The sequence below is a fragment of the Uranotaenia lowii genome, chromosome 2, assembly GCF_029784155.1.
Source record: "Uranotaenia lowii strain MFRU-FL chromosome 2, ASM2978415v1, whole genome shotgun sequence".
NCBI lineage: Eukaryota > Metazoa > Arthropoda > Insecta > Diptera > Culicidae > Uranotaenia > Uranotaenia lowii.
Genome location: NC_073692.1, coordinates 112042543 through 112113538, shown reverse-complemented (window position 1 = coordinate 112113538; position 70996 = coordinate 112042543). Strand labels below are relative to the sequence as shown.

Below are 70996 nucleotides of genomic sequence, written 5' to 3'. Positions count from 1 at the left end.
AGGAAGTTAGAAGCATTCCTGTGATATGTGAATTTTTTCCCGGCGGAGCCCGGAAGATAAACTTCAACACTAATTTGTAAAAAAACAATATAAGTTTGTTAAAAAACATTGCACTATTTTGTTTAGCTTCTCTATTACATGTGTTTATCAAGAAATGAACGCAATTTCAACCATAATTCATTGGTCATGTTATAGCTGAAAATTTGTAGAACAAATTTTGTTAAAAGTCACATTATTCTGCGTGCTACGCAGCCTGCAATTGTACGTGTTTATACCAAATTTTGAAAGACAAAATTTATAATTGTGATACATCAATGTTTCGAGCTATGCCATTACGAACTCACTATACCGATGGTTGAAAATCGACAATAGTTATATACAACAACTATCTAACAACCGAAAAACCTAAAAATTATAGATTTTTTTTGAATTTTAATTTAGAGGTTTTGGCCAGGATTTGGGGTAAAATACTCCTGTGTGCGCTGGTTCACTCTTGACAGATCAAGATGCTACATACAGGAGAGCACAGTTCACGCGTTAGTAAGTAGAAGGCCCAAATATGTTTATAGTTAATTTTCGATACTCTCCTTATTTATTTGAAGCCGTAAAGATGGAATTAATATCGAAAGCGCGTAAGACCAAAACGAAATAGAACAGCAGTTTTCATGAACGGTTTGTTCAATCCAGATCTTTGATTTTAATGGTTTATAACATCCAAATTTTTGTCTAAGAATTCTGTATCCTCAATTATTTCGTTGTTTGATTGTTGATTCATAAAAAAAACAACTCTTCTGATCACAGAATCTCCAGTATCAGATAACTATTACAATGATTAACATACTGTCGAAGTTCTAAAATCGTTTTTATTTTGCTTTAGGTAGAAGAGTGAGAGACATTGATTGATAAATAAAACAAGTACTTTATTCGGCGTTGAATGAAGCTTTTTCTGAGTACTATGTCTTCAGGATTAAACTCCATTTGCACTGGATTCATGGATTATTCACAGTGTGCTATAATTTGAACCCTAAAATTTGAGCTATTGATTATGTGGACTGATTTGCGGTTCTTTTAAAATTTTAATTCGGATACAACAAAGTTGTTTTTATTTTTCAGATCAATTTAACTGTGATAATTTGTATCATTTTGAGAGCCCGTTTTTCTCAAAGCCATCACTCAAAATCCTTTCAAAACAGGTTATGCTATCTCAAAAATAGGTAAAAAAGTTTAAGCGTGTAAACGTTCTTCTCGATTGTCAATTTAATCTGTCACTTAGTTTTATCATGCCTACATCCACTGTTCCAATAAAGCAGTTTTTCAATTTGGTTTGAACGCTTGATTTAAAAGCGCATTAAGTGCTTTTTAAAACAGGTACCTAAGGAATAATAGAAACAGGAAAGTATGTGTTTTATTGAAGTTTTAGCAACACTCTTAAGATAATGTTTTATTCAAGTTTTAGAAAAAAAACCTTCAGGGATCAAATAAAACACAGACGCTACACTCCTAATGGGAACAAGGTGGATTTCGATCCGGATTGTCATGTGTGGACCATATCACAACGATATGTAAAAAAAATACTTTAACAAACCAACGAATTCCAAGACTTTCTTCTGATGGTGTTCGTTGATTTCGAAAATTTGACCGACTGAACCATGAAAACATCTGGGCTTCTCTTCGTCAAAAGGAGTCCCAGAGACAATACAGCATCATTAAATTTAAAACACTATTAATGAAAAGTAAGGGTTTTCAAAGATATGTTCAATGACTTTTTTTTCAGATTATTCGAAATGCTATAGGTGCTTTTTTACATTGTATTCATCATAAATAACAATATTTTGGACATCGTCGACCTACAAATGTAGGTCACACATTTCTTGAGAACTGAGATGGACAGAAAATCAATCACAGAAACCGTTTAAATTTTTAATCAACCGTGTCACAAATCCGTCCTTCCTAGGACAAGAATCTGTACTCAAGAAAATTTTATGGTAGGTAGACGACAACGGCTAATCTACGCCTCAGCAAATCGAATGCTATCGATCCAACCAATATCGAAACATAAATCATAAAAATGTTCAGCCAGCAGCGCTCGTAAAAAGGCTGTTTTCACAAATCTAATTTCGTCCCGTGGCCGAAAATCTAAATGTTCGAAATTTTATGACAACAACAGCCGTTTGCTTTCTTCCCCCATTCCATCCCATCCAGAAGTGTCGTTGTACATTTTTCTGCGACTCGTTCAAAAACGCCGGTTCAAGTCTTGGGGTCCGGAGTGAATTCGATTAAAAATTTCCAAACTTCTTCGTTCGGGTATCAAAACAAAACAATCAAGTTAGATGATCAGCTGGGGGAAATGAGGGCGGTTCGGATCAAATACCATGCACCATACACGCCAACCTTAGATCATTCGCATTTATGATCTCCCCCAAATCGATCGCCGAAGCCATTGTTGTGGGCAGTTATAGCGTAAAAATCGATAAAAATGTAAAATGTCGGTACCGAAAAGTTCCAATGTTCCAATCCCCCCGAATTCAGGCTGCGTGCAGCATCATCGATTGCTTCATAATGATGACATCAAGAAATCGTTTCGATTCTCCACTCCGCGATGATGGTTCCTAACGTTCGGAAGGCCGCACAATTCGTGGACGGACGTTGTGATGTGTGTCCTCTAAGAGCCTCGAAAAGCAGGCAGGTTGCGCTGCGATCTGATCCCGCGCATTTCCAGCTGGGGGGAAACCACGAAATGATGATTGGAAATCTACCTTGACGTGTCCCATAAAGTCACTCCGGCTTATAATCGATGACTGACTGTGGCACGATTCTTTTTTACCATATTCGATACCCAGGCCAGCGCCCATATGGGATGATTTGAATCGGCCACACCTATGTAGATGTTTTATGGCCGAATTTGGATTTTTGGTTCCTCAGATAGGTGTATATGTAGAAACGGATTAGGATTACGAAGATAAACAGTAACTCTTGCTTAAATATCTCGGCAAAAAATTTTCGATAAAATAACATCTCGAAGTTTGGCATTAGTGGCCCTCAGAGCCAAAGGGGTAGAAGTGAATAACAGCTTATTTCGAGAAAACACGCTTTTTAGTTGTTGTGTTTGGCCATTTTCCATACAATTTTCAAAATGTATTTTACTTTAGAACGCAAAAATATGTTGCTCTACTCGATTATCCCAACGGCAAGCCTTAAACCCTGAATTAATAGATTGAACCTGAGTCGGGATTTTATCCGTATATTCCCCCGTCTCATGTCCAATCATTATTTCTTGAATGCAGTACTCTATCGTGTAAATATTGCTGGCAGATACGTCCAGCATTGTCATAAGGCTGGCCAGGCAAAAAAATGTTCTATTAAGTGTAAAAAAAACATGTAGTATACTTAATTTTGGGATGCTGGAACCGAATTAGGCATCCATTTTTTTTTATTTAGGGATGTCCATAAAATAGAAACCCAATTTTAAAAATTTTATTTCACGATTTAACTTTTTTATATGTTACAAGCTGACCCTGTGTGCTTTGCTACACCTTCTAAAAATCAAAATGTATGACAAAATTTCGATACAATAAGAGCTGTAACTACAAATGAAAAGTGCATTATAAAAAAGATAAAATTCAGTTAAATGCTTTTATTTAACTTGATCTGAAATTGTTTTTCAATAATTGTTAAATCTGATACTATGAACTGGTTTTTATTTGCCTCTCTCCCCTGCAATGTGGGTAGAGTCCACAAACTGCCATATAAACATTTTTCGTAACCAAATAACATCAAGATAAGTTTTCGAGTTATACACACCTTCCTTCTTCCGGTTTCACCTCTGAAAGAAGGAGGGATCTCACTGGAAGAAGAAAAGGATTTTTAATAACCATGGAATCATTTCTCGTACCTAATACCCTTCCCTGTTAAACATGGTTCAAATTATTTGATGACCTCTTGAATTATGCTGAACAAACGTATAGCATCTCTCTCCTCTTTCCTATCCGGAGAGGGGTACCAAATCATCATTTCTTGTATCAAAATACTTTCCCCTATTTGTAATTATCTGCGGGATTAGCACTCGAGTTATGAAAAAAAAATTGTATGCGAGCTCCCCTTCCCCATTTCTGACTCTCCAGTCTAAGGAGAAAGAAGCCTTAAAAAATCATAGATAAAAATTTCTACTACTAAATTTGAATAAAATGTTCTCAAGTCATCCAACAAATATTGTATGAATACTTTCTCCTCCATGCTCTCTTCCCATTGGAGAGAGGTAGGGGTCTCGAATCGTATTCTAATAATCCCATCACAAATTTAGTTTCGTTTGTTCGACTTGTTCTCGGGTAATGCATAAAATTGTATAGGAGACTCCCTTCCCTTTTCTCATTCCCTCAGTGGAAAGAGGGATGGGCCTTTTTATCTTCCCAATTGAAAAAGGACAGAGCAATATTTATCATATGGTCATTTCTCGTTTCTCTTCCTTTCTATATCCACACTCAAAGGGGTGAGGATCTCAAATCATCCTTAAAATATTTTTCCTATCCATATCCCCTATTTTTTACTGTTGTCCTTCCTTCCAGAAAGGGGGAGGGTTCTCAAAATATTGAGGAACCTTCCACGGCCTTCAATGTTTTCACCTGTCAATTTTTCGTAAATCGATTAGTTTCCGAATATATAGCGAATAGATAAACAGACAGAATTATCACGAAGTTCAAGGACGACCCCTTGATTTCAACTAAGTTTGCTTTTATAAGCCTTTTTTTTAAATAAAAAATAATCTTCTTCTCTTCTTAATTTTTTTTTCATAAGAAATCTAGAGTTTGTTTTGATTAGGTCGTATGAGCCACTTAACGAGTTTCGAGGAAATCGCGAGGAAAGTTTCACAACACCTTTTTAATTCTAGTATGAAAAGTATTGTTGAGAATTGCCTGAAAACTTGTTTACCAATCGTAAATTGGATAAAGATTATGCCTATGTATTCGATATGGGCAATTTTGTTGTTACAAGTCAACATGTACCACAACCTTTTGCATTGATGCTTTGGTGCAAACGTCGTTTTGCTAAATTTTGAATTCAATCTTCAAAAATGATTTAATTTGCCCAAAACTTCTCAATTCCGTTTGCTCTTGCTCTAACAAGTTTGAACTTGCTCTAATAAGTTGTCATCCTAGAAGGTTGAAAACCATCAAGGAAGGCAATCACCATAGAGACGTTCGTTGCTGATAGCCTGCGACCTTCTTTACCACATCATGTTTTGCGGGAATGTTTCAAATACAGAAGCGTCGTTGTCATGCATAATTGTTTATATGATTTGGTTGAAGAAGGAAAAATTGACTGCTTCGATTTTTTGGCTCTGAATGCAGTAAAGCATGACTAATCAAATAATGATTGATTTTCGGAACATTTCTGCGACGGACTGTCCTTCGGCGAAATGTTTCTATGAGACAGGACACTATTAGCTACCACCTGTGTCTCTGTTGATCCAGCAAGTACAACGTAAACGTGTCCAAGGCTAATAAATTGTTCAGGAAGATACTTCCTGTTGTAGTCGAAAATTATATGAACGTATCGGCTTGTAAAAATTAACACATATCTCACTTACCTAACTTCTTCTTCTCCTTCTTCTTCTTACACCAACATGGCCAAAACTTGTATGCATCCTGGAAAATGAAAAACTTGCGTTCCTCATTTTTCTTGTCAACATAGTCTCTGATACATAGAACATGCATTGCAGAAACTACTACGGTCAGGCCAACCATGTGATGAAAACGCAAAGGATACAGGAACGAGGGAGGGATGAAGCGTGGAGATCCCTGCCAAACGCTTCTTATAATTAAATAAGTAATAAAGTGCAAATGTATTTGTAAAATTGAAATAAGAAAAATAAAATGGATTGGTCTCAACCGAAACTTCCAAAGTTAGACGCCAATTCAAACAGGAAATCACATTTTTTACGTTTTTACTAAAAATCTTTATCAGTTCTTCTCAGGTCCTAGTCAAAATTTCATTACTTTCACTGAACCTTTATTTTCCAGATTCTTCTTACATATTATCAATCATAGCAAGCCACGAAAATCTCACATGTTACAACCAGAAAAAAATTTAGCTCTGGGTGTTGGGGCAAATTTATGGACACTTAACTTATCACTGACTTGTAACAAGTCTTGTCGAAGAAACTATTTGCAACACATTTCCGTCACTTTCAGATGCCACGATTCCTCCTTTTCAAACACTTTTTGGAGGGTTGGCCGTTAACGTGACACAGGCGCGGTCCTATGGGAGGGGTGATCGGGGTGATTACCCCCCCCCCCCCCCCCAAGCGGCAAAAAAACCGTTCCAAATACCCGCAAAGCTTGAATTCCTATAAAAAGTTGGAACTTTTCTTAGTAGATGTGCTTTCCAATTTTAAAAATTTTCCACTCCGTGGGGGTGTTTATTCTACAAAAAAGTTAATTTATCACTTAAAAGGCTCAATATTGAAAAAGTCGGTCCACCAAACTCAAGCAGCTGTAATTTAGAATTCCCTGGACTGAATTATACCAAATAACTTTTGTTGATAAGTTACTCAACAAAAGTGTGTTGTTGAGTGTTGATTTGGAATTTGCTATTAATAAAATGTAGGGACAACTTTTTTTTTTAAATTGTCATTAATTTCCCTCATATGCCTCAATTAACACGAGCAAATCGCAACAAATTTTAGTATTAGCTTCAAATTCAGAGCTTCTGAATTCTTGATTTTGTTTTGAATATAAATAAAATGAAAAATTTGGAAAAGTCATATAGGGGGATGAAAGTGGTTATAACACTGAAATACTTGAAATATTTGTTCTGCTTTCATCATACATTTATTTCCATCAATTGCAAAATAAATAAAAAATCAGATTCTGAATCACAGTAAAGATTTTCTTTCTCGAGAATTTATCACCTTCAATTAATCCACCATTCAAATATGAATTATAAACTTAAAATTGATTACCTATATTATGAAATTCAGAAACAAAAATTTAAATTTTAGATCTGATTTTATTTGATTCTGTTTGAAATGTATCACATCAAACATTCATATTATGGATGACTGTGAAAATATACATCTACTGCCAAACAGAAATCGAATATAAAATATTCATAGTAAGAGTTTAAATTTGAAAAAAATCCTTTCAAGAGATTTCAGCAACAATAAATCGAAGGAAGAGATTACGTTTTATGACTTTTGCGTTTCCTATGAGTTTTAAGTGCCAAAAAGGAACAAAAAAGTATTTATACCAGCTGTTTCAGGAATTGGTGTTGGAGATAGAGATTCAAATTCATCTCTAGAACCCAAAATCTGCTTTCAAAACACAAGAAAACAAAGTTCACATTTTCCGAAGTGCAAAGAATTTGAAAACTGATTTCAACTTATTTAGGAGCTCTAAATGCAAATTTGTATTATTTTATCAGCCCCTTTTTCCGGTATAAATTTTGAAAATACAAGGCTCATTGAAGAAATTTGTGCACTTTTTAGCACAAGTGATTATCTAGATTATCTAGACGAAATCTGTACTGTTTTTTCCGGAAATTTGTTACTTTTTAGCATTCTTCCCTCTGACCTGCATTGTTGAATGAATAAAGGATAATGAAAAGATTTAACAAATTTTTTTTGTTCAGGTTAGTTACTTCATCAATTATCATTGATCGATTTCACTCTGAACTGCTAAGTTTTAAAATTACTCAATGCCAGAAAATAAGAAGGGAAAAAAACAGACAAAAAAATCAAGTTTGAGACGCAAAAAGCTTCCAAAATCGGTTGGCCACGGTTTTTATTTTTCCCTTGTGAATTAAAACTATCCCCTTATCATTCCACTATTTTTTCGGCAACAAGGCATTCTAACATGCAAAACAGTCAGAAGATCTTTTCGTGATTTTTAACCAATCCTGGGTTTCTAGATCTACAGCAAGTTATGTCACCGATACTGCTTTCAGCACATCTACACAATAATATTGAAATTTTAATTTAAAATTTAGCATAAGGTTTGATATTCTTAATCTGAAAGCTTGGCTATTTCAATTGCAAATGATTGAGACTGTTCACTAAAGAAAAGTATTAACATTCAGAATTAACCCTTCATTTCATAATTTTCTTTATAATTCAAAATTATTTAAAAAATTGGTAATTATGTGAAGGTGAACAAAGATTAATCACTTTTCTTTGTAATTTATTTGTTGTAATACAATTAAAATTGAAAATTTTGAATGAAAACTTTAAATTCAAGAGCAAATCAAATAAAATTCGGTTCCAGAATTTAGAAACTGATTTTGATAATCGGTTTTTTCTACTTAATTTATATTTGAAGTGTTGATTTTATATATTGTGTTTCCAAATTTGAAAATTATAATACTAAATTTCCAAATCACGATTCATTAATGTTTTTATGTTATTCATTAGTTATGTTTGTTAATTTGTTTATCGGGCCTAACGGTGAAAAGTAAAATACTTCCGAAAAATTATAAAATACCAGATCGCTAATATTTAGAAGCTCAGTAAAAAAATGAAGATAACTTGAATTTTTTGTACGTGTTCATCTCTCAACAACGTGTGTACTATTTTCATTGAAAAATTACATTTATAACGAGAAATTTTTAAAAGAGCCTTTAAAGTGACAATTCTAAAATACCAGCTATACCTACAAATAAAAAAAAATTCAAAATTTATTCGCACTGGTTATTATTGATTCGCTGGTTGTTTTATAAAGGGATAAGCCCCCCCCCCCCTCCGCAACCCCTCCCTTCTCCTCTCGCTCACTCGAATGATTTTTTTTCACCCGATATTAACGTTCCTTTATATTGACTGATTTTAGAAAATTGGAAAATCACTCCCCCCAAGAGCCGACTCTAGGACCGCCCCTGACGTGACAGAAGAATCTTGACCGAATTCGAGCAAAACAACATGTAAAAAAAGACTTGATTAAACAACGGCTGATAGAACTTTTTAAATTTGCTTTCTTAAGAAGCGTAAATAACCGAAACAGATAACACTTTTAGAAGAAATAGTTTGTATCTTCATCAGCATAAAAAACACCCAAGCTTTCCGAAATTTTTCAACTCCGATCACCAGCAGCCATCAGCCGGAACATCCCATTTTTCTGAGAAGTAACTCTAAATGAAATTACTTATAAATTTTATTGAAAAAATAACCCCTGGCCTTCCAGTACACGGTGTGCCAAAATACGTTATTAAAAAGAAAAAATGACCACCAAAACGGCACTCGCCATTCGAAAGATATAAAGTGGTATGAATAAGGTTTAGCAAATGCTTCGATAGCTTTTACTTAGCTCGAAATCAATCAAAGCAAAAGTCCAAAGCATTTGCTTAGTTTGGTATGAATAAACATTTGCTTAGCGGATGTGTACTAAAGTCTTAGAACATAGCTTTTGCTTCGAAAAATAGAGCTATCCAACCAGCAGAATCTGAAGTTTTCTAAAGTAAAATGAAAGAAGGCGATCAGAAAATTGAAAAGTACGGCTAAAGTAGCCTTGAAGTCGACGAAGCGGTTGATGGGTGTAAGAACGACCGGAATTTTTTTGGTAAATGCGTGCTCGTATGTCGATGTTTAAAGAAAAATGAAAACATATTCGAATATTGTCAAACAAAAAATTGCCTAACTTTAATATTTATCATAAGCTCTTCCACATGTATTCGGATCGGGATAATCCGATGTATAAAAAAATAGCAATAGGCGCGTATTTTAATTTAGATTTTTTTTTTAAATCTTAGGATTATAACAAAATTATATAAAAATGATAGATTTGTATAATATTTTAAATTATTACAATTTATTTCTTACTTTGAGCCAATTGGGACTTCTTCCACTATAGCCGGATTTTTTTTTTAATTTGAAATATTTACTAATTGATTTGTTTATTGTCATCTTAGACGAATGATTTCATACAGCGACCGGAATATGAAAAAAGTTGGGTTATCACTTCGAATTTTCTTTATCCATGTTGAAAATGCCTTTTTGAATTGTTTTGAAATGAAATATTGCTAATTTGATAAATTCATGACGTTATTAAAGAATTTTTTATTGGAAAAGTCTGCTACCGAGCATGCTTAGAAAATAAAGCAATTGCTAGGAGATTTGTCGAGCAATTGCTTCAGATTTGAGCTTTATTCATACCAAACTAGCTTGTTCTAAAAGTAAAAGCTCCTGACTGAGAAAACAGCTGTCAAAAAAACTTTATTCATAACAACCGAAGCAATTGCTTTAAGCGACTGCTCGACTGCTCGATTTAGTTTAGCAAAAGCAATTACTAGGTTTTTTTCATACCACCCATAGTATTCAGGCATCCATCCTGAAAATTTGGAAATGTTTCATCGGGCTTTTTTGAAATTAGAGCGATTTTAAATTTTTAAGTCTATTTGCATTCGATTCCCAATGGGGTTTTTTGACCTAATGTTCTATGACCATCGATTTTTCTGACTACATATTTACGACAATCACCCAGTTCAATGACTTTATAGAAAATTTCATGCCCGACAAATTTGTTGAAGACTGGAATAAGATTAGAGTTGATCCTGAAAAACCGGTAATCACTCCAATGATAAACCGCAGTGGTGGTTGCACTTCTTCGTCGTTTAACTTTGATTTTTGTCACTTAAATTTAATTAAAACAAAACTTTTGCGGACGAAGAAAAAAACACGTTCGGCTCGCACAAGGCAACGCCTACTTTCCTAGCTAACACATATCTCACTTACCTAACAAAATTTTAAGCCACTCATTCTTCTAATTTTGTTGAAGTTAATTAATGACTAAATGAATTCCTGTTTTTATTGAACAAAGAATACATTTTTTACAATCGTTTGCAGCTTAAAACTCAATTCTGTTTATGATGATTCATACGACCTAATCAAAATAAACTCTAGAAATATTACTTCATTTCTCATAGATTTGTTGCTTTGCGAATGTGTTTCTTTTGTTCAAGAGGACAGAAGGAGAGATGAGGGCATAATGAGCACTCCTTTTTTCTACATAAGTAGGGGAGAGTGGGGTATCGTGGGCCATGGGGAAACGTGGGCCACTTTTAATATCTCAGATGTGTGTTGAGATAAAAATCTCAAACCAACTGCCATCGTCGTCGCTTTGCGTGAGCATGTATTCCTATATGTTGTTGACTGAAATATGCATCATATGCTTCTTTCATTTAACAAGCTAAAAAAAGTTAGAAAAATTTACTTCCATGATTAAAAAAACACCCGCTAATTTCATCGATGGGGAACCTAAAGTGCATAACAAAAATATGCACATACGCTTATGATCTTAGTTTTGTCATGATCTTTCACGTGGAAAAGGAATTTTTGGTAAAACATCAATAAGTCACACAAACGCAACCAATTGGCAAATCATAGCTTGTGGGGAATCGTGGGCCACACATCTTGAATCACCTATATTTTTATGTTTTTATACATATCAGAACTTAAAATACGTTTTAACTATCTGCAAAGTTTTCTTATGCCAAATGAAGAGTTATGAAAAATATTTTGTCCATCCTATATAAGAAATTTTGCCAAAACGTTCACGAGCCAGGTTTTGGAATCTATGCGGTCATACACAGCTCTCTTTTTTATTTCATCATCTGAAATTGCTTTAAAATAACGAAATGAATTATTGAATCACAGTTTTGGGTCAACTCGTAAACTTTGCATGTTATTTGGTCAATTTGGATTTGGTGGCCCACTATTCCCCACCATTTTTCAAAATCCAAAAAATATTGCTTTTTTTCAAACAGTCAGAATGTGGGGAAAATAACTTTTTAAAAAGTTTAAGAAAATACCTTATGATACCTTGAAAATGTAGAAAACCATACCATTTTTTATTTTCATTTTATCTTTTATAATAAAGAAGTTATGGAACAACGAAAAAAACTGGCCCATGATTCCCCACTCTCCCATACGTATTTTCTTAAACAAATTTTCATAAGGACTTGTTTCGTACTACCCATAGTATTAATTTTTCACCAAAAAAGAAATATCCATTTCATCTTTACAGAAATATTGAATAATAACCATCTAGGTTCTCAAGTGACGAAAATATTATAATTTTTGAGCACCACCAAATAAGCTTTTATGACCTTTAAATCATCTTGATCTGAAATGTACGCACTGCAACATGATCTACACATTGTTTCTCAATTTTCAACATCATAAAATTTTTGATTTTTCACTTTAATCAATTTTAAAACGCGTTTTTACTTTAATTTGTTCACTAGAGGCGAACAGAGCACTATCAATGAAGGCATAATGAGCATTTTCTGCCGCGGAATCTAGCTGCGAATTCAACTCGATGAAGTCAATTGAATAATAGAGCTACAGCTTGGCTTGTTTCGTCTGTCGATTTGGCCTATTGGTGAGGTGTCGGAGAAGTAATCAGTAGACTCGAGTTCGATTCCTGTTCGAGGGGATTTTTTATTGCACATACCATTTATGCTTGATTTTTTTTATTGTTACATTATACAGCTAATAGCATCAAAGCATCATCCGTCAAACAAAACACCAGAAACATAATGTATGAGCATGTGTTAATTCTTTGAATTCTACAAACAGACCTAGATTATTTTGTTATTGCTTTGTTTGATGAATCTAAGCCTCACCGGTTAGTGCAATCATGATCATGAATGATAAATGAAAAAAAAAATCACCTCGACCAGGAATCGAACTCGAGCCTACTGATTACCTTTCCGACATCTAACCAATAGGCCAAATCGTCAGACGATATAAGTTAAGCTGTAGCTCTATTACTCAGTTGACTTCATCGAGTCGAATTCGCTGCTAGAATCCCCGGCGGAAAATGCTCATTATGCCTTCATTAATGGTGCTCATACTGCCTCGGGGGGTTTCTCATTCGAGCTGCTAAATACATTCGATGTTATAGCAGTTGTAGCTAAAGAGGATTTTGAAATAGTGCCTTTTTTCCAAAAAATATCAAAAATTTGGAAAATCAAATTTCATGATATTGCGCCAAAATTTGAGATTTGGAGATTTTAGAAAGAAAAAAATCTAAAAATACTATGAAATGATAAACTCAAAAACAAAATTTTGACTGATGGCCAGCAATTTTCCACTGTGCAGTGGTTCAATTTCACCCTCTCTCTTTGGGTGGGGGTTGGCAGGGATGGGGATGCGTATAGGGTTGTTGAAATGTTGCTTGTAATTTGGTATCCTGAATTTGAATCGGTTGTCGTATTTGGTTGAAACCTATCATTAATAACTGATGTTCAAATAAAAACCACTGTGAAATACAAAATCTCATTTTGAATCAATTTAAGCAAGGATTCGCAAGCCCCATGTTCAATCATCTCCATATCATCCGTCATCTCCTCAATTTCCTTTTTTATATAATTTAAAAGAAACGAAATTTCAGTTAACTAGTATCACTGAGGGGCGTTTCTGAGTTTCTTTTATATTGGGATGAATAAAATCCCGTTAAAAAAACCAAAAAAAAAAAGTTTTAAAGATTTGAAGAAGAGCTATTAAAGATTCTAATTTATTCAACAACTTCGCTGAAGACTGCGAAACCTATATTCCGTGTGGTTTCGATTTCTTATAATATTTGGTAACAATTTCAATTTCAATTGTCAAAAAAATATAAAACATGAAAACTTCAGTACTTGTTTATCTAACAACTCGAAATTAATCGCGTTCATCGAAAAAAATTACTCTAGAACCCTAAATTTCATGCTTTTTTCCTTAACAGTAATTTTAAGTTGGAAATTATTTTTCATGTGCAGAAATATACTTTTCTTGTGCAGATATTTTTTTATTTGAGACCTTGAAAGTTTACTCTTGACTTTAAAAAAAAAATTCATAATAAAAACGTGTTGGACAAAGTTTACAAAAAATCACACTAATACACACAAATACACTGACATCTTCTGTACTCGCCGAGCTGATTCGATAGGTACCATAAAGGTATATCTAAGACCCATAATTAATGATCTCCCAAATTGACTGATAACTATACCTTTCTGAAAGAAAGGCAAAAAACGTGTTACCATCCCAACCCATCTCAAAGCGACAAAAATTTCGAATTTTACTCCTAAAAATCACCTATAAGAGAAGACCAAAGAAATTTAGGAGTAAAAATAATATGCGAAATAACTAGAAAATGTGTTAATACGACGAGATCTCCGGGAAAATTTTTGAGCAAAAATCAAATACGAAAAATCAGTGGAATCTTTGGAATGTTTAATAATTAGACTGAATTGTGGTCCTAAAAATAATAAAAAATTCTTAAAAGAAGGACAATTTTTAAACAAATTTCTCCGATATTGAACAAAAATGACAAAGTGGAGAAAATGATAAAATGCCAAAAATAATAAAATGGTTGAATAGGCAAAAACGCAGCGAAAAAGATTTTAGGACAAAGGAATTTTCCTTTGTTTAGTCGCCAAACAAAGGAAAATTCCTTTGATTCTGGGACAAATAAAAAATCCTTTATTTCTAATCTGTTTTCCTTTATTTCAAAGAATTTTTCACCTTTGAAATTAAAACAAATTCTTTGATTCAAAGTATTTTTTAAGTACATTGTTTCAAATAAAAAAGGAGTTTGTTTCAATAGAATATTTTTTTGAATCAAAATCAAATTTTGTTTGGTTCAAACACCAAGATTTCTCTGAGTGTACAAACATTAAACTAACAAATATAAAAATATTTTAAACGGCTTAGTGACAAAAACGATAAGCTTTTGTCAATTTTGTCGTCTTTGTTATTTTTGTCTTTTTCATCAATTTTTTTCACTTTGGTAATTGTTTTGCCATTTTCGTCCATTTTGTCAGATTTGTTATTTTTAACCGCCCCATTCATCTAAAGGAAATCTAACTAAAATATAATTTACCTGTTTTAATTTAAAAGTAGGTTTTGAGAATTATGTTCGTCAAGTTATGTCGTGAGACAGAATGCTATGAAAATAAAATAAAACTTAAAAAAAATATTTTTTCCGATTTTAAAGTTCGCTAAAACAATTATTTTTTAATTGTGTATGAAGTCTGTGACAATTCAAATTCTCGTCAAGTCGCACACTGGGGGAGGAAGACTGAAATTTGCTGCATCGTTTTCTGCATCGTTTTTTTATTGTTCGGCAAAAAGCCAGCAATTGTTGAAAAGATTTATAATCGTTCAAATTTTAACATTAGATGATCAGTTTCGTGTAGTGAGTCATGTAACTCAGTTGTTTAGGTGCTAAATTTAGATTTAGCTATATTTTTAGAACAACCATTAATCAAGCCATTTTTATTTATCAGCTTCAAAACTTTGACGAAATTTGAGCGACATAATACGCCTGATCATGCAGGAATTTGCCAGAGCAAAACAAAACCTAATTAAATCATTGTTTTATGCAAAACAAGTGCTTTTCAGCATGAAAAAAGTTTTATTAAAAATTACTAAATAAGAAAGTAAAATTTTGAACCTTCGCACTGGTCGGTAGATGATGAGAGAAATTTGACGTTTGAAATTTTTTTTTCTTTTTTTATTCAGTCTTCCTCCCCAGGGATGCCAGGTGTTGAGGAGTAAAAATCTGGGCAATTTTGAAAAAAAGTCTGTGTTTGTCTGTGCACAGGGAAGATCACAAATTTGGTACTAAACAAGACATTTGACGGTACATGTGAGGGGGGGGGGGGGGGGGGCTGGTGTTATTGTCCTGTGGTATTCAGGTTATTTTCGAGCTGAGGACACTGTTTCCTACCACGTACCATGTTGATCGTATTTAAAAAAAAGAAGTGGTAATAAATGCTTGGTGAAATACCAATGAATACAAGCGAGATTTCAGTCTAATCTGGCACTTACGGATCAAATCCGATGCATAAATATTGGTTTCATCACTCAACTTTGAAAATCTGTAAAATCTGGGCATTCTCAGCAAAAATCTGGGCAAAATCTGTGTCTGACCAATATCTGGACCAAGGGTCAAAAGTCTTGGTTTTACAGACAAATCTGGGCACCTGGCAACCCAGTTCCTCCCCCAGGTCGCACATATTGTGTGCTCAATTGAAGATGGCGACACACGCAACGTTACATTTTCGTATAATCATCAAAGACTCAAACCTTATTCGCAAACAAAATTGTTGAAACGTTTGATAACGCCTTCAAATGTAACTGTTGTGGGTGTTTGTTTTGATTTCGTTCAAGGAATATTTCACGACTTCCCTGAATCCTCAATTTTTATTAGAAATCTCTTAATATTTGAAAAGTAATTTGCTCGATAAGTTTAACATGGACCTTAGCAGAGCTCCCAACGACCAAAAACTGTATCTTTGCAAATGGTACTTCAAAGGTAAGCCCTCTATTTGGTTGCCCTCAACGAAAAACAAAACATTCCGGATTCTAAATTTCGTCCTCTAGTCGGATTTGCACTACTCCCCTTCGTGTGGGCCATCAATACCTGCTGGTTTTTCAATGAGGCCTTTCGGAAGCCGGCCTATGACGAGCAGAAGGAGATCAAGAAATGTAAGTTGAAAAATACTCCATCACTCAATTGCGGTATGACTAATATCTTTGTTTCATTCCTGACAGATGTGATAATGTCCGGTATCGGATCGCTTATGTGGCTGGTGGTCATCCTCAGCTGGGTAACGACGTTCCAGCTGAAGCGAGCCGATTGGGGTGACTTTGCCGATAGTATTAGTTTTATCATTCCATTGGGGCGGGCTTAAGCTAACCGTGGCCGAACCATTAATTAAGATTTTCATTTATAAATAAAGTTTACAAGGACAATTGTCTTAGATCTATTGCCATCTATAATTTTTTTGTGGTTATTCAATATTTCCTTGATCTTAGAAAGGTTGACTTTCCTGAGATGCAGATTAAAATATGAAGGATCAATATCACAGCTTAAACTTAAACTTGAGTGTATCATTTTTTTTTTCTTAACATGAATTCAAAATGTTATAAAAACATTCAAAATATTGTTTATCACAACATATGTAAAGTTCACACATGCTCAATCGAATCAGAGTTCAACTAACGAACACGATCTAAAGGAATGTAACCTAACAGGCGCACGTGTTTTCTAACTCATCGGAATGTAAGTAGTTTATTCGTAACTAAGCAATCCAAACACCGCTTACTTCCGCCGGTTTGTCGCCTCGTTGGCTACAGCATTTGTTTATTTTCGTGGCCTCATTTTGTCAGTTCGCGGGTTTGATGTCCCGATCGATACTGTGCAAAATTCTTCAACACTCGTCGTGATACGTTGTGTGTTTGGTGCGGTGAAACTATACGTTGACAATTAACGGTGTTTAATGAACAAAAAGCAATAATTATGGAAAAGGAAAGCCGGAATAAGCCGATTTCGATCGTGCCGAAGAACGTTTTTGGGCTGCGAACCGATATCGATGGAAATGTCCACTTTACGGCTAATCAGGAGATTATCTATCCCGTCGCCGGAGTGCTCGCCGTACATGATTTTGCAACAAACAAGCAAAAATTTTTAAGGTTCATATTTTTTTGCGAATTTTTGAAAAAGTTCATAATAAGTTCTCGAGTGCTTTTCAGATTTCCCGAAAAAAATAACCCAGAACGAATCGTTTTGAGTCCCGACCGAAGATTCATTGCTATTGCGGAGAAAACAAGCGATAAGTATGATTTAAATTTTTTTGATGGTATTATAATTGATAAGAATAGTTAGAATTCACTTGGCGCATGCTCGATAACAACAACAAGCAAAATATTTAAAAAAAAATCTATTAAAGAACGCTACTCAATATTTCAAAATTCTTGGAATTAAAAAAAAATAGATAGGTTGATTTTATTTAAAAAAAACATATAACTTTACATATTTTCAAAGCAAGGGGAATGTGAGGCGTTACAAATAACAATCGGTCTAAGCTTGATAATTTGGCAACCCTTCTTTCATCGATTTTTCCCACACTCAAACACAAAGGGCAGGGTTAAATTCACGTGAGTTTTTGATCAATTTAAGGCTCAAAATGATGCTATTTGAACCCAATTTCAAGCATGTCTGAACAGTTTGAAAGTTGAGAGAGAACGCGTGTGGGGTTGTCAGTTTTTTTACTGGTTTGGATCTTGCTTCGGTGGTCTTAGCAATTTAGATGTTCGCTCGAATTTCTTGATTCGTCTACACATTCAATTGAAGGCAATCCCTATTCGCAGCAAATCGTTGGTCAACATCTACGAGGTGAGCACTCTGCGAAAACGAAAAACGCTCCAGTTACCGCCTGACTGTCCATGCACGCTCATAGGCAACATCTGTTTCACGTTTGATTCCCGCGGAGTGGCCGTCCTATCGGTGGAACCAGACGCATTCCTCTCGATCTTCTCCTTCGATAAGAATGAATCCCTTATCATTGGTCGTGCCTCGAATTCCAGCCAGCAGGGTCAAGCTACCTACCTGGCCTGCAATCCGTCCGATTCAACGATCGTTGCCGTTGGCGGGTACTATATGCTCAAGATAATGAACAAGACGGACAAGGGATTCGGTCAGATCGGATCGATCAAGGGGGACAATCTGCTGGTGACCTCGATTGCCTGGCTAACTTCGGATGCTCTAGCTGCAGGAACTGCAGAAACTGAGCTAATCATAGTCGAATCCGGTGAACTTAAGTTGAAGCTGCGGGCAGATGAGGTGGAAAACATCGATCTAGGCTTTGACGGAGAAATGGAAAGCGGTTCTCCGAACGCTGATAGCACCGAACTGAAACATCACGTACTGTGCTTGACGCAGTTCGAGTATGGATTCCTATACTCGATCCATAATTCTGTTCACGTGTTTGAAAAAACGTCCGGTTACACCTTCATCAAGAAATCCATTATACGGATACCGATCACATTGTTCGATGCTGAGACCTACCAGATCAAAAATGTGGCCATCAACGCCGAACAAAATACGATTGTTGTAGCGACGAAGCATTCCCAGATATACATTGCCATGCTGTACGTCCCCGAAACACTTAAGGTCAGCGAACTCGTTTTCCGACATTTGGGTGAACCAATCCATGTCAGTTCAATCGTGGGACTTGATGTCTGCTCTTGGAAACCTATGCTTATGACTGCGTGTAAGTACTGCCTTGTGAAAAATTCGAAAATAATTTCTTTGTATCTTTTCCCGTAGCCAAGGACATGACGATTCGACTGTGGAACTATCAAAGTATGAAGGTGGAACTGGTGAAAAAGTTTCAAATCGAAATCGGAGTGATCGCATTGCATCCGTCCGGGTTCTTCGCAGCGGTTGGATTCATAGATCTCCTGCGGTTGATGCAAATCCAGCTGGACGATCTGAAAGTGACCAAAGCCTTCAACTATCCCAACTGCACCCAGCTCAAGTTCTCGAACCATGGGCATCTGCTGGCGGCAGCTCACGACAAGATAATCAGTTTGATCTGCATCTTCACGTTCGAGGTGGTCCAAACGTTGAAAGGACACAACGGTACGGTGCTGAGCCTGTGCTGGTCGGCCGACGATTTGATGCTGTCCTCGGGCGGTAACGATGGCGCAATCTACAAGTGGAACGTTATCGGCGGCGAGCGGATGGAGGAGATCGTTCAGAAAGGAATCCACTATCGATCATTGGCCATGAGTAGCGATGGAGCTTCGGTTTTCGCCATTACGAACAGTGGACTCATCCGGGAGATGTGGAAGTCGGATATTGTGAGTGTTTTCAGTTAATAGTTATTTTCATAAACACAGAGCACTGCACCTTTGTCCATTCTAAGCGAACCAAATATTTACTTCTTGTCTATTAAGAGCTATTCAAAACCCTTTTCAGAGCTTTCCAATACCTTTTGCGCTTTCCGGTTTAGTCAATATCTCTAGCACATTCAGGGTTATCAAACAACTCTTGGGATTCTTGGAATATCACATTCCTTTTGCCCATTCAGCGCTATCCGTATCTGCCTGCTCTTTCGAACCAAAGAATAACCTTTCCCTACTCCGGACTATCAGATTTTACTTTGTCAATAACGGTTTTTTTTATATTATCTACCCGGTTTGTTCATTGAGATATTTTAGAATAAGCCTATGTTCTCACACTAGAAGAGAGTGTATGAGAGCCAAGAGTAAGGATGATGAGCAATCGCAAGCACTACTCAAATTTACATTTCTAGTAACCAGGTAGTCATCCGGTCAGTTCAACTGACTAAGTTGTGTTTCTCCCTTGATTATAACGTAATCAAGGAACCAGTACGTATCTACCACTATACATACCATGAGAATTTGGCCAATCATCATTCTGAAACAATTCCGGTGCTGTTATTAATCCGAATGGCAGACGATTGAAACGTAATAATCTCTTGTTCGTTATGAAACTCGCATTCCTTGATTTTTCCGCTAAATCTACTTGTAGAAAGCCTCCTTTATATTCATTATTATTTTTTATTTACATAGTGTTCCGTCTCATGACATAACTTGACGAACATAATTCCTAAAATTCACTCGGTCCATGGCAACCGTTCTCCAATTTCTCGGGCACCCCACGTTCGCCAGATTACGCTCCACTTGGTCTAACCACCTTGCTCGTTGCGCCCCCGCTCGTCTTGTTCCTACCGGATTCGTAACGAACACCTGTTTTGCAGGACAGTCGTCCGGCATTCTCGCAACATGTCCCGCCCAGCGTATCCGGCCAGCTTTCACCACCTTCTGGATACTGGGTTCGCCGTAGAGTCGCGCGAGCTCGTGGTTCATCCTTCGCCTCCACACTCCGTTCTCCTGTACGCCGCCAAAGATAGTCCTTAACACTCGTCGCTCAAATACTCCGAGTGTACGCAGGTCCTCCTCGAGCAATATCCATGTCTCGTGCCCGTAGAGAACAACCGGTCTAATGAGCGTCGTATACAGTGCGAGGGCTAAGTCTTCTCGACCGCAGTTGCTTGTGGACATAGTAGGCACGACTTCCGCTGATAATTCGCCTCCGGATCTCACGGCTGGTGTCATTGTCTGCGGTCACCAGGGAGCCGAGATAGACAATGTCTTCGACTATCTCCTTATCCATTTCCTTTATATACAATTTACTCCAATCCATTGTAGCCATCGCATGTCGTTCACGAAGAAGGGCTTCGTTCACACGACGTAGATCCAAACAAATACGTGGTTCATCATTGTAACACTGAGACACTCGCATACTCACATTTCTAAGGTCCACTGTAGACTTTTGCACAACTGCTCTCATCGATACCCAAAAACTGGATGGATCAGTTATACTACAGACTGCTATTGTTGCTATATTTCTTGATAACACCAACAAATCTTACAAAATTCTTCCTACAGCTACGTGAATTCAAAATACCGAACCTCACCCCGCTAACGGATATCGCGCTATCCCGCTCGGATGCTATCATGTTTGTGGGCACTGAAAAAGGTCACCTGTACAATGTGGACAGTAGCAACGGAAACTGCAACAACTTCCGGTTTTTCAATACTGCCATCACGAAAATCTGTATAACCTACAACGACTACACACTTGTAACGGCAGCTGATGATGGCACATTGGTTGTGTGGACTATTCTGAACACCGAAGGAAAGACAGCTCCCTGTGAACCAGAACTGGGTCTCTGTACCGATGTGCTAATCGCTAGGCAGGACCTGGTTGACAAAAACGAAACCATTTCCACGTTGGAGATGCGCATCCAGCAGCAAATTATGGAGTTCCAGTATAAAATGAAACAGGGCGATAGGTTCCACTCGGAACAGATGCGGGACATACATCGGGACTACTGCGCCGCCATCGAAGAGCTGAAGAAAACAAACGAAGAAATGGAGATGGCGCACATGGAAGAGTTTAACCTAATGACCGCCAGTATTTCTCAAGCTAAGGAAGAACATCAGAAGGAGATGATGGACTTGGAGGCCCAGTTTCATGAAAAAATTATCATGGAGTATGACAAGCTGACTGATTTGAAGTCCCGAATGGATCAAATGCGCGAGGAATATGAGGTCAAACTACGCAGGTCGGCTGGTTGTCTGCAGGATACAATCGGTAAGATAGATGGAGAAATTTTAGGGATTTTCCAATCAGCACTTTTTATCCTTTTCAGAATCACTTGATGCCGATCATAAGAAGCAGCTAGTAGAAAAGCAGGAGATCATCAATAGTCTTCTCCAACAGATGGATCGCAAAAAGTTGGAATTCGATGAGTACTGCAAACAAGTTGACGTGGACAACGACAGAAACAAAGTGGAATTGCAGCTGAATTATGAGAAAAAGCTTCAAGAAGAGGAAGAAAACTGCATGAAATGGAGAGGCGAAGCAGGTGTATTGAAGAAGAAATTCTCCACCCTCAGCAAAGAGGCTGAAAACTACCGCAAAGACATAGAAACACTTCAATATCAGCATGGTAGATTCCAACAGGCAATTGAAAAACATCAAAGTAATATTGAAGATCTGAAGCGAGAGCTCGCGGATAAAGAAGCTATTATCAAGGAAAAGGAACGCAAACTACACGAAATGGGCAAAAGAAACTTAGAATTAGAAAAGTATAAACAGGTACAGACACACAAAATAAACGAACTAAAGAGTCAAATAGAACCTAAAGATCGAGAAATTAAGGAGAAAAAAGAAGTTATCAGCGAGATGGAAAAGAAACTTGATGAATTGCAAACCAACAACAAACAGCTGGCCTTACAGTTGCAAGAACTCCAAGATAAATATTTCGGAGCCGATTTGGAGCTGAAACGGGAAAGAGATAGATATCGTCATGCCAATCAGCAGTACCAGCAAGTGTGTAGGGAAATTTTTAACGTATCCGGGCTCATACAAAAACCAGATCAGCTTAAACGTGGGATAACTGATCTCGTGAAACGATACCTAACCGATAAGGAATTACAAAAATCCCTAGCCCTCGGTGAAGATGTTCAAAATGAATTCCTCCGACAGAGGGAACACCTAGAACGACTGACGAAGAACTCCAAAATGAAAAATAACCAGAAGAAGGACAACACCGAGACGATAAAGCTGATGCGCGAAAACATGGAGCTTCTTGACGAGCTGAACAAACTGCGAGAACTACTCAACGTTAAGCAGAGAGCTTGCACCCGAATGGAAGCCCTGCTGGGACTGTCCAGTAAAACGTTGTCTCCAAAGGAAGCCAAAATTATGCTGGAGAAAGCCGTTACGGTATGGAACTTTATAAAAAAAAATGTGATCTTATTTATACGTCTTTTTTAAAACTTGTTTTGTAGGACAAAGATGAACTGGAACGCCAACACCAGGAGGAAGTCTCCAAGCTTCAAGATATTATCAAAACGCTTTCATGCGAAAATCAGAACCTACGATCGGAGATGTTGTTGCTGAATAAAAAGAAACCCGGCGAAGGGTAATTTTATCTTAGCGTGCGATAGCTTTGGAGTAATCAATTGGTAATCAACCCAATATAAGGTTGATTTCATATACAGTTTGCAGAATTAAATTTTTAATTCAGATTTCAGATTTAAATTTTCAGAATCAGTTTCAGATTTCAGAATAAGATATCAGATTCAGGATTCAGATTTAAGGTTCAGAATTCAGCTTCAGATTAAAATTTCAGTGTCAGATTTCTTATTCAAATTTCAGAGTCCAGATTTCAGATTCAGATTTTAGTTTCAGAATTCAGGTTCAGATTAAGAATTCAGAGTTCAGATTGAAATTTCAGATTCAAATATCAGATGTTTTAATCCAGTTCAGAATCCAGATTCAGATTCCAGTTTAATTTTATTTATTTGATATGATTTGGTTTTTAATTTTTTTTTAGTCTTAATTTAAAATGGCTAAAAACTACTATACTTTTAGAAATATTTAAACATAAACTATCGAGTATTGATAAAATTAAAAGACATACACCGTCTTAACCGATTTAGGCTTTACAGACTGAATAAATGACATGGACAACTAAAGATTAACATTTAACACCCAGTACCGAGATGGAAATCGAACCCATGCCATCAGTGGACCAGTGATTACCCTCTTACCACGCTAACCACTCGACCACCGAGACGTATTCACAGGAATTGTACATTTTTGCAAGTTGCATTAGCCGTTGCGTTCTCTAATTAAAAATTCTTTAAAAGTCATGTAAAGGGTATAGCCCTTTAAGTAATGTTCTCTTTTATTTCTCAAACAAATACTTTTGAGCATTAGGAAGGTTTATTTAGTACATATCAAAGTCAAAATATTTGCAGTCACGTGATTGAATGTAAAAAATATGGTTAAGGCATATAAATAATAAATTAGCACAACATATAACAAAATGCATCGAGTCGTCTTTCGGAACCGCAGAATCATCTCCAGTTTCAGAAAGTATGAGAAAGGCATGACAACAATAATAATACTGAGTAGAAAACTCGCAAGATAGGCACCGATAGCAAAAAGCAAAAATATTACTAGTGGATAGCCGTAGCGGAGGTCAATCGAGCGGCAGTCAGAAACTTTTGGTTCGTCGGAGACTCGGTACACACATTTACCTTGCACCAGCACCGTTCCTCGCTGGACTTGCGGATTGCATCCAACACCGTTTGAACGTATAGTCCATCCTCGAATGTAGCAGCCGATCGAACTGGTTCCTTGATCCAACCAGCGCTTTCTTTAGTCGGTTGGAATGCATCTCTCAGAGCACCGACCATTTTACAGAGACCCTTCACGTAAGGTCTTGGCAAGGTTGTTTCGGAGGTACAGAACTGCAAATCCTGAACGTCCACATAAAGCATTTCTTCTTTGATATTTCCCACAGGATCACCGGTTACCCGATGACCCACCAAGTCCCCTCCTCGAACTGTTAGGTGCCCTTCACTGCCATAAACAGCAACCTCTTGCTGGAATGCATTGTTCGAAATGTGACAGTTTATGTTAACCGTGGCCAGAGTTCCTCCGTCCAGTTCCATCTGGAAAGTGCAGAAATCTGGCGCCGTGATCAGCCGTATTCCGTTTATCTGACCGGTATGTTTCACATAAGTTCTTACAGTGCCATGAACTTTGATAGCTTTCCTTTCCGTTAGAAACTTGACCAAATCGACCACATGACTTCCGACCAGATTCAACACACCACCACCCATCGTTTCGTCACAAAGCCAGTCAAACTTGTTGTGCAGCAATGAGCTCATTCGAACCTGAAAAGTTGATTTTACTATCAATATTCAAATATAATTTTGTGCAAGCAATACCAACCTTAACATCTATGAGCGCTAACTTTTCCGGTGGGCCTAGATAGCCTTCCTGGATGGCTTTCTTCATGTGCCCAATTGCTGGCAAGAATCGCAGTGAATGGTTGACGATTGAGATCAACGATGGGTAATACTGGCTAGCACGCACCATCTTGAGGGCATCCGCTTGAAGTAGACTCATCGGCTTATCGCAGACCACATGTTTCCCGATACCCAGAGCCTTGACCGAGATCTGGGAGTGCAGATGTGGCGGACAGGTTATAAACACCAAATCCACGTCCTTTCGTAGAAGAACATCGTCGATCTTGCTGGTGAAAAACGGTATCTGCAGCTCCAGGGCAATTTCTTCGGCTTCCCGCAAAGTTCGACCCCAGATGGCAGCAATGTTGAAACCCTTGTCCCTGAGGATCGGTACCAGCACCTTGGTTATTTCACTGGTACCGAACATTCCTATGCCCGGCAACATTTTGCACTAGAAATAATGCACAATTGATGATTAAATGACTTTAAAATTAACCAGTTACAGAAATGTTTCGCGCAAACTAACGGGAATGTACGAAAAACATCAATCACAAATTCCATTCGTATACACGCTCTTTTTTTTAAACTCAAAATTAAGTAGTTTTGGTTCAAAACAGCACTTCGGTGGCATCCCTCAACTTTGAGTTTAACAGGGCAATAGCAAAACTAAGTTCTGATAGGCATACTCAATACTAAGTTCGGCAGCCGAACTGTAATTTATCCTTTTTTTTCGAGGGTAGCTTATTTTCAGGGAATTGAAGGATGATTAAAATTTGTTGTACCCGGATGTTGCTGTTCCGGTACAGAGCAGTGGAATGTTTTTACACTCCCGGTCAAAGAAAACTTCCGGATGTTACTTCCCACGTAAACAACATCCGGAAGTTTCCGGACATTCCAAGCCGCTCACCATATGATGACAATGACGGACAGAATTTTACGCTGACACGGTGAACATGCATTTCATTATAAAGTTCCTTCATAGTCTTCCGGTAATTGTTCCGGAGCGACAAAATTTTGCGACGTGTTTGTTGGTTGCTGTTCCGGTTCGAACTGAACTCGCTAAGTGTTTTCAGTCCAACAAAAAGAGTTCAATTTTTTGTTCATAAGGTCGAACTCAGCTTTGATCCCTCGCCGAAGGAAAAAAAGGGATCAATTTTGAGTTCGCAGTTCGAACTCCGTTTTGATCCATCGCAAGGAGGAAAAAGGGTACTTAACTTTAAGTTCATAGAATCGAACTATGTTTTGAACCTCGGTCATACTTAATTTTGAGTTAAAAAAAAAAGAGCGCACGCTCTTTTTTTTAAACTCAAAATTAAGTATTTTTGGTTCAAAACAGCAGTTCGGTGGCTTCCCTCAACTTTGAGTTTGACTGGGCAATAGCAAAACTAAGTTCTGATAGGCATACTCAATACTAAGTTCGGCAGCCGAACTTGAATTTATCCTTTTTTTTTCGAGGGTAGCTGATTTTCAGGGAATTAAAGGATGATTAAAATTTGTTGTACCCGGATGTTGCTGTTCCGGTACATTGCATTGCAATTACAGAGCGGTGGAAAGTTTTGACATTCCCGGTCAATGAAAACTTCCGGATGTTACTTCCCACGGGAAGTAAACAACATCCGGAAGTTTCCGGACATTCCAAGCCGCTCACCATATGATGACAATGACGGACAGAATTTTACGCTGACTCGGTGAACATGCATTTCATTATGAAGTTCCTTCATAATCTTCCGGTAATTGTTCCGGAACGACATAATTTTGCGACGTGTTCGTTGGTTGATGTTCCGGTTCGGACTGAACTCGCTAAGTGTTTTCAGTCCAACAAAGAGAGTTCAATTTTTAGTTCATAAGGTCGAACTCAGTTTTGATCCCTCGCCGAAGGAAAAAAAGGGATCAATTTTGAGTTCGCAGTTCGAACTCCGTTTTGATCCATCGCAAGGAGGAAAAAAGGGTACTTAACTTTAAGTTCATATAATCGAACTATGTTTTGAACCTCGGTCGTACTTAATTTTGAGTTAAAATAAAAGAGCGTGCGTGTACGAAAACGAGCAAAATAAACAAATAAACGTCATTTTATCGGATTTCGGATGGCAACAGGGATGCCAGTTTTTAATCAATAATTTTTATTCAACCGAGGGTTTTTTTTAACCATGTTTGTTTAATAGGCATTTTACTTATAAAGTTTCATTTTGCCGAGTGTATCACTTTATTAATCTATGTTAGTAGAAGGGGGAGCCGTAATAGTCGCGGCGTCAACCGAGGGTATTAAATTTTATTAGATATGCTAAAATGGAATAAATGCGTCGTTGCTGTTTTGCTTTGTTCATTTACAACAAGAAATGTAACGAACATGGGAATATTTGATTGCTTTTAATAAATATTTTGAGAAATAATGCCCAAAGAAAAATACCACAAAAACAATAATTATTAAATAATTTTTTTGTTAAATAAATTTTTGTTGTTCTCACATAAGATTTTTCAACTGAAATGTTATTAGTGGTTTTGGCAATTCTGGCAGGCGTTATGGTATTTTTGATGCGTGCGTTATAAGCAGTTACAGCATCTTAACTTCTAAACGCGAGAAAGAGATAACATGACAAAATATGCAAAAAGATCAAAATGTCAAAAAATAGAAGAAAATACCACAAAGGCGAAAACATTAAAAGCTAAAGCAATCTTAAATTTTCAAAAATCATCCATTTCTATGAACTTTGTTCTTTACATTATAGAAAAAAGGAGTTTAATATGTTTCTAAGGTAAGTTTTATATTAAACTTTACTTTTGTGATGTAACAACAAATTAAAAAAAAAAACCATCAAAAACAAATTTCGACCTCTTGGCAAATAAAACCACAAGTTACAGACGTGAAAAGCAGACAGACCACGGACGGATTTTGTAAGCCATAATCGAGCGGAGGAATATAATTCCAATATTGCCCTATTTGGATCGCGAATCCAGACGAACGGAGTCGAGGTGTTATCAGCGATAACTACGAGGAAACAGTTCAGCACCGGAAGTGGACCGAGCGATCCCTAGAGAAGGTATTATGGAGTAAAATGGTCTCGAACTCATCTGTCTCGCGTGTGTTTTGCGAGTATTTTTTTTTTCTTTTTTGCGCTTTATGACGTTTTTTTTCCTTTTATCTTTTCTGCTGTATCCTGCTTGGATGGAACTTTTTGTGACCCCACGGAACGGTTTCCACAACGATGTCCGCCACACAACAAAAACACGCACGATCACTGTTGTTCGGATTTGGATATGAATAGAAACGAGGGAAAACGCAGCTGAAAGATTTTTTGGAGAATCTCTGGTTCGCTTAAGAAACAGAAGTTCGGGATAGAGGTTGGCTAGCTCAACGAATGGAACAAAAAATGATCACCCAAATAAATCGACGGAAATAGAACCAGAGATATCATATTGGGTACCAAAATATTGGTTGTGGATTAAGGGTATAATTCGTTGAAGGAAACTTGTCGGCACCATGGCTTCTAAGAAGCGATCGGTACGTGTGTTCAGCTTGCTGGTCATTTTCCTGCAATTCGAAGTGCAGGTTCAATCACAGCAGCATGACCATAACTCACATCAAGGGCACCAGAATGAGCAGTTGAACTTTGGAGCACAAGAGATATATTCGTCTTCGTCACAGCAGGAGCAACAGCAGCTTATGGACGAAATGTTTCAAGGAGGAGAAGGTGTCCTTCCGAGGGGTGGCTTGCTGGACAAAACCAGCCCGGAACTGGTTGGGAACTTGATATTTCAGCCCAGTTTACTAGACTTCTTGGAACGGTCCATCGGAGATCCACATAATCAGGTGGTAATTCTCATAAACAAACACAAAAGCCGAAGTGTCGTGCTCGGTTCTATATCTGGCAATACGCCGGATTTCTATAGTTCTTATTTTAAAGATATGGTTATTCCTCCCGAGGGCAATACTACCTTCAATGTTGTATTTCTGCCCCGACAGCTAGGCGCCACAGCTGGATCGATTGAGATTCATACCTCCTTTGGTTTGCTCCAATATCATGTCCAAGGGGAAGGTATTGAGTGCCCGTACAGGCTTAAGCCACTAGTGGGACTAAAGGCTCCACTCAATGCCACGCTTACACCAGAGATTACACTGCATAATCCTCACGACACGCCGCTTCAGATAGTAGAAATCTACAGCAGCGGAGGGAATTTTCAGTTAGAACTACCGACAGGAGCACAAGAAGGTCCGCAAGCCATGTGGGAAATTCCTCCACACAGTACTCAAAGTGTAATTCGGGTGCGATTTCATGGAAAATCACCCGGAAACCATTCAGCATACGTTCGAATTAAAATTTCCGGTGGAAGTCAACAACCTTCTCTAGTCGAAAAAATGCTTGTTGTCCCGATTGAGATCGAAATCTCCAAAGAAACCGGTTACTATTCCAAGGTTCCTTTTCTAGACATGGCATTGGATGGCACGAAAGAAAACAGCACCGTGATCAAAGTAAACTTTACTAACTCCGGTAATACCTACTATATGATCTCAGGTTGGGGGATCTTCTCGGATAACTTTGTACTGGATCCATCCAAAACTAAATTTAACAGGCAAAACAATCAGTTGCAATTTGAAATCGATTGGAGTAAAGTTACCAAAGACATTCAATATTTTCGAGCAGAACTAGATCTGGAATACAGAAAGGTTAATCAAGGAATACAACAGGAGGACTTTGTCTGTAGAGTCCCCTTAACAATAAAACTTCTGCACGGTCAGTTGGACTACGATCCTGAAATACTAAAATTCCTAACACTGAAAAGCGAAGAACATAATGAAAACCTGCAAACGCCACGAGCCGTCGTAATTCAGAACAAATTTAACGTGCCATTATCTATTTCCAACATCTCAGTACCTGAAAACTGCTCCAGCAATTTTCTCCTCCAGGATTTCCATCCCACAATAATCGCACCCAACAAGGAAAAAACTCTATTCCGAATATCACGCATCCTAGCGGATAATCTAAATCAATCCGTCGCAACATACGTTAGAATTCTCACCAACATTTCCAACTACGATCTACCGATCTACAGTTTTACGGGTAGACTGAAGCGTATACTACCGTTTTCGACTACCATCCCTCGTACAGCTGTCGATTACCAGACGCTAGATCTCGACGAAAAGCAGCTGAACTTTGGGATTCTTCCCACCGCTACCCTAGGGGAGGCATTGATTGCGTTCTTTAACCCTAACCCCATTCCGATTCCGATCCGACACTGGAAGGGTCAGTTGAACCCAACTACGTCGAGCACACCCACTATAACGGTCATCCTAAGAGGTTGTGGTCCTGCGGTGCAAAATTTGTTTATGTTTTGCCACACAATTCCACCGCAGCAGTGGATCGTCTATCAGATATCCGTGCAGTCCAGTAGCACCGATAGCTACCAGGGACGATTTAGCATCGTCACCGATTACGAAGAAATTGTGACACCAATCAGCTTCACAACGGCCATCGGGAAACTGGAGCTCAACCGGGAACTGCTGCATTTCGGTGATTGTTTTCCGGTGAGTCTTCGTTAAATAAATTTTAAAAGCTGAAAAATATAATATAATTTTTTTCAGGGTAAAATATGTTCCCTTAACCTTACGGCCCACTCAACGTTCCTTTCGAAAATACACGTCGAGGGCATCAAAACAGATGTGGAGGGTATCGAGTTCACCGTAGAAAGTAGACATCCACCGGTCATTCATCCCAATACGGTTACAAACATCGGGAAGCTGGTGTTCGATCCGAAGGTCATCTGTCGAACGGATTGTTACAGCAGTTTCGATCTCCTTTCAAAACCTTTCGGGGTCAAGTGGATGGCTACTCTGGATAACTACGAACAATACAGGAAGTTGGACAGTGAAAAATTACTGCAACAGTTAAAGTTGTACGCGGATATGAAAAAGGCTTGGCAGAGCATCCGGTTCCAGCTGACGACGGATCCGATTCGGAAGTTTGAGTTCAACGCCTCGGTTGACTTGGTGTGGCCCAAACTGTTGACGGAAAACATTTACTTCCCAACGTTGCAGATCGAACAGGAAGCAGTGAAGCTAATCACGATCAATAATCCTTCGGATCAAATTCTTTTCGTTCATTTGGTTCTGCACGATGTAAAAGTCCATGGGAGTGACATCAGTTCGATTCCACCGGAGATTCTATCGCGGCGTGAGAACTGCAGCTTGAGCGAGGAGAATGTATTTTCTTTTTTCCTATTCGATTACGACGATATCTACGTGAACTATGTGAAGCCGAAATCGTTTCTGAAAATAGCCGTTAAATTTACGGCAAAAGAACCGGGAACGTATTCCACAATATTCTACATGCGCAACAATCTAACATTGATTGACGCTGTTTGGATACAGGCCAAGGCGGTAGTGCCGCAGTTTAAGTTCGGCAATCGAAAACCTGGCTCAGCAACTGCCCTACAGTTTGAGATTACTGATAAGCATCTGAAGATGTGTACGAAGTTTCAAGAACCCGGTGCGGAGGCCGTAAGCATTCAAACAAAGCGATCGTTTACGGCACGAAACTATGGAGAGGTTCCGATTGCAATTTCCGGAATTCGAGTGGAAGATCTTCTCTGCGAAGGTTACGGTTTCAAAGTATTAGACTGTTGGCCATTCGAGTTGCAACCAAATGCAAGTAAAAAGATTGAGATTGCATTTTCACCAGATTTCACTCTGGCACGAGTGACACGAACGTTGAATTTCGATACGAATATCAATTTTTCAGTAAATTTTACCTTGCTGGGAACTGTTCCGGCGCACGGTTTGGAATCCTGTAGTTTAAGTTTACGAAGACCGTGGTTCGAATCGATCCTAAGAGTAGCATTGATTTGCGTTCTTCCATTGGCATTGGTGGGGGCCTTAATAGCGGCTTTTCTGGAATCAAACAAAGTCATCAGAGATCACATACTAAACATGTCAAGGGATCGTGGACCTATACAGCCTCCTCTAGACTTACGGCAGATCGCATTGCAAAGTCCCGTTACAACGGATGATCAACCGGAAAAAGTCACAAATGGACCGAACAAAGGCAACCAGAATAATTCTAAGAAAAAAGCTCCCCCGAGGCAACAGCTGTCAAATAATAGATTATCTAATGGTAATGCCATTTCCGGTTTAAACAAAACTTGGAACGAATTCACTTCGAAAATTGGAAGGGGGTTAAGTTCAAAATTGTCTTCTGAACCAGAAGCCAATTCGAATAAACATTCGCCTGAATCAACCGAAAAGAAATCACAAAAGAATCGTAGATCGATAACTCCTTCCAAGGAAAATACGGCGTCAGCCAGTAATCTACCTATGAACGCCAAAGATCGAAACAAATCTCCGGTGGAAGAAGATTCCAGTTCCACCACCACAGAATGCTCGGAAAGCTCCTCAATTTCATCATCCTCTTCAGGATCCTCTGGAACATCGTCTGTCACGACACTTTCAGCGACATCCATGTACAAAGCAGAACCCATCGTGCACACTCTTCTGCAGAGCTCCAAATCGGCGAACTGCCACCATCAGCAACAACAACAACTGACAAAAGCATGTGACTTAAAGGCGGAATCAAATTCCAACTCGACTCAAAATGTGCAAATGAGCAATGGTTATCATCAGCAACAACAGTCCAAAGCAAGTCCTCAACAGACTCAGCCGGTAACAGTTGGTAAAACCAACGTTAAGAAAACTAAAAGCCTACCGGTCGCTTATGAATCATCACCGATCCTTGCGGCGGAACATCAAAACTCGAGTTCAACCGCCTCGGCCAATGTTCAATCAAAGCCAAGGCAACCGGCAGCAGCCGATACCTTAAGCGGAATAACGACGGCGCTAGCTGCAGCGGCAGCGATTGGATTGACGGCCACCGTGTCTCCTAGTTCGGAAAATGCTGGCAAAGCAACCGGCGGCAGCGCAACAACGAATGGCACCGGTAGCGGAAACTTTCGGAACAATGTCGTCAAAAATCAATCCAACGATAAGGGGAAAAGTAGCAAGTCTTCTGAAAAACCTAAGGAATACATTGGGAAAGAGAGCGGTGCGGCTTTTGGAGAAAACTTGGGAAAGGTATTCACCACGTTTTTTCTGTTTTTTTTAATAGATAAACTTATAAACTTTTTTTCAGAACGATTCATCAAGTGGCAAGAAATTCGGCAAAACTCCGGGACGGGAACGGAAATCGAATAGCCAAGGCAAAAAATCTGGGAACCAAAAAACCCTTCACAAGGCTCAGGTGCTCCAGTTTCCATCCCCTGGTTCCTCTGGCAGTAAACCGGGAGGAAGTTCGGCGGGTTCCAATAACGGAACTGGGGCAAGCTTTTTTCTCACCGGTAGCAATATTCCTACGAATGCGACGGTCAGTGGTGCTGGAAACCAAAACGTATGGGGTGAGAATCGCGCACGTTTTAGCGACGTTGTGGCACAGGCTTCATTGGACAAAGCTGCGAGTAATGCTGCTAAGTTTTTAAACTTTGATCTGAGCGCAGGTCTCGAAAGGTTTGGTCTGAGCAGTACTTGCGATGGAATTCTGCCTCAAAATGACGGAACAACTAAATCTGCTTCCTCTGGTTTGTTTGGCAAATCCAAGGATGATGGAGGCGTTGGCACGGAAAAGGATCTTAACGTAAGCGTTGGACCTGAATTAGGACCGATCGGTACCAGTAAGAAGTCGCCAACGTCCTCCCCGAAGTGCTGGGAGCCTTTCGGCAATTCTATCCCGAGACCAACATCGCTCGCTCTAGGGAATGATATTGAACCGTCAGAAAGTTATTTCTCGCAACATTACGGCGATTTCAATCACAATTCAGTTGGTGATCAATTCCGCACGAACAGCAATTTAGTCAATGGAAGCCATTCGAATCAAGCCAGTTTTGGGGGAATGAACAATAGTCACCCAATGTCGAATTCCTCGGGTCCAATAGATTCTGGAAATGATTTGAATAATATGGTTCTCGATCACCGTGACTGGGATACGGAAAAAATGCTCTGGCAAATGATTCAGAAAGAGGAATCCAACACTAATTCGCTCGTCGATTGGTCCTCGTTGTGGACAGCCCCTACAGTATATTCGCAAAACAATAATCACTTGCAACATCAGCAGCAACAACTTCCGGCGCTGCAGGCTAGCTCCCGCTTGGCAAACAGCTGGCTGAACACATCAACAGTGGGCCCCTCAACCAGTGCTAGACCGCCACATATGCCACTTCGAGCTCCGCCAGGATTTTCACCGGTCAAACCAACGCCGAATCACTCCATTCTTCTTCAACAAGCACAGCATCAGCAGCAGCAGCAACAACAACATCAGCAGCAAATGCAAGCTCAATTCAACGCTTTACAGCAACAGCAGCAACAGAACAACTTAACGGCTTACGATCCATTCCGTTTGAGCTCGATTTGGGCACCAGCCAATTCAGGTGCCGATGTGTGGAGCGAGAAAAAATAATTGCGTCCAAGCTTGGATTTGATTTTTCGGTGATTTCGCACAGAACAAAGAACAAGTAGTAGAACTGCTATTTTTTAAAATTCTTTTTCATTATTTTACACATGAACTAATTTTTACCAAAAAATAATAATTTGAACCATAGATACTCACACATGTATAAGGTTTTTTCGGTTTATTTCATTGAAGTTTTTCATTTTCTGTCGATTTTCCACCCACCAGAAACGTAATATTATCCGGTTTTTCGTAACTAACCTCCCGTTTGTATTTGTAAACCTGCTGCTAGGTTTTTAGTTTCAAGTTACAGATCGTTGCTAATCGAATAACTGATTTGTTGCTTGCAGTTTCTTTGTATTATTTTTCGTGAACATAATCAGCAAGTAGATTTAAGCAAGGTCAGACAGAAAAAAAACGGTAGCAATTTTCGGTGTGAAAAGTTGACTTATGTAAAACAATAATTGATACACAAGCCTAGATTGGAGTATAACATTGGTAAATTATTAAACAAAAAAGCACATTATATCAGATATCTTTATTATAGAACAAACAATTAATTGAAAGAACAATTGAATTATAACAGGAAAGCATATAAGAAACGTTTGGTTTATACAGCACTTTAACCAATATTCTTACTATCAATTAACCATAGAACTGATTCTTCATTGATAGGAACAAGTGGTATTGAACTACTTTGAAGAATTTCGCTCCAAAATAAGTGCTATCCAACAACACGCATCACTAAAGACAAAATGAACTCCAAAAACGCTGCTGTTCGCACAAAGCCAAATAAAAGGTGATTTAATTAATTACCTATTAATCAGAAAAGGAAGAAAGGATTTGCCAGTGAATCTGCATTGGTTTCAAACTGATGTGTAACTGTTTTAGACGACGAGGATGATGATGATGACAACCGCGCACCGCCCAACGGACAAATGGAATGGAGATTATTCTAACATAATGTAATGTTAAAGAAAATCAGCAAATCAATCTGCTGAAACTGAACCGGATTGGCATTTGTGGCCACTGGGAAATTGTGTGAGCACAACCAAAAGCCGAATCGGACAAATGAAGAAAAAATAAATCAGAACGAAAGGAAGGAAACGTTGTCAGTTTTCTGAAAGAAAAATGTCCTTGTAAGTCGAAAAAAATATTAGAGAAGGAATTAACCTTATAGATTGAATCCCTATGAATATTTAAAAAAAAAAATGTTAGGTGAAGATTAATAAACCATGTTTTAAATTTCTCAAGGAACCAAATTTGTTACAAGGTGACTTGAAAAACAAATGAAATACTCTGCTTTTTTCTCATACAAATATTTAAAAGTTTGTTTTAATATTGTCAACTCAAGGGTACAATTTAGACGATTTAAAGTTAGTTTCAAATAGTCCTCATATTTGAAAACTCACTTGGTTGTTACCTTGATGGAAAACTATGAAAATTCAAAATGAAATATAAATAACAAATTTATTACTCATCTTTCGTTTACATGCAGTTTAATACTAGTTTGAAAAGCGATCTCTGATTTAGTAATGTAAGCTTTCTTAAACTTTTCTTCAAAAAAAATAATAATTCCACCTTTAAACGCATTTTATCGAGGTTGATATAGTGAGTACGATAAGGGATTGAATTCGGTTTCCAGCACTGTACAATTTTTTCTTAAAAGACGAATGGATTTTTCATTTAACCGGATGCACCGCTCTTTTCCTTATACTCGACGACCCCTTTCTCTATCAAGTCGGGAATTTCAACTGCTAGCCAGGGTGCCAACTGAAAAAATTAGAAAGTTTTAGTTATATTCAGTCGAATCTAATTTGAAGTTCAAAATATTGAACATACTCCGAGAGCCATCGCATGAGCGATACCGAACTTGGGCACGTTTCGAGCCCACAACGGTTTGAAATGATCCGTCAGGCAGATTTTGCCTCCCCGGTACATTTTGGCGGTTTTGCCGTCCAGCTCAGGCAGGGCGATTTCCGGTGCCGTTGCTGGATAAGTTACTGGAATCTGTTAAGAGAGGGACAGCATTGATCATGATGCATTTATTCATACAATTTCTGTCATCGAGAGTTACTCACGTCAAATTCTACATCGAACTCGTATTTCAGAAGGTTATGGACATACCAGCATTTGCCGAACCATTTTGTTCCTTCTTTGTTGGATTCCAAACGGAACCAATCGGAATCGGAAGCTTTATTATTTTGCACATACTGAATTTTAAAAAAATACAAAATTAACACTCATCTATTGATATTCTTAAAAAATATCCTGTGAACCCACCTTGATCAGTGCCTGATACTCTTCCTTCAGTCGTTGTACCCAGAGATCTTTATCCCGGGGTCCAGCCTTGGTCTGCAGCAGTGGAATGCTGCTGAGCGTTTTCCGGGTACCTTCGTCTACCATTGTGCCCTCCGAAAGTTTCCTGTTGCCCGATAGATACCGATTTTATCCGTAAAAATATGCTATTTGTTCCACAAGTTGGGTGAATGTTTTCCGTCCGACCGAAGCGTTTAATCACAACAAAAACCGAACTTTGACAGCTGATTTCAACGTGTCGCACCCGAACAAAAGCCGAAGATTCGCGCAGCCGAATGTCCACGCTTAGAAAAGAAAACTCAAATAAGAGTATTGATTATTGCACATTTTGAAATCTCTTACATGACATTGATGAGTAACTCTCATGATCGCAAAATTAGATATTTGATATTTGTGGACAAACCACAAAGTTTTACAGTTTTATCCCATGTAAAGATGTTATTGTATTTTTTAAATAAATCGTTTAGAGTTAAAGGCTCAAAAGTTAAATCTAAAGACTGCAAAAAAAAAACGAAGGGACAGATAACCCTTTTTGTCATATTTTAATTTTTATTCTTGTCGTTTTTTCTTTGGTAATTTTTTCCTTTCATTTGTGTCATTTAATTTAAATATTGTCATTTTTATTTGTTTGTTAATTGTGTTTTTTTTTTATATTTTTCCCATTTTCCTTATTTTTGTTAATGTTTGTCTTTTGCGTAATGTTTGTCTTGTATGTCATTTTTGTCATTTATGCCTTTTCAGTCTTTTTGTCATTTTCGTTATTTTTGTCGTTTTTGTCTTTCATGTTTATTTATGTTTTTTTTAATTTTGTCTTTTTTTCTTTTTCTGTCAATTAGGCCAGAAAAAAATCCCAAATCTTACTTGACATAGAAACATCAAGTGGAGGGGATATTAAAAAATCATTCAAATTATCAATAAATCTGATCAAATTGAACTAAAGCTTGCAGCTAAAAACTTGCTTTCAATCTTTTTACCTACTGCTACAATTTGACTTTGACCCTTTCAATTGTTTAAAAATTTTCGAAGAATTTATAAAACTGTTAGGGGGGGGGGGGGGGGGGGGTAGGGTCTAACACTTTCAAAAACTCGATTTTTTTATTTTTTTATTTTCTTATTGGAAAACATTTCAAGAATGTTGTGTCAAATTTTCAAGTCAATTGAAGCAAAACTGTAGAAGTAATAGGCCTTTATTTCCTCCTATCTAATACTGCAAGAAAGCAAGAGCAGAAACTTCAAACGCGTTTTTCTCGAAAGCACATTTTTAAAGTCCGTGGACATCGTCATTTGAAAACTACTTATCCGATTCTTTTCAAATTTGGAACATATTTTCTACATATAAAATACCAGACCCCAACGTTTTTCTTTTTCGATTTTTTTACTTTGGGGAGATTTTACAGGTGAAAAATGGCGGATTTTTAAGTGAAAAATCGTAGTTTTTACTTAAAACAGTCACAAAAATTTCATAAAAATATTTTTAAGTTAAATAAAAACGTTGGGGACCAGAAAAACATCTATTAAAAATATTTTGCTCTGATTTTTTGACTTCAGATGATTCTGTGCTGAGATACAGTGTCCACCGCAAATCCTGTTTTCTAAAAGGCATCCTCGAAAATGCTCCGTCACCGGCTCATTTTTCAATATTTTTCTACGAAAAAATTACTAAATGTTCTTTTAACAATGCTTTGTATAATGCAAAAAATTTGAAAACATTTGTTTAAACGATAGCTCTAGAAAAAAATCGTGAAAATGGTGTTTTTTTTTATACCCGTTAGACCCTACCCCCCCCCTTAAATAACATACTCAAGTTCAATATCCAGTTCTTCTTTTGTCGATTTTCCGAAAATTCAATTTTTTTTTAAGATAAGTTTACCACCGTTAATTGATTTTAATAAATTTATTTTAGGCATATCGGTGAAATTTTATATTCTTGGAGAAAGAATATCAGAATTGAAAATTGATAAAGATTGATAGAAAAGTTAGGAGAAAACTTACAGATGTTGAAAAGAGCGAAAGACCATTTTTGCGAGGAAAACTTATTAACGTACACCATACTTTACCCCGCAACATTTCATTATTTAGGAGAAGTAGTACCGGGATAGAGGTGGCACTACCTTAACCTATACAATGAAATCTGGTTGGTCCGAAGTTTACATGTGGCTTGGCCTTCGAATTACTTCGTGGGCTTCCACGGCCGATGGTTCTTCGAAGGTAGATATCCAACTCTCAGAAACCAACCTACTACTATCGAGGCTACTTATGCCACTTGCAATATGACTAAAACCGCTAAATATATCTCTCTTGTTTCTCTACCCTACCGATTTTTATAAAATTTATAGTTTTGGAAACCTCGTAACGTAAATAATACAAATATGTTTTTCAGACAATGTTCAGCTACAACCCTTGAGTTTTCCGTTATTCAAAGTCTATAAAAAAATCCGTAGATCAGCTATGGAATGCTCAAGAAAAATCACTTTATGTCCAAGAAAGCTGGAGTTAGAATCTATACGTTTCATACAAGAATGTATTTTATTGAAAAGGTTTAAAATCATATCACCACAAAAAATGTAAAAAAATGATGTGAAAACCGTACTTTTCAATCAATGAATCGTCAAAATTGTTTATAAGTCACACCAGATAATCTTTGAACAAAGGAAAAGGAAAGTTGACTTATTTTGACAAATTTTCACAACTTAAGATTTTCAAAATACGAAACGCAGATTTTTGGACGAATTTTCAAAAATATTTCAAACTTTTGGTCAATTACCGTGAAAGCACCAATGGCCGCGAATTTTCAACTTTAATCTTTATTTTCCCCGAAATTCAACAACGAAAATTTCTATGTTTCGCATTTTCGGATACCTCCGCTACGTATCTTTCACTTCCATACTAGAAATAAATTTATTCTGCTTTTTGAGGTCAGGAAAAAATAAAAACAAACATCGTTTTTGTCGGATGCCATTTTTTCTGTTGTCCTTAACAAGTGAGCTAAACGACATTTACATACTGTCAAAAATGTGTTTGAAGAAAAATCATATGGCTGCTGCATACATTTAGGGGTAAAAAAATACTACAAAAAATTCTACTAGCTAAAATCATGAAAATTAATGTTTGGATGGATGAAATTTTGGATGGATGGATGAGATTTAAAAGGGAATCCATGAATTTGCATTTTTATGCATTTTAGCCTAGACTGGTAACTGAATTAAAAAAAAATATTTTAAAAAAATTGGTGATTGACCAAAAAATATTTTTACACCAATAACACTAGTTTACAGCATTTTTGAACTCAGTAAACTGAAGGTCATTTCCAATGTAAAATCGGGCGCTGAATCCGAAAATGAAATTCAAAAAAATCTCAGTAGAACCGTTTTTGAGTTATGCTCCAAATATGAAATTTAGGAAAAATTAAAAAAGTTCTTGTACTTAGATTAAAATATCTCGGACGGCATAACAGTAATTTAAAATCTCTTTTTTGCATATTGAAGGTGAATAAATTTTCTATCGATCATTTGAACATTGTTCTTGCGTTTCACCAACAGTATTGTTGATATTAGTGACTTTATGAGGAAAAAAATTATAAAAAACCAATTTTTTTAGAGAAAATTTTGTTTCATTGAAAGTTTTTGACTCGATGGTAACATTTAAAAAATCTGACTTTCTTTTGCGGTTGAATGTCAATTGAAAACAAAGATTTCAAGTGGTTATTTATGAAAATCGGTTGAAATTTGAAGAAGTTATGGCTACTTTACCATAATAGTATTTTTTGTAGTTTTTCATAATTTTACGAACCGCAGTACACTTATCATAGTATAGGAAGAATGAAACATGATAAATCTCACTCGCACCAAGTCAGAATTATTTATTAGCTTACCAGAAGGTCTCATGCCAAGTTTCAGGAAGATCTGACCATAGGGAGGGGTTGCTTGAGTCTCAAACGTGGATAAAATTTTGAGGTATTTTGCCCGGAAGGAACGAAAAATACTGGTTTTTCATCAATAACTTTTTTCATAACTAACTGATTGTTTTTTACGGTTAATTTTCTTAAAGCCTAAATTAAGACAAATATTTCACCCGATGACTGTAACTCGATTGGATTTGAAAGAGAAAAGTTATTGCGGTTCAAAGATTGTATTTTGGTCGAAAATTGTCGTATAAAACGCAATGCGTAAAAAGCACTCATTGCGTGTTGGACAAAATTTGCGGCCTTTGAACCGCAATACCTTCTCTGTTTCAAATCCAATCGAGTTACAGTCTTCGGGTGAAATATTTGACTCAACTTAGGCTTTAAGAAAATCAACCGTAAAAAACAATCAGCTTGTGATGAAGAAAGTTATTGATGGAAAACCAGTATTTTTCGTTCCTTCCGGGCAAAATACCTCAAAATTTTATTTACGTTTGAGACTCAAGCAACCCCTCCCTATGGTCAGATCTTCCTGAAACTTGGCATATGACCTTTTGGTATGCTAATAAATAATTTTGACATGGAGCGAGTGATATTTATCATGTTTCGTTCTTCCTATACTATGATAAGTGTACTGCGGTTCGTAAAATTATTAAAAACTGTAAAAATTACAGTTATGGTAAAGTAGCCATAACTTCTTCAAATTTCAACCGATTTTCATAAATAACCACTTGAAATCTTTGTTTTCAATTGACATTCAAGCGCAAAAGAAAGTCAGATTTTTTAAATGTTACCATCGAGTCAAAAACTTTCGTTAAAACAAAATTTTCTCTAAAAAAATTGTTTTTTTTATAATTTTCTTCCTCATAAAGTCACTAATATCAACAATACTGTTGGTCAAACGCAAGAACAATGTTCAAATGATCGATAGAAAATTTATTCACCTTCAATATGCAAAAAATAGATTTTAAATTACTGTTATGCCGTCCGAGATATTTTAATCTAAGTACAAAAACTTTTTTAATTTTTCCGAAATTTCATATTTGGAACCTAACTCAAAAACAGTTCTACTGAGATTTTTTTGAATTTCATTTTCGGATTCAGCGCCCGATTTTACATTAAAAATGTTGGTCAGTTAATAAAGTTCACGATTTTTTTAAAATTTTGTAAACTAGTGTAATTGATAACTTCATTGCATTATATTAAAATAAAGACTGGTTCTGTAGCTAATCTACAGTATTTCTCCAAAGCATGTGTTTCGGATTTTTTTTTCTTAGACTTTGAATAACAAAAAAACAGAAGTGTTGTAGCTGAATAACAACCGAACATTTGAGTTACGTTACGAGGTTTCCAAAACTATAATTTTTGTAAAAATCAGTACAGAATAAAGAGAGATAAAGTTATTTTATGCGACGAGTGTTGAATTGTTGGGATTTTTTTACCTGGGCTTTCAGGGTGCGCCCATAAAAAATTTAATGATACAACCTGAAAGATTTCAAGAATTCATCGTAGGTTTCAGAAGATTTTTTTTTTATTTTGATGCACCCGAATAAAGTAACATGCCACCAAATTTCCAAAATTGACACTCAAGAGCGGATTATAACTTTATTGTTAAATGTTCATTGATTAAAGCATACGGATCCGAGAAATTCTTCACATATTTGTGGATGTTCTTCGTTGAAACGACCAACAAGACGCAGCACAGGAAATTAGAATTTTTTCTAACAATTGTATTCACTCCGCGTAAGCCTGCACAAATTGATGAGCTCGAAACATTTTGCGGTATTTGCGCTGGCACCCAAATACTTTTTTAAAACTTTTTTTTGTCAAATTTTATTCAAAAGCAATGACATCTCACTTTTTTAACTGACAACTTTACACTTCCGTTATCAGCTTTACTGCTGCACCTGTTCATCTCCCAGTTTTAACAAAGTAGGTCGATATAATTTTTTTTATCTTCGTTATATACAAATATCACACAAATTAAATTTTTTTTATCTTTTATCTGATTTTGATTATTTTTGTCTGAAGATTTGTATTTTTAACATGTTTGTCTTTTTGATTTTTTTTTGTAATTTTGGTAGTATTCACAATTTTTTTCATATAAAAGAAGAATTTGATTTTTATTCCGGCCATATTGACATTTTCTCGTTTTTGTCAATAATCATGTGGATAATTCATTTTATTGTTGTAATTTAAGTAATTTTTGAAATTTTTGCCTTTTTTGATTTTTTTTGTAATGCTCGAATTTTAATATTTTTTGTCATTTTTCAAAATTTCTTATTTTTGAAATTTTAGTATGATGTGTTATTTTTGTAGTTTTCTCATTTTTGTAATTTTGGTTATTTTCCTATTTTTGTAATTTTTTTTTTGTAATCTCTGTAGTTTTTGTTATTTGTGTAATTTCTGTGATGTACTTGATACTCCTTATTTTTGTCTTTTATGTCATTTTTGTAGTTTTTATCATTTTTTGGTTTTTTGTCACTTATGCCACTGTTATCATTTTTGTCAGTTTATTTTTTTCATTTTTAACTTTCTTATCATTTTAAAATTTTTGTGATATTTTCATTTCTGAAACTTTTGTCAATTTTTCAAAAGGTGAAGGAAATCATTAAAGAAACATGTGGTATCAAAGAAGGAAAGAATATCATGAATTTTTCTAAAAAGGCTGCGTTATCATAAAACAAGTTTTGACCGATTTTTCCTTTCGTTATCTCAACTTTTCTTGCCTTTTAAAAGTAACTTAAGGGGAGAGTAGGGTCTAACACTTTCAAAAAATCGATTTTTTTTATTTTTTTTTTTCTTATTGTAAAACATTTCAAGAATGTTGTGTCAAATTTTCAAGTCAATCGAAGCAAGTAAAAATTACAGGCCTTTATTTCCTCTTATCTATTACTGCAAGAATACTGCAAGCAGAAACTTCAAACGCGTTTTTCTCGAAAGCACATTTTTAAAGTCAATGAACATCGTCATTTGAAAACTACTTCACCGATTCTTTTCAAATTTGGAACATATTTTCTACATATAAAATACCAAACCCCAACGATTTTCTTTTTTTTTTTACTTTGGGGAGATTTTACAGATAAAAAATGGCGGATTTTTTCGTGAAAAATCGTAGTTTTTACTTCAAACAGCCACAAAAATTTCATAAATTTTTTTTTAAGTTAAATAAAATCGTTGGGGTCCAGAAAAACATCTATTAAAATTATTTTGCTCTGTTTTTTTTTATGTAAGATGATTCTGTGCTGAGATACAGTGTCCACCGCAAATCCTGTTTTCTAAAAGGCATCCTCGAAAGTGCTCCGCCACTGGCTCATTTTTCAATAATTTTCTACGAAAAAATTACTAAATGTTCTTTTAACAATGCTTTGTATAATGCAAAAAATTTGAATACATTTGTTTGAACGATAGCTCTAAAAAAATCGTGAAAATTGTGTTTTCTTTTACCCGTTAGACCCTACTCCCCCCTTAATTGGCCTTTTTCCGAACTTGTCCTTAAGTTATAAATTTTAACATATTTCCAATAAAATTTATGTGTCGAAACATATCTTTGAAAAAGTTTTATAAAAGTTCAACTGTACCTCACCCTGAAAAAAAAGTTTCATTTTACCTGAATAAGATACAAATAATAATATTTGAAATTAAGAAATTTAGGAGGAAAAAGGAGGAGGAATTATTATTAAGAGAAAAGCTGACATTTTCGTGGTTTGCTTAATGTTTCTTTTTCTAGCTAAAGAGCGCTATGGAACGTTTTTTTTTATTTAGCTATATTAATTGCTGCCATTCATTTCAGAAAGCATTGTTGGGGCTCCACACTACTGAACAGGGTTGTCATTATACCTTAAGATCCTTATAATTCAAAACTTACCTTTTAAAATAATTTATTGGAACCTCCGACCCAGGTTGTCTCGAGAGATGTGCCTTATGGATGTTTCGAAGCGGATTTACAAACCAGGCAGCCAAGTTTATTTAGTCATCATATTATGATAATTTAATCAATTTAACAGCTCTTTGATATATATTAATCTATGTTTTAAAACTGCAAATTTACACAAATGAGTTTCTTCATGGAGGTAAACTATAGGGTTTAAGTTTTTTTTTCTTAAATTTTCATCAATACAGTTACTCACGATTTATTAGGGGGCTTAGGATTGTTTTTTGTTAGTGTTTATTTTCGGTGCGCTAAATTGGCTAAATTTAACTCGCTACAGTAGGTAGGTAAATATTAATAGAACTAATATTTGTGTGTTTCATTCTCACAATCGTTCAGCTGAAGTTGTCTGCCTCGGTTCGATTTGTGTGAATGAGTTGTTGTAGTAAAAGATTGACTGCAGCACAACAGGAAAATAATTGTTGATTTCCGTTTTCGAGGTGGGAATCTAAAGCTAAAACTTAAAAGATTGCTGTTGTTTTCTCTTGGTGAAAATAAAGGGCTCTGTTAAGATTGAATAGTTGAAAACCCAAATGTCTAGTATACTATTGTTCCACATTACGCCTGCTTGCCTTTCTTAATTGTATGAGTATCGTTTGGGTGTATGTTCGGTTCAGGTTATGAATATTGTCGGATGATTGGAATTGGAGTACAAACAATTTCTTACTGTAGAACTTTACCGGGAAACTTAGCACTCTACAGATATAGATTTTTTCTTCAAAAATGATTATTCTCTTGAGAGAAAGGGGGTCTTGGTAGATGGATATGATTTTACATGGTCAATTTCATCATTTAAAAATGATTATCTCATTCCGAAAACCAAAAAGGTATCTATCAGTCGATTTGAGGTCGATGCCTCCGAGGAAATAAAACACTTTTATTTTTTTCCTAAATGTGCATTTCTACAAAAAATCTATCAAACTGGAAATAACTTTGAATTTTGATAGCTTGAGACATTTTTTATGTTAGGTTTTTGAGTATACTAAACTGGAGATGTCCTGGAAACTTTATAGATAAAAATGTGCTAATCACTTGAAAATTTAACTCTTATGGCTTTTAACTAATCGATGAAGGAGTTTGATTAAAAAGTGCCAAGTAAAGCATCCAATAAGCGAAACGTGTGTACAGTTATCGATCAGGTGAATGCATTTGTTTGTCTAGATATCTATTTCTTCCTTCTTCTCAACAAGTCACGGTTATTACTAATTTGGTTAAAGTGTTTTATTTCATATACCTTCGAAAGATCCAGTTTCACATGCCAGATAACCTTCTTCCCTATAAAGTTCAACCAACAACAAACAACAAACCTTTTGACTAAAATTCTTTTTTCGATAAGGTGCTTTTTGTGTTACTTTCTTCTTCTGATCTGCTAATAAGCGTTTACCATTGGATGTTTAGTAAGAGAATTTTCTTATGAGTTATTTGGTATGTGAACATAATGCTTATTGTTTTCTGTTCAGTTTACATACATAGATGGGCGAACTTCGTGGTTCAACAACCTTATCGGATCGTTTTTGAACTGGAGCCTACACTAAACCGCGCGAGATTTGTGCGACAGTGAAAAATCAAATTCAAGAAACAGGCATAAAATTAAGAATAAACTTCAAACAATTTCGAATCCAATTTTGAGCTTAAAACTTTCTCGATACAGAATAGCAGATATTCTTTTCGTGAGACTCTTTTTTAACGCCGCTGATGAAATCTCGAACAGACTTCCAGCATTCGATGTTAGCGAATTCTCGATTTCAATCTATCAAAACAGTACAAATGAAAAGAACTTCCTAAAAAGATCTCTAGCAGCTCTGTAAAACTGCTGCCAAAGAATGAATGTATAGATCCAACTTAACTACAAGAATAATAATTACAATTCAATATGGTACTTTTTACAATTTCCTAGTGAAGTCAAATTTGATTTTTCACTCATTTTTCACACTCTGATTCCAGAGCATTTAACAAATGTTTCAGTGCACTCTGTTTTGCTTTGGATAATTCTCGTTAAAACAATAGATGTTACCTCATATTTCCAAAATCCATAGATCCAAGAAAAAAAATCAGGATACTATAACACGCACAAACCCTGGAAACAACTGTTCCTGTACAGAGCGTTTTGTGACATTGGGGCTGTTGCTCTCTAGTTGGGGATGGATGAGGGAAGAAGACTAATCTAGCGCTTGTACACCGGGGACAGATCCAGGGTCAAATTCCGGAGTGCCTGGTTTTGGGCCGAGGATCGCGTTTGCCGCGAGGACCGGATGATTTCGAGCACCAGCGATCGGCAGTCGTTGCACACGGCCATCAGCTCCCCGGTAAGTCGTTCCTTCTGCGGATCGAAGCCGCTGGTTCCGCTGACTGGGCCACTTCCGGATCCACCACCGGCTGCTGCGGCCGCTGACAGGGTGAACGCTTTGGCGAATCGGTTCCTGGAAGCACTGCGAAACGGTTAGGAATCGTTTGATGATTTGATTTTGATTTGATTACAAAATTATAAAATTTCTAAATTTAAAAGTAACGGATGAATGTATTTGAAATTATATGCCCCAACAAAACCTTTATAAAACACCTATAAGACAAAACACTTACATCAGTATCTTACAGATAGAAACATGAGAAAGCCTTTAGAAAAATAAACAATTCGAAATTAAGTTAAACCAATTTCTGGGTGTATTCAACGTCTCCAGAAATTGGTTCCTAATTTTCAAAGATGTAATAATTGTGTAATAATATTTGAAGTATTATAAAAATTCTATTGACTTGTCGAACCCAGTTTTAAGATGAGTTTAACTTAGATAATGACTATATGGAAGTTTACTTTTAAAGATTAATCGTTTTTTTTTTATATAAAACCAATTGAACAGCCAAGAACAGCTTTCAATTTTCCAGTCCACAAAGCGCATACAATTATTTATTAATTGATTGGAAACATCTTGTCGACCTTTCTTTTTTTTATTCAATGATAGCTAGAATCCAGAGTTCAGAGTTTTGGCTGAAAGTTAGTCCAAGGCTTGTTTTAAAACAATACTTACTAAAATCAAAATAACTCGGAAACGCATGGATAGTTTTTCCTCAAATATTCACAAAATAAATTCAAGAAATAAAAGACGTTGACAAACATAAGCAAAAATGGCATTGATTGATTTTAAAAGTATTTTTTGGAAAATCGCTATAATTTCTACAGATTTTTCCAATTTCTTTAAAAATGTATTCTCAATCAATCACAAAAATCTTCCTGCCACTAAAGCAATGGTAAAACACAAGTGAAAACTGTTAAATTCATCGAAAAAACAAGTACTCAACTATCAATGAGGTTAGTTGTGCTTCACAATCAAGATTCCTTCATGGAATCTACATTGGATGATACTATTAACGAATGGATAGAAAAAAAAATGAGCTGGTTGTTATTAATTTTCATCTTGTTACCCCATATTTAGTTCTAACAGCATGATAAAATAGTCACCATGTTAGGTTGATTCAACAATGCAAGATTTCTCAGCTGTCGATTGATATATTGTCACTGAATCCCCAAACCGGTATTTTCGTCAACATCAGCGACAGCGACATTCACTGACGACATTTCATGTTGACCAGACATGTCCAATATCTAAATTCTACTTAAGACTAAGGCGTACATCTTTCAAGAATATAATGGCTAGCATTTAACGAATGCTAACACAACCAGCCCACAGAAAGAGTACTATGTATGCCGTGACCGAGACTAGATCTCATGGCATCTGGCTTAGAAGACTGAAAAGCCATTCTCTAGGCCACGGTCGGCGACATTAAAGAAGGATTTCTCGACTGGTAACTGCTAAAAACAACCAAGTTGGATTTCAAGTCATTTGCAGTAACATGAGTCAGAATGAATGCATCTGATGCATCATTATCATTAATATTTTTTATTAAGATCTTCCCACAAATTTGACTCATTTTTACGACCTAAAACCATATAATATTTTTACGGGTTTAAAAAAAAAAAATTGAATGACTACTCAGAAAATGAAAAATAATTTGTAATTTCTATATGCTTTGGATGCCAAAAATCACGAAGCTTAATTAAACTGGGAAAAATTCTAGCAAAAATCAAAAATTCTCAAGCACTTATTGCATTAACCAAACATATTTAAAAAAAATATCTTAAAATAAGAGGAAAACGTATCGGAAACACCACGTGTCACACTTTCAATTTTCATAGAACGTAATATCCATTAATATGTTATTTCTTGTAACATGTGATTTTGTTACAATATTCCGGCCCAGGCTATTTTAGCTTTAACGGCTTTAAAGATTTTTATAAACTTTCGTGGATTTCTCGGTTGAAACTTTACCTTTTCTACTTCTTTCTTCACAGATATTAAGATAATTGTTGTAGAATTTCGTCCAATGTGTTTTTGATTTGGAAGTTGTTGATGCGGAGGAGAAAATAATGATGGGACAGCCTTGCGAGTATATTTCGCATGCGGATTAAATATACCCGCAAAGCTGTCCCATATTTGGCTTTTCTTTTGTCAGTTGATCATTTGATTCTCTCTATCTGCCCTGTATTATTCACTTTACTGGTTGTTTACTGATAAAAATAAGTTTGAAATTATGTTTATGACAAGTTTAGATAGTCAAAGATAAAGAAAGTTTATCGTAAGAATTGAGAGGGTCTAAAATAAAATGAATAACAACGTTCCATGAATAAAACAACCTGTACCATCATATTTTGGAAAGTTTTTCGGTCGATTATCTTTTAAGAAAGACTAAATACCTTCAAATTAAATTAATGCTGAATCAGAAACAGCATAGTATCTTGGCTGCAAATATTTGATGAGAAAAATCAATTCAATATCACTTAAGCGTGTGCTACCAGGTACGCGAATTATTGTTCATAGATTTTATGAAAGTTCAAGCAGCAAGTAACAGCATGACAAAAACCTAAAAAAATATGGCTTTGTAGCTGACTATTTTCCATGTTTAACAAAAAACAATTCATGCGAAATTTAAAAAAAAAATAGTTTGATGGAATTTACCCATAAGGCTAAACTTAGCTTGTAAAAATTATGGAGATTGTTATTTTTAACTTTACTGTACTGTTTTATCAAGTTTAACTTTCGCAATTTCAATGAATGCTTATTTTGTCGCACACATTGTATGAATATTTGTAAAATTAACGTAAATTATAAAAGCAATTTTGAAGCACTCTGTATAAATAAACATATGGGACAGCTTTGCGGGTATATTTCATATGGGACAGACATGACTTGGTGTTTTTTTTTCATATATGTTGAGAGCAAAGTTATGAAAGTTTTTAGTCTAAATTGAAGAACTAACTGCATTTGAACGATTTTTGAGATAAACTGAAAAATGATGAAAATGCATATGGGACAGTCTTGCGAATAGCGGCAGTATATATCTATAGTATTTTGATATACGCTCCATAATCATTATAAAATGTTCGTATGTAATTAAGAAAAGCAGATTTTATTTACCAAAGTGGAAGCAATATACATACATATATTTTTATTCTTTTTAAAGCGAAGAAAACTATACCAATTGCGCGTTATCCGGCACCTCTCACTTGTACCTATCGGAACAATGCAAGAGAGCGCAGGATTTTGCAAATCTCAAAATCAAATAATATTCGGTATGCCCAAAAATAACCCTGATTCATTCGATATTTCTTAGAAATGGATCGATCATTACCCTGGGACTTTTCATGAAAATAGATCTGTACAATCTTTGTAAAGATGTTTAAAATTTTATTCTTTTGCATTACAACTCGTTACTTTGCGTTCAATTGCTTCAAATACACATTAGTGAGAATCGAAGTAGTCATTGATTAAATAATGACGTGTTTTTAAGGTCTATTTCAAATTTTAAAAGCAATTTTTTTTAAATATAAAGAATAATCTTTATTGTGCTGGTACTGAAGATCCCAGCAAACATTTAAGAAGGTATATCACAAAAACAACAGAATTATTCAAACAATTATACCAGATGAAAAGATTGTATTAAACTTACCAAAATAGCACATAGCTATAAAAGTGAGGGAGATTTATCTACAAAGACAAGATTCCAATGATTCAATTCCCCACAAAATGCAAAATAAACGATTTAAAGTAATTTGAGTAAAACGAAAAAAATCCCCGACCAAGATTTGAATTCCAGTGCTCCGAGTTCGCAGCCCGGTACCTAACCACGATGCCAACTCATCAGTTGATAGCTCTATAGGTGAGATTTTCGTATTACGAATCGGTCAAAGGAAAAAAGGGAGAGATCGGATAGAGTTTCAATTGATGAACTGCCCATTTGTCGTAAATCAGTTTACTCAGTCAATTTGTAAATGTCGAATTAGTATATTCCCAACTTTTTTGGGACATATTTACAAACTGACTAAACTACTATCCGACTCAACTATTTTTGGGCAGAGCTTGTCGTAAATGAATGATAGAAAATCACTCAATACCAACTTGCTTACGATGGTTATTAAAAATGTCTTAATAATCTATTTCACTTCCATCTCTACCGTTGAGCCGTCAACACGTACGCCGGTTCATCGTATCGTTGCTGTGTAACTGCAGGAACATTTTACATTATTTATTTTATCCTTACCTGTTTTTCAATCAGCACTTATCAGTGGTAAAATTATTTTCATTTTCTCTTATTCATATTTTTCTTTCCAGCATGGGAAAATCATCGGCCGGCTCAAGAGCCGGAAGAAAACGGATCGCCGAACCTAATTCAGGTTCATCGCTCAAAAAAGTTGAAATTTCCAATTCATTCGATGTCCTTCATAACATCGGTGATAAGGAAATATTCATATTTAATTCCGATAAGAGTACAAAGAAACCTTCTTCTTCTTATACTCTTAAAAATGAAAAGGTTCCAGCAATTACGGTCACGATTCCTGTCTTCAACGCCTTTCGGAAAGAAATCGTAACTTCCGTAAAGGATATGAAGATTTCTTTTCAGATCGGTCGAAGGGGAACTGCTCGTATATTGGCGGAATCTTTTAATGATTTTCAAAAAACTTATTTGAATAACAAAAAACACCTATTTTTTACATACGACACTAAAAGTGATCGTCCTTTCAAAGTTGTGCTTCGTGGTCTCACCGGCGATCAGACACCGGATGAAATCACAACTGAAATAAATTCTTTGTTAGGGTTTTCTCCGATTCAAGTAATTCAAATGAGGAAAAGAACCAACACGAATAATACCAGTAGTGTTGGTTTTGCTCCTGAGCTATATTTGATCCATTTTACAAAGGATCAGGTTAATAATTTGCAAATTCTTGAAAAGGCTCGTCTTATGTTTCATTGTTGAGTCAAATTAGAACCTTTTCGAAAATCTTCAACCAATTTCCTTCAAAATATTACGCAATGTCGTCGTAGTCAAGCTTTTTGTCACGGCACTAAAAATTGTAGAATGAATGCCAGATGCATGCTTTGCTCATTCGATCATGAAAAATCTAAATGCCTTTTTGGTGGTGATAAACCACAATCAGAATTTTTCAAGTGTGCGAATCGCGCAGGTAATCATTCCTCGAATTCCATAAACTGTTTCGTTAGGGCAAAAATTATTGCTTCTAGGAAAAATCCCAAAGTTTCCAGAAAAGTTTCTTCTCCTCCTTCCTCTTATTCGTCTTCACACGTCAGACCGGCAAACAATTTGCCTGTTCGCGGTCAGCCTCGGCCTACATTGGAATCACGTCTTGGTAATGCTCGAAGTGATTTTAATGTTACCTGTGCTGAATCTGCGCCCCAGACTCGTTGTTTAACGTTCTCAGAGGTGGTTGAAAATTGGTTGCCCGCTTCAGGTTTAACTAATAAAAATGGGAAAAAACCAAGTCTCAAAGTTCAAGCGAAGGCTGGGGAAAGTCCCCGAAATTCAAATACTTGTTCTTCTCTTTAATTTTCTGATCCTACTGAGGAAAAATTAAAATTTTTGCATCAAAATTTAATGAAAATGATGCTACTTATGTTGAAAGCAAATTGAATGTTTGATGCTTTCCAAACTTCTTTTAATTATGCTAACAAAATTATTATGACTTTACGATTCCCTCATGGATCCAAATAGATGTTTAAGTTTCCTCATAAGCCAAGAGCTGAATTTTTAATACCTAATGAAAGTCATTCCATAACTTTTAATGGGGTTTCATTAGAATGGCCTGATCACGTGAAGTACTTGGGACTCACACTTGATCGGAATCTTACTTTTAAAAATCACATTGTAGATATTCAATCTAAATGTAATAAATGAAAATATGATTGAAATTCTTTATCAAAAGTATGTTTTTTTAAGTTCCTAAAATAAAACTATTCTGAACCACTTATATTTCCCAATCGTCTAGCTTCACAATCTTTTTCTAGAATTGTCCATGTTCGTCAGTCGATAGAAGGAATACGATCGAAAAAAAACGAGAATGCAAAGTTCCCGGCCATTCAGTTTTGGTTTTAAATCACAACGAAGTTTTACTCCCAACAATTTTTTTGAAATAATTGTTTTTTTTTTTAACAACCGGCATTAAGCTTCACTAATTGCTTTAAACGATCATGGTTCGCAGCATCAGGCTCGCGTTTGACAGTCCATAGAAAAAATACGTTCGGTCGAAAACGGGAATGCAATGTTTTGTTCGTACGAACGATGTTCGAAAGATCGAACTGTTCTCATTCGTTCGAACGAAAACTAGAATAGGAAATTGCCTAACTTTCGAACGAATGTCATTCGATCGAAAACAAGAATAAGAGTGTAAATCTCTTTATTCTCTCATCAACAGGAAATCCAAGTTGTGTTTGCGAAATAAGATCCGCGACACCAAAAAGAGTACATTGAAATCATTTATCTAGAAGTCGTGGAGAATCGTGGAACAGTAGAACCCCGTTCAGCCGAACTCCAGTTTTCTGAGCTCCCGCGTTATCCCAGCCATCAGGGTGACCCAAGATCCTAATATCGCTATCCCGAGGTAATGGGGGGAGGGACCACCTCGGATAAGTGAAACCTCGGATTAAACTAAGTACATTGACAAACCCAGTTCTTTTGCTCTGGTTTTGCAAATCATTTAGGCGCATAGGCGCATTAGGCGTTCTTAAATGCATGGATTAATGTATGGATTTTTTCTATTTAACTGGCGTTTCTGGCATGTTTAGATTTTGAACTTGCCAAAAATGTCAATTTTAAACCGTTTTTTAGGAATTTAAATCATTAATGTGATTTTTCCTCAAAATTTAATACTTTAACAATATATCGCGATGATAAAACTCATTTTGTCATCGATTTTAAATGAAAATAGTAGCTCTTATAAGCCGGGCACAACTGTTCATATTTCGTGCTATCTGAGGCACCGAGATATTTTAATTCAATAAAAAACTGTTAATGTCTTAGAAGTTATGTAACTTACATCACAATCATAAATTTTCTTTTAAAATTTTCTTGTACTAATTTACTATACCTAAATTTTGTGCAAATTGATTACTGCTTACATACTCAAAGGATTTTATCGCGCTCACTGTTTATAACGACTAAAAATTCATGATTATTAGAACAAATTGTTAAAGTATTTTGTTGTGAGCTGTATTCCTCTTGTAGTTTTGGCACAAGATGTAAATCAAGTGCATAAAATGGAAAAAATAAGTCGGTTTTTCAGATCAAATGTCTTCCAACAAAAAAAGAGTACATTTGGTGAAATTTCACAAAAAGAAGAGTACGCCCAATTTTCGATCGAAAAAGAGTAAACGAACTCTTAAAAGAGTACGTATGGTAACCCTAGTCTAGCTGCTGCGCGACGAGGAAAAAAGCCACCCAGAGGATTCAGAACAAGGTTCTGAAAATGATTTTGCGGCTTCCACCTTGGCACAGCACCGAAGATCTTCATCGGATTGCGGGCATTGAATCGATCGAAGAGATGGCCAACAACATCATCTCCAACTTCAGGGGCAAATCGATGCAGTCTTCCATCGCAGAGATTCGTTCTCTCTACAATTAGTTTAATTTTAGGATAGTTTTAGTTTTTATTTGTAAGTTAAAAAAAATTGACATTACAGGATGTTCTCCTACATAAAAATTCTTGATTGCGCTCAGCAAACTTAAGTCGAATAAATAAATTTTAATGACTAGTAAACTATAGGGCTCTGGACAGTTCATTATTGAACTGAACACCTAATTTAATTAAATGATGTAATATAAATGTAAAGATGAATTGTTACGAATAAAGACATGTTTAAAAAAACAATTCCAAGTAAACCAGCCAATGGATCTAAACATTGGGAATCAACTATTTTTCTACTGGTATTGTAGCTTTTATACTTGTCCACTAGAGTACCCCAAATGACCCGACTTTTTAAAAAAGTTTTGAGCTGCAGGTTTAAATTGATTCTAGGCCTAGTACAAGGTCTTATGCCAAATTTGGGTCATATCGGATCACGGGAAGTGGTCGCTCAACGAGCCTAAAGTTTGTGTGGAATTTTGGGACATTTGTTCGAGAGGAACATAAAAATCCAGTTTGAACACCTAAAGAGTCATGTTTCTGAACTATTCCAGAAAGGTTTTAGTTGGGTTATTTTCTTACACGGTGAAGCTTATAGCCTTCTTCGAAACGAATTATTCATAAAGTTTAGTGATCCCTTTTCTAGTTTTTTAACATAACAAGTTGTTGATATTTGCATTGACATTACCAAAGGAAGGTGCCCAAAGACCCCTTAGAAAAAACTTACCTCCGATCCAGTGTACTACTGTTCGAGTGAGGCCGTGCCGGACTGGCCGGCGGTAAACTGTGCGGACCCTCCATGCTGCGGGACATGATGGAGTTCGGACCACTCTTTGGACCCCCATTACTGGACACTGCTCCGTTGCTATTGCTACTGTTGTATTCTTTGGCACCGTTGGCGGCAGCAGCCACGATCGCGGAATGCGGCTGCGATGCCATCGGAAGTGACAGGGGCTCACCCTGCAGGCTGGTGCCCGGGGTGCTGGACGCCGAGCGTTGATTCTTTGGTGACGACGGGGCACTTCCGACGGTGTTGCGAGTCTGGCGGAAGTTGGGGAAAAATTTGGATGAGTTGGTTTATGACTTCATACCTCTTTTGACCTACCTTTCGGTCTAACTCGGGTCGTAGAAGCCGCTCCATTAGCGATCGTGGAAACGATTCGTCCATCATGCTGTGCGGTCCGGAACCGTGGTGTGCCGCATGATGGCTTGGTGAGGGAGTATTCGAGGTGCATGGGCTGCTCATCAACGATGGGGACAGGAGCACCACCGGAACATTACGGAAATGTTCGGTCGGTATTCGCATCTATGAAATAGACAAAAACGTTGTTAAGTTTTCTTACAAAAACCTCTATAAAGGATAACAAACCTTTTGGTTACATTTATTACAAACTGTCCGTTGGCAGAGTTTGCACAGAATTCCTCTCGCAAACAGTGTGAAACGAGTCCGTAAACACAGGAAGCACACCTTCCGCTTTTCGACATCCTCCTTGATGTGGATGTCAACCGGAAGTCCCTCCAGTTCGGCTTTGGTCATGACCGAGCGAATATGGACAATCTCCTCCAACGTTAGCGAGAGTCGATCGTTCAGGTTGAAAGTGTTCTTCCACTGGTGCTCGTCTAGCGAATTTTTAGTCCAGGTATCCAGCGAGGAAAGATTACTTCCGCCGACCAAATCCCCGGGTCCCACTGCTGTCAGCCGGCTTGTACTTCCGTTGGTGCTGGCAACACTGGCCGGATTTGGCTGTTGCTGTTGGTTCTGATGTTGTTGTTGTTGAGACTGCGTCTGCTGACTTTGGCTATTGTGATCCGATTGTCGGGAGGAAGGTCTCGACGGTGGCATCGAGTGACTGTTCAGATGGTCAAGTTTGTAATTCTGGTTGCAACCTATTATGGTATGCCGTCGCATTGAAGCCCTACGCGATTCGCACTGTGTTGCCAGGTCGTATGCTAGCGGGAAAGTTGATGAGACGTTAGCTTATATCGAATGATAGAATTAATTCTCAACAACACAATGCAAGCTCACATGTTGAGAAAAAATAAACATCAGTGAAATAGAACACTTAAATTAAATCAGCAAGTTGATTAAGTTTCGAAAAACTACATCGTGATGTTTTCAACAAACGCATCCATCCATAACCAAAAAATTTCTAAAATTGCAAAATTATACAAGTGAAAGAAAAAAAGTGTTCGTAGCAATAAACCAAAAAAAATGTGCTTTAACACCCATCACAAAATTACACTCTCAAAGACTCAGATATTTACTTTCTAGTGCTTTATCACAGAACCTATGGTACTCGTCGTGTGTTATGATGTTTTCTGGTAGAGTAGAAAACATGATTAAATGCAATTCGGCGATTTGTTGTTTTATCCCATTGTATCATGGAAGCATTTTGGTAGATAGAATAAGGGAGATGGTTTAAGATTAGTATAAGATCGATAAGAATCATGAGATGAACTTTTTTTGGATGACCCCTCATTAGTAGAACCCACTTAAAAATTCAACTAGAAACTTACTTGTACGCTTTAGTACGGTGTTGATATTGTTTTGGTTGTTTTCATTGTTGATGCTGCCAGTTCCCGAAGCGCCGCTATTGCGCTTGCCGACCGTCGCGAGGGTTGCGTATCGTCCTACACCGGAACCGGAGGTTCCGTTCGCTCCCCATGAACCGGAACTGCCGCCACCGCCGTTCGTCATTGTCATCGTGGTATCGCCGTTCGGTGCCGTGTCGATGATAAAATCGTCATCCTGTGAAGGGATTGAGAAATGTTAGTTTTACGGATGTTAGCAGAAGAATCAGGTCTCGAAAATCTAAAACTGTTCGTTTCAAAACACTATTCCTCGAGTTCTCAGTAGTTTTTCAAAGATGAAGCATAAACGACCTGCATTTAATCATGACACACCACCAAGCCTATAAGTACTCTTTCCTACTAAAAAAGTTGATGAGACCTCTGTCTTCTTTGCTACCGTAGTTAGAAAAGTAACATCTTTCTGAAATGAATACTGGTTGGGAGGGCTGAGGTCTGCCGTCCCATTAAAATTTGGTCTTTTGGACCAGCTTCGCTGAGTTCTGCTGCGCTTTTCGTCCAGATGACTCCGGCTTGTGATGGTCGGGTTCTGATCCTGGGCCTCGTAAGGGTCCAGGCAAACCTTGTGCCAGTTCCTCGAAGGAGATGGGGACAGCTCAGTCAGGCGCGCCGGTAGACCCTATCACAGCTATGCAATCAGAGATTTGAGATTAACTGAGCTCCGCGATATTTCAGCTCCAAATGACCTGACGACGCCATTTAAGAGATCGCGGATCTTCCAAAGAAGATCGAGGTCGAAAGCTTACCCAAATTCCATAAAACGGGTCAACCGTGTGAAGGAGAGATGTGAAGAGATTGTCGCACCTATCTCAGTGGGATGATCCTCGAATTTTAACGCTACTTGTGAACTACAAGTGAAGCCTCCAAGCTCAAGTCGGCTGAGGTACTCAGTAAGGAAGTGATCGTTCGGGAAAAAAGCTATTGGGTAACCTAGAAATCGGTGCTACCTACCTACAACTGCTTCGCTACGGTAAGGTGGACCTTCTCGTAGTTAGCAATATGGTGGGGATTATCGTCTAGGAGCTCACGAGTAGCAGCTCCATGGTGATTGTCAGTGAGCCGCAGAATCGGATATAAACCTTTGAGGTTAAATTCTGCTAACGCCCTGCCATTGCTGGGGTTGGCCCTGCCCTGCCATTTGGGCATACACGTTTATGTGTTGAAGAGGGAGTTCTGCACACCTGAAGATTTGTCAGTAAGGTTTTAGATATGTTGATCCAGAAGCAGATTTAGATAGAGGTGAAGTTTGTACACTTCGGTTTCCAGAAAGATTGCAGAACAGTAGATGCCATTCGTTGTGGCATTGAGGCTACGAACAAGTCCGGGCTGACCAAAAAACGGAGATCATTTCTATGTTGTCACCTTGGTGGAAGCAATCGAAGTCTCCAAAAGTGTCAGTGATTGTCGTCGCCCTACTGGTTAAGGATCTCGATACATCTCTACAGACAGGCGGAAAACTATTACCATCATCGCCAGCTACTGTTAATGATCAGTGGGAGAAGACACTTGAAGATGCACAGGCAAGTGTACCGCAAAGGTCAATACATAGCCCGGTCATACGGAACATCTTGGACATGAGGTCTGAACGTGCGGGCGTACGCCATGATGAGTAATCGAAATTTGAATCTTTAGTGAAGGGTCGATGAGAGAAGAGGTCATTATATTGTCTGTATGCTGAAAGAGTATTCGTCTTTGATTTGTATCTTTGTTACGTCGAATGGTTCCCAAACAAACAGTGCAGTACACTGAATTTATGGTTGAATAATTAAGCGTCCTTAAAAATAGCCCATTGTTCGGGTATAACAAGTATCAAATCATGATTAAAATTGACAGAGTGAGAAATATCTAGAAAATACCTTTTGCGAACATTACCCTTTCTAAGGTACATATGTTTAAAACAGGAGCTACAAAACAATCTTTTTCCGGACTTTGAGTGTGATACGTCGAGAGCTCTTCTTGTTTTGGCTTAAGAAAAGACGCCTTTCCAAGACAAACGACAAGACTTCACCCAAAGAAGAGGTTGCAAAATTTCAATGCCGCTCGGTACAATTAAAATTAAAAATGTCATCCGCCAATCAGAATCAAACTCACTACATCCTATTTTTATCACCTTGCCAAACAAACCACTTGACCAGTGTACTAACTGAGCCAGATGGAGGACGAGGTTTAATTGTCAGGCTTAGGATTAGGCATGGTGCCACTGTTTCAGTTCTACTCGCAATATTTTCGTACACCGTTTGGTCATATTTCACGGTAATATATTTTCATTTCATATTTGTAACACAAGAAAGCTGAAGTTCTAAATTTAATTTTAAAAAATTTTAAAGATCACGACCACAAAAAATGTAAAAAGTGGTGTAAAAATCGTTTTTTTTTCAATCATTGAATCGTCAAAATTATTTAGGTCACACCAGATAAATTTCAAAAAGATTATTGGAAAGTTGACGAAATTTAGCACATTTTTGCGGTTTAGGATTTTTAAAATACGAAACACAACATTTTTGAAAAATTTTCAAAGGAAGCTGTTTTTTCGAACTTTTAGTCAATTTGTGCAATTTTTTAGATTTTCTTGCATTTAATTTCATCATTGCACTGGATTGCAATGCTTTCATTTTAAAAAAAATCATAAACTAACGACATGTGAGGAACAGAATGGGTCACTAGCCGCAGTTTTTGACTCATGACTATGACATTATCCCGTCCCTGGCTGCGATGGAGTTTTCTTAAACTATAAACTTGGTAAGAATCAGTTGAGAAACCAGAGAGATATAGCGGTTTGAAGCGAGGAGTGTCAAAATTGGCACTCAAGGCCTGATTCAGGGTGCGTCTATAAAAATTAAAGATGCAAAATTAAAGATTTCGAGAATTCATTGAGGGTCCCCGAAGAAGCTGTATTATTTGGAGAAAGTTACAAGCTGCCAAACTTTCAACGAAAAATGTTAAAAATTTATTGCCGTATCTTAATTTTCGTGGTAAAAGCTTTTAACCTGCCTGATATGGGCATTAGACTGAGTCGATTTGGGGTCATTTTTGAATTTCTCGAACCCTGGGGTCTAAAAAGCTTCGTTTTGATCTTAAACTCTTCCATGATTTTTTTGCAGAATTTTTAAGTAACGTTTACATGAGTAAATTTGAACTTTTAGGTTTGTATGGGAAAATTGAATATTTTGTACTGAAAAATCAACATAAATTTTGTTTCTTCTGTGGAACCGAGCCAGCTGATATTTTTTTATGCCACTTTATAAATTCTTGAAAGGAAATTCTCCGCTGAATAACTTTGTCCAAAACTCAAACTTCGTATCTTATTAGACAAAAAAGGTATTAGCTGTTTAAAAGTGGTATGTCTTTTCGCATTGCTAAACAATGAATTAAATTAACATCACTGCTGGAGCCTTGTGAGGTACTGCATGACCACTTTGCAAGGCTCCAGCAGTGATGTCAATTTAATTTATTGTTAATCAATGCGAAAAGACATACCTCTGTTAAACAACTAATAACATTTTTGCCTTATAAGATACGAATTTATGGTCTTTAACAAAGTTGTTTAGCAAACAATTTCCTTTCAATAATTTATAAATTGGCACAAAAAATATCAGCTGGCTCGGTTCCACAGAAGAAACAAAAATGATGTTGATTTTTCAGTACAAGATATTCAATTTCCGCATACAAATCTAAAAGTTCAAATTTACTCATGTAACGTTACTTAAAAATGCTGCAAAAATCATGTAAGAGTTTTGGACCAAAACGAAGGTTTTTAGACCCCAGGGTTAAAAATATTAAAAAATGAACCCAAATCGACTCAGTCTAATGCCCATATCAGGCAGGTTAAATGCCTTTACCAAGAAAATTAAGATACGACAAAATTTTTTTAACATTTTTCGTTGAAAGTTTGGCAGCTTGTAAAATTTCTGATTTCTTGAATCAGAAAGAAAACCCGTTGACATTTTTGTTACATATTCTGTACGCACGATTATTAAAATTCAATTTATTAAAAAAATCTATTAAAAATCTTGTTTAAATTTTTTTAGTCAAAAGACTTTTTTTTCTTCAGTCAAAAGATTTTGTACAACAATGAAATTGTTCAATGTTGACTGATAAGATATGTCATTTCATCAATCGGCTGTAAAATTTTAGATGATTTAGTTGATTCCTGAGTTAGAGCAAAGCTTTTCAATTTTGTACGAAATTTTGTATGGTAGAAGAAATTTTTGCACATTAAATAATCCAGATGTTTTTCAAATAAGCTTGAAATGAAGATGGTTTTTGATTTTTGGTTTTGAGTATTCTTAAGCTTTATTTTTTGCTAACATGACAAGCAGCTAAGCATTTCTTGAAAAAAGTTATAACCCTTTCAAAATAAAAAATCTCAACCCATTTAAAAGCATTTTAAATGTCAGACTTTGCTTGCTAGAGCTTTGAATAATCTCATGAAATGTTTTTGCAAAGGTTATATAAATCAATAATTTCCCTGGCTATACAGCAGTTTTTGAACATTTTTTATTCTCATCCTACGGTTACACAGCTTTCAAATAAGAAGACAAAAACTAAAGAAGCAGTCAAAAGCTAAAATAAAAAAAAAATATGGAAAAAAATTGTTTAAAATCGAATATCTTTTCTTTGTTCACATGCAATATACTGCAAGAATCAAGGAATATTTTTTATCCAAAGTTTTTGAACTTTGGCGATTTTTGAATGAAAAAATTTGTTTTTCCATGTTTCTGGCAGCAAAAACAACCAAAAAAAAGTTTTAAAATTTTAACAAATATCTCGTAATTTGCAGTTTTGAGATGAATTAACAAAAGAAAAATTTCTCTAACTTTTTCTCTGAAGTCAAAACTACTCACGGTCTTCGGGAAAGTTGACAACATTTTTATATTCAAAATCTTTGTACTGTTCTATAGTTTTGTCAAAAAATTGCAGAAATTTCTTAAGCAAATATAAGCTGATAATTTGGAATCAGCGGACTCAAATTTGTAGAAATCAGTTCTTAAATTATCTGCACCTCGGAAAAATGTGAATTTTGTTGTCTGGTGTAATCGAAAGCTTGTTGAGAGAATTCCAATGAACATGGTCGCTTTTGTTGCGTTTGGCGTTTCATCGAGTAAATAGTTTTTGCATGTTGTTCAAAACAAATGACAAAAAAAAATGAGGTTAAAAAATGACTAAAACATCTAAACAACGACTAAAATGCCTGAAATGCGACAGCTGCCATTCTGTTTTTTTTTTTTTTTTTTTTTGTTTCGATTATAGTCGTTTTACCATCTTTTATGGCATTCGCGACTTTATCAACGTTACAGTTGGCGGATCGTTATTGAAAAACTTATCCGGTACAACTGTGTTCGATATTTGCTCTTGGGCTCGAACTCGCGGACATCGGCTCAGGAGACAACAGACTTGCCAACTGAGCTATATCACAAGCCCTGCCATTCTGTGGTTTTTGTTATTTGTGTACCTTGTTTTGGTATTTTTCTTAACTTATATGTTTGTGTTTATTGTAATTTTTGTTTTCATTTTTTCGGTTGCGTTAATTTTGTTATTTTTGTATTTTTTTCAGTTTTGTAATTTTTAATAAATTTTGTCATTCAGTCATTTGAGTTGTTTACTTTTTGAATCTATTTGATTTGTCATTGTAATTTAAATTTTTATTCTAGACGTTTTGGGTTTTTTTTATCTTCAAATTATTATTGGGACCACAGTAGTTAAAAATTATGTTTAAGATGTCTTCATCGAAGTGGTTTGAATGTATTTATTTTTGAGTGAGTTTGGATTTATTTAACAAGTTCTAGAAAGTCGATCTCGACTAAACTTATTTTCGAAATAACACCAGATTTCAAAGAAACAACGAACGACGAAATAACACCAGATTTTTCAGTCATCTAAATTCAATGTTCCATTTTCCCAATTACCTTTCATCCCCCCTTTCTTGATTTTTGAGGGTCGAAAATCGAAACTTTGCGTGTTTTGAGGCACCACTATATCAAGTCTGATTTAGCTGAAATTTTGCACAGTTTTTTTCCGACCAACCAAGAAAATGTGTGGACTGTTTTTGTAAATTGGACATAGCTAATTTGGCATCCACTTTACTGGTTTTATAGTTCTGTTGCGGCGTGATTATATTTTTGGACCAAGTAGTTGAAAAGGTACCTATCTCGAGCGGTTAAAATCAGAGAAATTTTGTGTCAAGTTAATTTGCATCAACAAAACTACTGTATTTATTTTAAAGCTAGATGAGTCGAAAAGATGGAAAAACTCAGGTGAGCGAACTAGAAGGTATGTACTTATATATTTGTGGAAGTGCAAACTGATTGTACCTACTGATTTCAAGAAACAGGGGTATATTCAATGAGCCGTCAAGAATAAGCGTAAAACTCCTCAAAGCTACGACGCGTGAGCTAATCGCGCACTAATGAAGGTTTTCAATTTTGAACGGCTTCATTTCCGGCGCAATTGTTAGCGCAAATGCCAGTTTATGACATTTCAGACAATCATCAACGTAATTTGACTTCCATAAAAATTGAGAGCATAATTTAGCCTAATGCTATGGCGCTTTTTTGACTGGTTTGATTTCTTTTTTCCTTTCGATACAATATCACCCAAATTCAGACCATTAAATGCATTAAGGCTAGCTGGGAGTTGCACTTAAATTCTCACCTCAAACAGTGAAAAGTCCACCGGTATCAGTCTTAGAGTGTTGCGGGGCGAGTTGGAGTACATCAGGGAGCTGGAAGATCTCGCATTCAGCGACGAAGCCATGCCACTGGTTCCGGTGGCCGCCATCGAGCCGGATATGTTGGTGGCAGCCGACGATCTGGGTGTCATGGATGCCGGCCCCGAACTGGTGCTGCCGCTGCCGATACTACTGCTGGAAGCTGGTCCACTGCTGCTGGTTCCCACCTCATCACATAATTTCCTATCACTATCTAGTTGGGTGCTTGGTAAAACTGTTGAATAGAAAAGAGAGGAAGGGGAAAAATGGTTTAGTATGCTAGCGACAAGGTGACGCTTAATGAATTTGCCTAATTGTTAACCAAACGGGCAATGACCAAGTTCACGTTGAACGATTTGACAAGTTAGGTAAATAGCGAACAGTTGAATTGCGCAAAATGTGTGATCAATGCGACGAAGACTTTGAAAGAAGCTCAAGTATGAAAAGAAACAATTGAATCATTAAGTCTAAATCGACACTCCGAGTGGGTTTCGACCATTAAACTATTTTGTCAAAAAAGTCACGCGTTGGAAATCGAATTTTAAATACATTTGCTTAGCTATCGTGGATTTGTCGTTTTTTTGGGTAGTTATAGAGAATTTGAGCTTACGTATTGCCTCGCTTAATGGGCTTTTAGCTTCATTATCCAATGTTAATTTTTGAAATTTTTATTTTGTTCCATCTCGATAATTCGTTGTCAAGAATTATTCTTTTTTTAATAGAGGTCGTCAAAACATGCTACAATTTAAAATCATGGTTACATTTAAGAAAAAATACATCACACCAACGCACTATCGTCAATAAGTTTTAAGTTAGTTTGTTTAGCTTTGAAATTCGCCAAGGTTTATGGAACGAATGCTTAACACTTTCCAGAGGGGTTTTAGGAATTTCCAAATCGGTACATAACACCTACTCGAACAAAACTCAGGAAGTTATTTTCTCTTGCTCTGCAAGCGGTATCTCTGTACCATCGAAAGTGAGAGGCAAACTGAAATATCGATCGATTGGAATGATTTGAAAAGAACCGAACCTGATGGATGACACGCTGCGTTGGATACGATGCAGCAAAATTTGCTAAATTGTTTGAGGAAAACGGAACGATCACGGAAGATAGATCAAACGAGTGAACTGTATGATTGAACTAATCAAGGAACATTTATCTAAAAAAAATAGAAAATAAAACTTTAAACCACACCAACCAACATTCTCATATGTTAAATCAATTTATCAATGACTCAAAACATTTCAGTAAATTTTTTATGATTACAGCCGTGGTGTTGTGGTTTTGGTGACAAATTTTTCTCATATCAGTTTTGCTCGAACAATTCATACTTAAAGTGTATAGAAAAATGTGTAAGTTATGGTTCTATTTAATTATTCAGCTTTGAGTAATTTTACCTACTACAATAGTTAGGTATTTATTTGAATCCTAACTTTCGGAATTAAGTCCTAGGAATCAAATTTGTTTCTATGAAGATTCAAATAATAAATAATGGATTTTAAAGGTTTTATTCTAGAGCATGGGTGGCCAACATTTTCAACAGGCGGGCCAAATTTTAGAACTGAGATTGGCTCGCGGGCCAAACAATAAATTGTTCTGGAGTATTCAAAGAAAACAAATAACATATTTTTTGAAAAAGCTATTAAAAAACATTTGCCTATCGTCACATCGAGTATAGATTGATCATAATAAGTCATTTTGGTCCCCTCGTATTTTTACTAATTTTGTTCCATTTGATATTTAGTAGAAATATTACGCAAAACGAAATGAATTATCCCTCCCAACTTACGTATGTACGTCAATCTTTATATGTAATTTAAAACCTTCTCGGTTTATTCATCCCGGAAATAACAAATCACGTGTCTACAATGGACGTTTAGTCAATTTTATGGTCACCAAATATAAAAATAACCGCCCATTTTCAAAGTTTTCACCGTTCTCCTTAGACAAATTTTATAGACAAATTAAAAAAGCAGAATGGAATTATTGAAAAAAATAACGTTGATGAGCTTTTGGAATTTAAAAGAATAAATTTTTCAACGTAGTTTCGTTATATCATTTATAATATTGATTTTTAAAAGTACGGACCAAGGTTGCCGAAATCACAGAAAAATCTGTAATTTCACTGAATTTTGAGCAAATTTTCATCACAGAATCTGTGTCACAGAACACAGAAATTTGAAAAATTCACAGGTTTCACAGAATGTTTGAATTTAAAACACAGAGAACAGACATACAAGCTAGCCCATGAAACTTGTGTAAAATTTCCAACGATAGTTTTGAACAATTTTTTTTTGTTTTTTGGCTGGGCCTTTTCGAAAACTGGTCACCTGAAAATTTGATTTGTAACTTTTGAACCGCGCAATAGATGGCGCTATTTCAAGCCAATTTCTAACGTATTTTTTGAATGTCAGCATTTGAAATTTTACACACTTTTTGGAAGATTTTTTGTTCGAGCTTGTACGTTTGTTCTCTGTGTTTAAAATGGATTTCCAAAATTTTAATTATTTTGCCCAAAACATAATTTAAATTTTTTTTCTTAGGTTTAAAAAAGAATGATAAAATTGGTGAAAATAAACCCAACTTATCATGAACTTTCAATAAGATCAAAGGAAATAGCATCACATCAAAAAAAAATCATCACTGAATTTTTCGGTAAAATCACAAAAAGTCAATTTTTTTTTCAAAAACACAGAATTCATTTCGGCAATCTTGGTACGGACCCCAACCTCAATTCAATCGAATTTTCGAGTATCTCGATTTGACAAGTGTTTTCCCAATACAATCCCCTCCTATAAACAGAATGATTATGAATTAGATTTTTTTATAATTATTGCATCTTTTCTGTTGAAGCTTAGCAAAAAATAAAAAATTGGAAAAAATTACAGAGCAAACTTTTGATATTTCTCTTAGTTTGCCAAAGTTAGTAAATTTTGATGGATGAACGAAGTTGTTGAAGTAGAATTCAAGTTACGAAAGGTTGAATTTGTTGTAAAAGTATAATTTTAATAATGATGTTTATATGATTCGGTGATTTTTTTACGATTTTTCAACGATTTGGATAAGATCTTACATTTTTTTCTGAGGCCACCGACCTAGAGTTCGCTTGAAGGCTCTTCATACCAATGATATTTAATCATAAAAACCCAATCGGAAAACTTTAAAAAATGTGTAATGGAAATTACAAATAATGTGTCAAACCGTAAAGTTGTACGTAATCGTTATTGCTTTTTATTCAGTAACGGTAGCCTTTTTTGTAAAATTATATGAAGCCCACAGAACCTAAGGAGCATAAGTGCAAACATGACTGATTTTTAGTAAAAAAAAAGACCAAACGATTCTCCATGTTTCAAATTAAATTTGGCTATTTTTTTCAAATTTTTAAAGTTTTTTTTGAATACTTTATCGTTTGAAACAAAATTTCAAATGTTCGAAAAATGTATGGAAAATGGCAAAACAAAATAATTTTAAATTTTATTTTCTCGAAATTGGTTTTTATACACTTTTACTCCTTTGACTTTTATCAATTCAAAGAGATTTTCAGATCTTTATTTTGAATTTAGTTAGTGTAGACTCAGGTATATTTATAAAAATGATGTATGCAATCTTAGAAAAATGTTCAATTGTTAGAACATGATTTTTCCAAAAAGAGCTTCGCGGGCCACAAAATGCTGGTCGCGGGCCACATATGGCCCGCGGGCCATGGTTTGGCCACCCATGTTCTAGAGAAAAACTTATTGTATCTACTTAAATTAGCAAATGATAACCTAAATCTTTTCAACCAAAAAATAGTTGGAAATGCAAAAAAGAGATTATGTTTATGGTTCAAATCAGATTAAATTTCTACTCTTGTGAACTTGCTTGAAAAATAAAATTCTAGTTATTAAAAGCAAGAAACTTTTTTTAAATAAATAAGCAGTTTTGAATAATTTATTCAGTCTGTAAAGCCTCGATCGGCTAAGACGGCGTATGTCTTCAATTTGGAATATGAAAATCAATAAAATATATTTTAAGCTTCGCTTGAAGATAAAGTTAAAGTTCAAGATTTTATAATAAGAATAATGTGAATATTTTTTCAAATATTAAATCTATATTTTTTAAAGAACGAAGTCTTCAAAATGAATCCAAAATTTTATTTCATATTTTAGGTTTCTGCTGGTTTGTGTTTCCACTCTGATCAAATATAAAATTTAAATTTTGAATCCAGAATTAAAACTATGAAACTGCAATCTTCTTCAATTTGAATCCTTAATGAAAATCTCACTTCGATATGTTTATCTTGATTATAAAACGTAACTTCGAGCTGAAAATAAATCTGAATTATTTATTTGAATCCCGGGTCTAAATCCTGCCTAATTTGTAATCCAAGTTACAGATAATAATTTTTATTTTAATTATGAACCAACAAGCGAAATTTCTACCAAAACCCTCAACCGAAATGTCGTATTTGAATTCTGAATTTTCGCCTTTTAATATAAATTCTTTCCTCAGTTAATTATTTGAAATTAAATTTGTTAATCTATGTAAATTAAAATTGAGAATGATGAAACTGTTTCGGATTTTTCAAATCTTGATAACCATTTTGAAACTTTTCTAAGTTCCAATTCTACAAAAGAGTTTTAATTTTTTTTCACTTTCCGAAATCATGAGTATCGAATATGGAAAATGCATCTAGTTGAGGTTTCAAATGCAAAACCAATATTCGAATCAGGTATTTTCCCAATGATGATCTAAACCGCATTTCAAAAATATAAAAAAAAAACTGAATTAGAATACGAAATACGATCACAGAAATCGAATTTTAATGTTTATAAGCAAATTTAGATCCAATCACAAAATCCAAAATTATTCTAACCTAAGCTAAAAATCATGAAGAACAGCACTTCAAAAACTGTTTTTTATATCAAAACATATCAGTCAACTTTAAATTATATTTTAAGTTTCTTAAAAAACCGTTCATGTTGATTTTGATGAAATTTGGTTAAAAAATTTGGACGCACAAAACGTATCCAATTATATTTCTAATGATTCAATTCAAATTTCCGTTTGATTTCGCAAACAATGTGGACAAAATCAAGCAATATCTGCGAAATCTAGCAATCTAGACCTTATTTTTTTTTTTAAATTCAATATTCGGGACTCAATTTATATCAACAAGTGAGAAATTATTTGAAAAACTGTAGCAGAATTGTGGACCTGGAATAAGATTTCGAGGTTTTGGCTTTAGTTCTGAATAGAGATTATTACTCTTGAATCATTTTAGTCGTTTATCAAAATTTGATTAGGAATATGAAATTATGAGCTTCGAGAAGAACATTTGGCTTGGCTTTTTTGAAAAAAAATAGTTCTAGGAAAATCGCTGAAATTCTTTTAGATTTACAAATTAAAAAGAATTATTCTCAATTAATCTCAAACACCTTCCTGCACCCAGTTAACAAGGTTTGGAAGAAATTTGCAAAATTGTTTTGAAATGAATCAAGAATTACAAAAAAAAAGTACTTTTCAACTTTGATGGGACATAACTTATATAATACATACTCAAAATAACGACTTTGAACCTGTTCAGTTGTGTTATTCGAATTAAAATGCTATTTTCTCACTGAATCAATAACTGCTATTCTGATTGAAAAAAAAAGTCATGCATAGAAGGATTAATGATATCACCTACAAACTCTAAATTGCTTTTATTATCCTATTCCAACACTGTTGGTGTAAAAAAATTGTTTCGGACAATCACCAATTTTTTTAAATAAATATATTTATAATTCAGTCTCCAGTCTGGGCTCAAATGTATCAAAATGCAAATCAAAAATTCACCTTTCAAATCGCATTCCCATATGCTGGGATATGATTGTTTCGCATCACGCATTTGTTAATTTCGAAAAATTATCCATCTAAACATTAATTTTTATGATTTCAGCTAATATGTTGTTGTATTTTTTACTCCTAAATTTATGCAGCAGCCTTATGCCTTTTCTTCAAAAATATTTTTGACAGAAAAAAATGTAATATTTTGTTCGAACGAAATCAAAGATTACTGCAATTGGTGCTTTATTCGTAATGACATCTCAAACTTATCAAAAATTATAAATTTTCATACGATTTCATTAAAAAACAAACAAAATAAAAAAATAAAAATAACTGGTGGAACCAATAATTTTTCTGACTACGTCCTATTTGATGTCCCATCAACCTTTACACTTTTGATATATAGGCGGTATGATTATCTATGGACATTAATTTTATAGAAGCCATTCAAGTTGAAAAGTGTTGCATGATGCCCCGGTTGACAGTATATCAATGAAATGCTTCTAATTTAATTTTTTTTCAGATATTTCTACGATGTGCTTGTTTCAAAGATACAACGTTTCAAAAAATACTAGTTAATTCAATAAATAATCCCATACTTGTTTCTGGTACCACTGCAGGATATTACAAAGATTTCAATATTGAAGATATTCATCAAATTACCAATTTCGTTAAATTATAAAAAAAAATTTAAACGCAAAAGAATCCAGAAAGAGGATATTTGTAATATTTTTTAGCTAAAGCCAAATAAATTCGCAATCTTTAAGTAACTTGAGTGTTTTTCATAAGAATTTTTTACCTTTTTAGATTCATCTGCTAAAAGTTGAAAAGAAATTCCGTTAGGTAGAAATTAATTGAGTCTATATTAATAACGTCTTTAAATTTTTTCAACTCATTTTAAAATTACTTATTCTCACTAAAAAATGATTAGTTAGAATATCTAATTTAGATATTGGCATTTTTTTTTTCAATATACTTACAGAATACAAATCATAGCTTTATTTCTCCACGGTAGATTTTCTTGGCTCAACTTAACCTTTTTTTTTGGTTCATCATACATGCTTGAATTATTTTCTATTCCTACAATCATAAATACATGTTTTACAGTTTGACATTTCCAGTTAAAAAAATCAAATCAAAAATCGAATCGTTTCCTAATTTTCAACTTCACCATCTGCCTGCATCCAACGAAATCTCCAGAAAAGGTTCTATACCTTGCGATAGAGCGATTCACT

General features: G+C 35.9%; 6 protein-coding genes across 6 annotated transcripts in view; 3 read left to right on the top strand and 3 right to left on the bottom strand.

The window, feature by feature from the left end:
* Positions 1–16120: 16120 nt before the first annotated feature.
* Positions 16121–16753, top strand: LOC129749245 (gamma-secretase subunit pen-2-like). Its single transcript, XM_055744181.1, has 3 exons — positions 16121–16286; positions 16355–16459; positions 16526–16753. The coding sequence occupies exons 1-3, from the start codon at positions 16226–16228 to the stop codon at positions 16663–16665; spliced, it is 306 nt and encodes a 101-aa protein (XP_055600156.1). The 5' UTR covers positions 16121–16225; the 3' UTR covers positions 16666–16753.
* Positions 16754–17099: 346 nt separating this feature from the next.
* Positions 17100–23303, top strand: LOC129747265 (cilia- and flagella-associated protein 57-like). Its single transcript, XM_055741376.1, has 7 exons — positions 17100–17446; positions 17507–17590; positions 18125–19026; positions 19083–19618; positions 21233–21941; positions 22000–23078; positions 23144–23303. Exons 1-7 carry the CDS (start codon positions 17274–17276, stop codon positions 23279–23281), a joined length of 3621 nt encoding a protein of 1206 aa, XP_055597351.1. The 5' UTR covers positions 17100–17273; the 3' UTR covers positions 23282–23303.
* A 761-nt stretch (positions 23304–24064) lies between these two features.
* LOC129744851 (glucose-fructose oxidoreductase domain-containing protein 1-like) lies at positions 24065–25692 on the bottom strand. The gene is made up of 3 exons (XM_055737591.1): positions 25644–25692; positions 25101–25568; positions 24065–25042 (listed from the first exon to the last, which is right to left on the bottom strand). The coding sequence occupies exons 2-3, from the start codon at positions 25560–25562 to the stop codon at positions 24320–24322; spliced, it is 1185 nt and encodes a 394-aa protein (XP_055593566.1). The 5' UTR covers positions 25563–25568; positions 25644–25692; the 3' UTR covers positions 24065–24319.
* A 2278-nt stretch (positions 25693–27970) lies between these two features.
* On the top strand, positions 27971–35660 carry LOC129746151 (transmembrane protein 131 homolog). The gene is made up of 4 exons (XM_055739661.1): positions 27971–28155; positions 28381–30638; positions 30696–33176; positions 33235–35660. The coding sequence occupies exons 2-4, from the start codon at positions 28596–28598 to the stop codon at positions 34549–34551; spliced, it is 5841 nt and encodes a 1946-aa protein (XP_055595636.1). The 5' UTR covers positions 27971–28155; positions 28381–28595; the 3' UTR covers positions 34552–35660.
* Positions 35661–35986: 326 nt separating this feature from the next.
* LOC129747145 (ubiquitin-fold modifier-conjugating enzyme 1) lies at positions 35987–37079 on the bottom strand. Its single transcript, XM_055741188.1, has 4 exons — positions 36826–37079; positions 36624–36755; positions 36385–36552; positions 35987–36315 (listed from the first exon to the last, which is right to left on the bottom strand). The coding sequence occupies exons 1-4, from the start codon at positions 36946–36948 to the stop codon at positions 36229–36231; spliced, it is 510 nt and encodes a 169-aa protein (XP_055597163.1). The 5' UTR covers positions 36949–37079; the 3' UTR covers positions 35987–36228.
* Positions 37080–44746: 7667 nt separating this feature from the next.
* The window catches only part of LOC129741779 (protein spire-like), a 432182-nt gene continuing 405932 nt past the window's right edge, over positions 44747–70996 (bottom strand). The window contains exons 10-16 of the mRNA XM_055733564.1: positions 63898–64187; positions 57175–57406; positions 56923–56976; positions 56027–56607; positions 55763–55963; positions 55385–55698; positions 44747–47122 (exon numbers count right to left, since the gene is read on the bottom strand). Of these exons, the coding sequence (XP_055589539.1) occupies positions 46858–47122; positions 55385–55698; positions 55763–55963; positions 56027–56607; positions 56923–56976; positions 57175–57406; positions 63898–64187 (1937 nt within the window). The 3' untranslated portion in view covers positions 44747–46857. The remainder of the gene's footprint in view (positions 47123–55384; positions 55699–55762; positions 55964–56026; positions 56608–56922; positions 56977–57174; positions 57407–63897; positions 64188–70996) is intronic.

What these genes read in the sequence shown, in the direction of transcription:
- LOC129746151 (XM_055739661.1), top strand. Translation starts at nt 28,596, where the DNA reads ATGGCTTCTAAGAAGCGATCGGTACGTGTGTTCAGCTTGCTGGTCATT. An exon ending in ATTTCGGTGATTGTTTTCCG is followed by an intron (nt 30,639 to 30,695) that starts GTGAGTCTTCGT and finishes AATTTTTTTCAG; the next exon opens with GGTAAAATATGTTCCCTTAA. An exon ending in TTGGAGAAAACTTGGGAAAG is followed by an intron (nt 33,177 to 33,234) that starts GTATTCACCACG and finishes ACTTTTTTTCAG; the next exon opens with AACGATTCATCAAGTGGCAA.
- LOC129747265 (XM_055741376.1), top strand. Translation starts at nt 17,274, where the DNA reads ATGGAAAAGGAAAGCCGGAATAAGCCGATTTCGATCGTGCCGAAGAAC. An exon ending in GCGGAGAAAACAAGCGATAA is followed by an intron (nt 17,591 to 18,124) that starts GTATGATTTAAA and finishes CCCTATTCGCAG; the next exon opens with CAAATCGTTGGTCAACATCT. An exon ending in TTGTCTGCAGGATACAATCG is followed by an intron (nt 21,942 to 21,999) that starts GTAAGATAGATG and finishes TATCCTTTTCAG; the next exon opens with AATCACTTGATGCCGATCAT.
- LOC129747145 (XM_055741188.1), bottom strand. Translation starts at nt 36,948, where the DNA reads ATGGTAGACGAAGGTACCCGGAAAACGCTCAGCAGCATTCCACTGCTG. An exon ending in AGTATCAGGCACTGATCAAG is followed by an intron (nt 36,756 to 36,825) that starts GTGGGTTCACAG and finishes TTTAAAATTCAG; the next exon opens with TATGTGCAAAATAATAAAGC. An exon ending in AGTTCGATGTAGAATTTGAC is followed by an intron (nt 36,553 to 36,623) that starts GTGAGTAACTCT and finishes CTCTCTTAACAG; the next exon opens with ATTCCAGTAACTTATCCAGC.
- LOC129749245 (XM_055744181.1), top strand. Translation starts at nt 16,226, where the DNA reads ATGGACCTTAGCAGAGCTCCCAACGACCAAAAACTGTATCTTTGCAAA. An exon ending in TTGCAAATGGTACTTCAAAG is followed by an intron (nt 16,287 to 16,354) that starts GTAAGCCCTCTA and finishes TTCGTCCTCTAG; the next exon opens with TCGGATTTGCACTACTCCCC. An exon ending in GCAGAAGGAGATCAAGAAAT is followed by an intron (nt 16,460 to 16,525) that starts GTAAGTTGAAAA and finishes CATTCCTGACAG; the next exon opens with ATGTGATAATGTCCGGTATC.
- LOC129744851 (XM_055737591.1), bottom strand. Translation starts at nt 25,562, where the DNA reads ATGTTGCCGGGCATAGGAATGTTCGGTACCAGTGAAATAACCAAGGTG. An exon ending in TAGCGCTCATAGATGTTAAG is followed by an intron (nt 25,043 to 25,100) that starts GTTGGTATTGCT and finishes TCAACTTTTCAG; the next exon opens with GTTCGAATGAGCTCATTGCT.